Below are 72089 nucleotides of genomic sequence, written 5' to 3'. Positions count from 1 at the left end.
GCTGTGTTTTCTTCGCTTTATGAGCCGGTGCCAAGTCCTGTTGAAAAAACCCAATCCCTAGAACCAAAATAGCAACGTGCCCACGGTTCGACAACATTCTGTAGAACTAGTTCCCGATACGTATTTTGGTTGATCCAACTCCTTCAGGGGCTAAAACCAACGGAGTCCGGCCATCTCTGGTGATTTCGGCCCAAACCATCACCGATGCTGGTTTCTGTCGCCTGGTAGCTGTCAGCACGTCGGCACGGGTTCGTGATATTTGAGGCAACCATATTTACTCTATCGTTCTGCTTATTTACAAACTGCTGTACGGTGAATAGTTTCTCGTCACAAAGCTCACGAACGATGTCCTTCTGACGCTTTACAGCTCAGAACAAAGCAATCACAGCACTTTCTCTTCAAGGTCCATTTTTTTAGATATCAGTTGATAACAAAAGTGACGCGTTTATCCACCACTGATAGCCAAGACACAATGTAAACAAAGTGACGAGGGGTTGTCCAATTATGATTTGTGGGCCACGTCATAATAACAGTTGAAGTAATGCAGCATTTCAATAGCCGGACCCTTTAAAAGACCTCTGCGGCGATCCTTTTGAAAATTCTAACGGCAATCTATTTGGACATTTTTTTTTTAATTTTTTTGGTAAACGCATTGGAAATCCCTTTGCATTGCTTTTGAAAAAAGGCTTGTAAGTTAATTCGAAATTTCATTTATTACTACTTAAGCCATTTCTTCAGCATATTTTTGTTTTTGGGATTTCCATAAGAATTGTGAGTATCTTTAGTTGTTTCTTTTAATTTTGTTCAGCAATCAGATAAGTTTGATTTATGGAAATTTCTTTAAAATTTCCGAAGCATTTTCCTTTGGCAAATCATTCAGAATTAATTTCATCAGTTTCCTTGCTTTTTTTAATATCTTTGCATATTCTTCCGGAAATAACTGCTAAAATTCCATTAGAATATGCTATAGCAATTTCTCTGGAAATTGTTTTTCTATTTCCTTTGGAAATCTCGGAGGAAATTTCTTTGGAAATCAATGAAATTCTAACGCAACTAATAAAGAAATTTGTAATGTTTTTACAGAAGACATTTTCAAAAGAATTGCCGAATCAATTTGCAATAAAATTAACAAAAAAAAAGTCAAAAGAAATATAAGAATTTTCGATGAAATTTTGGCAAAAGAATTGCCATATGAATTTTGCGGAGGAGTTTCTGGAGTAATTTTCCAGCAATTTTCGAAGAAAGTACAAAAAAGAACTGCACTAAGAATTCCTGACTGAAAACTGATTAAAACATTCCCAGAATAATTTGCGAAGAAACTTCCAAAGAAATGTGAAAATTTGCCTATGAAATTTTCGAACTATTGGAGTCAATACCGAAAGGAGCTACCGAAGCTTAACAACTGCTTGCCGAACATGTTTCAAAAATTTGTCTGCCCAAAGCTTTTCGCAAAGAAATTTCGGATGAATTTTTCCAATTAAAAGCCGAACAAATTTGTTAAAGGATTCCCGAAGCACTTTCGTATGCGGCAATCTGAGAAATTGTCAAAGTTATTGCCGATGATTTTTTCAAAAAAAGGCTGAACTAAATCTCTATAGCATTACCGAAGAATTCACGAACATTGTAATATGGACACTTCTCCTTCTTCTTCTGTATGGCTCCACGTTCCCACTGGAACTTGACCTGCCCCTCTTCAACTTAGTGTTCCTTGAGCAATTCCACAGTTATTAATTGAAGGGCTTCCTTTGGCAGTCATTGCAGAAATTTGTACATTGTGAGGCAAGCACAATGATACACTATGCCAGAGAGTCAAGAAAATTTTCCCAACAGGAACGGGAATCGAACCCGCCGTCTCAGGATTGGCGATTCATAGCCTTAACCACTAGGCTACCTGGATGTTACAGAAGTAATAACCAAAGAATTGCAGGTGAAACACGTGTTTCTGTTATGTACATAAATGTTAATGCATTCTTAGTATTGTAATTTCTACTTGGCTTGAGTATCTTTAAACATATCTGTGAAAATTGCATTGGCCATTCCTTTGGTCATATTTCAGGCAATTACAAATAAGAAAAAAAACAATATATTAAAAAAAACAGCAGAAGAAGTTTTGATAGTAATTGCCAATGAAAACCTCAACAGATTACCAGCAGAATTTCCAAAGGATTCGTTAAATTAATTTTTCGAAAGGAGTTTGCGAACTAATCCCGAGAAAGTTTTAGAAAAAAATTCTAAAAAAAGTTCAACGTTGCAGGAAAATTTCCCAGAATAAATGATGAAGAAACTCAGAAAGAAATTTGAAAAATTTGAAAAATTAAAAAATCTTAAACCAACTGCTGAATCAATTAGTATAAATAATTTTTCAAAGGAATTGTCGAATGTGCTTCTAAAGTAATTACCAAACAAGTTTTCAGAAGAATTTCTAGAAAAGTTGTCTTCCCAATCCATCTCGTAAATTAATTCTCGAAAGAGTTTTCTAAATAGTAACCAATTCCTAAAGAAATTTTTCAATGTAATAAATGAAGAAGTTTTAAACGGAATTGGCAATGGTATAAAAAAAATGCGAACGGAATTCTGCATCCGAACAAATCATAACATTGTCATATTTTTCCAAAAAAAAACATTTATACTAATTACTCAAGAAATAAATAAAGAAGTGTCGATGGAATTTTTAAACAAATTTCCGTAAGATTACTGTTATAAAGTTTGAATGTTCTTACTGAAAAATTTCACAAAAATAATTTCCCAAAGAGTTCCAAAGGAAATGTCAAAAAAGTACATATTATTTCTAAATAACTTACAAGGCAATTGCCAAAAAATGGCAAAACGAAATTTCGTAAGCAATCCAAAATACCTGTCAAATGAATTGCAAAGAAATCCCAAAACAATATCAAACGAATGGTCGAAGAAGCTTCCAAAGCGATTTCCATAGAAACTTTCAAGAAAATTCTCAAAGGAATTGTTACACGAATTTTCTAAAGAAATGTTGAAGGAATTTCTAAACAAAATACCGAAAAAAATCTCCATGTAATTATCAAATGAATGACTGACGAAAGTATAGGAATTGTCGAAAGAGTTTTCCAAAGAAAAGGGAAACTTTTTTTCATTACCTTCCAGCAAAATTTCCGAGAGAAAAAAGGTTTAAAAAAAATCCATTGTTTGTAACCTGCCAGTCCGTCATGCTCTTCTGTTTCATGGCTTTTATTGTTTACGGCTTGGACTTGGAAAAATTTCGTCAATTTTCCATGGGTTGGCGATTGAGTTGAAAACGTTGAGGTTGCGTGAGTATGCTGACTTATGACTTGTTGTTGACATCTTTTCAGGAGCTTTTTCTGAGATTTCCCCAGAAATTCCTTTCACATTTGTGAGATTTCTCCAACAGCGTCTGAATGCCTCCATAAATTCCTTCCGAAATGTTTCTGGCAATTCTGTCTGAGATTCCTCCAGCAATTGCTTCTTAGATTACCTCAGTTATGTTTCCTAGGATTTCTTCAGGCATGTCTTCCATCCCATGCTGTTACCAGAAATTTATTCCAGAATTCCTCTGGGAGTTCCTCCTGTGATTCCCCAGGAAGTCCATCTTTGATTCTCTTTAGGTGTCTTCAGAAGTTTCCTATGGGATTCTTCCAGAATTCCTTCAGATTCGGATATTCTTTTTAGGTCTTCAAGGGATTCATTCCGAGATTTCTACGGAGCTCCAGGAATTGTTTTCAAGATTCTTTCCAGAATTCCTTTCAAATGGTCTTCAAGAACTTCTTTCCAGGTTCTGATAATTGTTTCTTTTGGAATGTATTCACTAGTTTTTTTTAATTCCACAAGAATTTTCTTGAAGAGGCGAGCCAGCCAAGGGCTGAAAGTTTCTACAATGAAGACAAATCAATCAAGAATTTCCTGGTGAAATTTAATCCTAGAAGATACTGTTGGATGAATCCCAAAAGGAACTCCTGGAGGAATCCCTCACAAAGCTAATGAAGGAATTTCTTCAGAAAACGCTGGAAGGAAGGAAGGAACAGGAGAATTCCAGAATGGACTTCCGAAGGAATTCCAAAAAGATTTGCAGGAAATTTAAAAAAAAAAACTGCTATGGGAATCGAAATAAGGGCTCCTTGAGGAATCTTTGAAGGAGCTTCTGAAAAAAAAAAAACCGGAAGCCACTTCTGAAAGATTATCGGAAGGAGCTCCCAGAGGAATTCCAGGAAGAGTTCCCGTAGGAATTTAATTTCGTAAGGAGTTCCTGGGGAAATTCCAGAAGAAAAAAACCAGAAGAAGTATTTGGAGGATTAAGAGTTCCCAAGGTTCCTACATAGAATAATTCAGTAAGGAGTGATGATGACTCTGGGCATGTTAGTGGAATACCTGTAAGTAAAAAAAAAAATCGAGTTAAATACTGTTCCCAACTCTGTGGTTGCACCCTATCACAGATACGTATTTCGGCCTTATTAGTAAGGTCGTCTTCAGTGTCTCGTAACACGCCTCGACTCAAGTACGAGACACTGAAGACGGCCTTACAGTTGCGGTCGAAGTACGCATCTGTCATAGGATGAAAACACAGTGTTGGAACTAAATGGAAAAGTATTTAACTCGAATTTCTTTTACTTAAGGAGTTAATGAATTAATCCAGGAAGAAATTCCTGAAAGTATTCCGGATGAAGTTCCCGAAGGAGTCTTGGGAGAAGTTCCCAGAGGATTACCGGAAAAAGTTCCGAAAGAATCCCGGAAGAAGTTCTCGGAGAAATCCCGGAAGAAATTCCGGGATAAATACCGGAACATCTTTTGGACGATTCTCGGCAGGATTCCCTCAAATCTTCTACAGAAATTCCTTAAGAAATCTCAGAAGGTACTGCTGCAGGTATCTCTTATGGAATTCCTGAAGGAACAACGGAAGGAATTCCTGAATAAATTTTGAAATAAGTTCCTGAAGCAATCCAGGAGAGAACTTCTGGTGGATTCTCGGAACAAGTTTCTGTTAAAATTGCTGGAAGGATCTCAGAAGGAACTCGTGGTGAAAACTCATTACACACATGGAGTAATCCTAGGAGGAAACTCAGGGGGAATCCCAGAATGAATTACTTGAGATATCTAAAAAAAATCTCTGAAGGAATCCCAGAAGGACGTCCTGGAGGAGTCCCAGTTAGAACCTGTTCAGGGACCTGGGAAAAAATCCTGGAAGAGTCCCAGAGGGAACTTCTGAAGATATCCTGAAGTCATTAACAGTAGACATCAACACACGCGGTGTAGCTGGTTCGGGACACATGGGAGGCCATTTCCATCTCTTTTCTGAGGAATCAGCTAGGACAATTATTGAAATCCAAACGAAAAAAAAAAACACAAGTCATAATAATAATGAAATAGAATCAGCTCTGAGCTGATATACTTTGTATTTTATATCACTTTTCCATTTATTTATATTTTATTTCGATTCCCAGCTATGTATCTGCGATGTTTGTTCCATTGCCGAATTGAAGCTCTATGTAGTATAGTAATTATTTCTACATTTGCGTTTAGAACTATTTAAATGCCATGTGCTTATAGAAAACCTTAACAGTTTTGAAAAAAGTGATTTTTCATTTTTTTTTTCTTATGAATTTCATAACACAATTTCAAAAAAAAAAAAAAACAACCGGAATTTCATTTGAGAAAACATAAGGAAATATCATAAAGAATTATAAAAATATTCCAAAAAAAACCAGTTTTCCAGCAAGATTAACTACTTCAGGTATAGTTAAAGAGATTCCTTTTTAAGAGATTTATAATATGTTCTAAGAATTTCTTCTGAGACACCGAAAAATATCTGATCCAATAAATAAATTCTGTGGTTTTCCTTGGAGTTTTTGAAAGAACCCTGAGATGGTTATGGAGAAACATTAGAGAATACAAAAATGACTGCCACAATGGCCGACTTGAAACTCTACTTACGTTTTCAAGAGCACTAATCTAGAAATATCGCCTGGATTTGGGTAATCTGCCTCTTCTTCTATAAAAAAAAGGATAAACAAATTCAATTTGGCCCGATGTGCCTCACAAGTTTGTATTGAAAATTAAAATGGGATTTCTTGATGTTTCACCTTAACCACAACATTATTTCTCAGTTCTCAGTCATTCCATAGAGAAGCGATAAAGTGCAACTTCGATTGTCGTTAAACTTGGTGGGTTTATAGTACATCGAAAATAATTAGATCCGTATTTTTTATTTCGTCATTAAAGTGTTAAAAAATCAAGATATTCAAAAACTAAAAAAATAATCAAGAAGTCATAACATAAAGTCGACCGATTTGAAACTTTTTTTTTTGGTTTGATTCAATTGCTTAATTGTGGTTTTACGGAAATATACGTTGAAGGGCCCAAATTGAGTTTAAATGCAAAAAATGTGCGATTATTTTAGTTTTTCACGTTTCAAGGTCTCGGGATCAAAGGGGTACCCTGATTTTATAATTTTATCAGAAAATTTAGGAAATTTGACGTAACATATCAAAAAATCAGAGATGTATGTTTTTTTTTAGTTTTTGAGATATGTATGATTTTTTTGAAAATCAACGGTCAAATTTTCCCATACAAAACATTTTTGAAAATTTGATTACATTTTCAACCCTTATAAAACTATGGATACCAAAAACACTAGGAACCACTCGAAAAAGCAAAGCAAGGCATGGTTTTATAAGAATTTATAATATCAACCATTTTTAGAGCAGCTAGTATCAAATTATGTATCCAAAATATCATATCTCAAAAACTTAAAACATACATTTCTGACTTTTTGTTATGTTATCCCAAATTTCCAGAATTTTCTGGTAAAAATATAAAACCAGGGTCCCATTGGTCTCAAGACCATAAAAACGTAAAAAACATAAACTGAATAAGTAAAAAGAAAATCATGTTAAGTACTGTTCCTTTGAATTCCACTAAGAATTTGCATTCTTTGACAGATACGTATTTCGACCTCAAAAATCGAAATACGTATCTGTCAAAGGATACAAATTCTTATTGGAATGCAAACGAACAGTACTTAACACGATTTTCTTTTTACTTACAGATATTCCCCTAACAAGCCCAGGTTAATCATCATTAACTCTTCAGCGCGCGCGCTGTTGTAAAAAGTACAACACTACCAAAAAACCTCGCTTTTCGTATACAGCGTGAGCGCGATGCAGTTTCGGTTGCTTGATGGCGCGCGTCCTGGAAGGTTAAAATGAATGTAACTTTTTTGTACCAAAACACAGTTTGGCTCCTTCATCGTATTTTTTTTTCCTAAAACTTCAACTCAATAACTTTCAAGCAAAAAAAAAATATGTTTAAAATCGGTCAACTGTTTCATAAGTTATGATTTTTTGAAAATTATTCGTTTTTGAAAAACTAAGTTCCTTGAACAACCTATCTTAAAATTGGTCACCCTAATGACGAAATAAAAATATATTTTCGAACAACTACGAGCCCACCAAGTTTCACGACAATCGGAGTTGCACTATATCGTTTTTGTATGGAATGGCTGTACAGTCAGGTCTCCTATTAGTAGAGCGGACCTAGTGTGGTGGTTAGAACACTTGACTATCACGCCGAGGACCTGGGATCGAATCCCACTCCCGACATACTCACAAAATGAGGGTTCTTCCTTCGGAAGGGAAGTAAAAACGTGGGTCCCGAGATGAACTAGCCTAGGGTTAAAAATCTCGTTAATACAGACAAAAAAATGTCTCCTATTAGACGCTGCCACCCACTTTGCGCCCACCGCGTTTTCCTGGCTGTCTTCTAACCGATTTTGTTTATTTTTGTATGTGATGAGTCTATAGTAACCCGAGCAGAAGGGCATACCTTACAAATACCATGCGAAGAGCAATATGTGATATAATACTTAAAATTATTCTACGAAATGTTATGAGAACATCACAATAACTGTTGGAGGTATTTGAGCAGAGTTTGGTATTGATGTGGTATTTGTTGGTTTAGCAGTGAAAATATCCGAATAACAAGATTTGCTACATATTACATCATGAAGCCATCGAACAAATGAAACATTTTATATCAAGAAATGTTATTAGTTTGTTATTCAATAACTTTGGGATAACAAATACAGCACTTGAAATCTTAGGTATGCATTCATTATTGAAATAATACGACTTGTTATTTTCTAGGTGTTATTCATATTAAACTCTGGTATTCGTTTTTGTTATTTTGCCTCTTATTACCACCTAATGAAGGTCATATCAAGGTATGGTAGTATTTAAGATAAATACCTTGATATGTTATTCACTTGTTATTTTCTTCTGCTCGGGAAGTACTAAATGTACTTAAAATAATCAGTTGGATTGGATGTAAGACAGCCGAAAAACTGCGGTGGGCTTAAAGTGGGTGTCAGCGTTTAATAGGAGACTCGACTGTATATGTATACCCAGGAAATCAACTGACATAAGTTCTTCTCATTAGTGCATTTCATACCACATCCCCCTCCAACTTTGTGTTAGTTTTGCGATTTTCCACCACAACCGGATTGCGGTTGTACACGAGTTGCGTGCCGCCGTGTCGGTTGCTTCCAATGCAATGCTACTAGCATGTAGAGGCAGTGAGTGATGGGATGGGAAAATTATTAGAAGCCCATCATCAACCACTGATCCCGTCATTGCCGCCGCCATCACGTGGATAGCATTTTTGATGGACGATGCACGCGAATGTCCGTCTCTTTTTTTTATGATCTAACCCTCTAACCTTTTACCAACCTTGACCACCACCACCACCAACAGCGCCATCACTATCATTGGCTTGCAGCATAGGAAAATAAAACGTTCATGTGGTCATGAATAGGAACGAGAGGGACGATTGCGCATACATTGTATGCAATGTTTGTTTAGCCTATGAATGGAGCGCGGATTTGCAGCTCATGAAAATTTCAATCGGGAAAATACAAGGTGAATAAAATCTGCCAAAAATGAATTGGCTTCGAATTGCAAATATAAAATCGTTGAAATTTTTGTCATTTCTTCTTCTTCTTGTCATAACGTCCCAACTGGGATCTACGTATTGATTGTTTTTAAGCACTTTCGCTGATGTTAACTGAAAACTTTCTCTTTCTCTCTAGCCTACATATAAAAGTGCATGGGTGGTCCGTCATTATGTAGTCCTAATCCATCCTAGTGCATCCTAATCATGATTTCAATGCCGTGTCAGTCTTAGCAAAACTGTCTTACCTGTTCAAGTGTACTTTTTGAACATTTCGGTGGTGAACTTACAATACTCACTTTGAAGCTATCTTTTGTAAAGATTTTGTAACAATCAAAACGTGATATCGGTTTCACTAATGTGAGTGGTACAGGTATTTTAAATAATATCAAAAATACGTTGTTGATTGATCACATAGTATTTCAGTACACTTTGGACAAAAAATGTGCCTGGAACATATAACTAATATCAAAATTTGATATTTTGAGATCAAATTAATATCTAGAGGCTCTAAGTTAGATTTTACCAGGAAGATTAGTTTGTAATAAAACATAATCAAAGAACAACGTAGTTTAGACGAAATGATAACTATATCCACCCTACTTGAACCGCAAAACGCTTCAATAAAATTCTGATAGATGGCACCCTCTATAAGCTTCGGTTCACCCAGGCTTTAGTTTCTAGTTGTTAGTGTATTCCACTTTTTCCGCCACCGGGTAATCGATAGTCGACATAAGAGCACTACCGTTTGAAAAACTGCGAAAAAAGCAATCCCAAATGTATCCACTTCAGCCACTGGTAAGGTATTCAAATGGTCCCACTACTGGTTTGTTTTTGTTTTTCCAACTGGCACGTGCTCCGAGAATCCACATCCGTCGGACGACTTCGAAACAGTTCTCATTCTCGCGCTCTCTCCATCCCGGTGGCACTCACTCTCGGTGGGTGGTAAACCACCCTCCGCCAGTAGTAGATCCTGACTTGCATTGGTCGACATAGACCGAACCGGAAAGGATGAAAAAGCTCCCACCCAAAACGGAAAGCTTTTATGTCGACTTCGTAACGGCGGTCGATTACGGTAGGCTACGGGGGTTTTCTTTATCACCCTTCTTCTGTAAACAGGATATTAATTACTCCCATCATCCAAGCGGCACTGTTGCATTTTTTAAACGCGAGGCGAACCAAGAGGGTGGGCTTTCCTTCTAATTTACGGTCATTTTCTTTTATGGGCGAAAGAATTTTAAACTCCTTTTCAAGTCGGCTTGAGAACGATGCTTCTCAATTGCGGAGAATTACCGGCGAAGAGGAGTGAAGCTTTTTTCCTTTTTACTACTTGATAAAGCATAAATTAATTGGGCACACAGTCTCGTCTCAGTGGGGTGAGTGAACAGCCGGTAGGTGATAATGAAAAATCCACAAAAAAGTGCACTTAATGACTAAGAGGTGGGGTAACATTGACGGAGAGAGGATGGACTGTGAATGATTAATAGCGAAAGAGGAACATAAATGATTTAACGATTGTTCTTATGCAGCACCATTTGCAACGATTAAACATGAATGACTTAAATGACTTGCATGATTGAAGCGAATGTTATTTTAATATGGGTCACTCATATTGACGTTCGTGGAAATGATTTTTTTAAAGTTGTAGCAGATACGCATATATAAATATTTCGACAATTCTGACGGATTGTTTAATTAAAGCATTCATGAGAAAAAAGCGGAAAGGTATCCAACATAAAAGAAAAAGTTTCTTTGAATTTTCTCATCAACCTGCATTTTTTACAACACGTTAAAAAAATCTCGATTTAAGAACTCTGCATTAGCTGTGGTAGCCAACCGCTCGACTGACGGAAGGCTAAAGTGCACTAAACGTCTTTATTCTCAAAATTCGACTTTTCCCTATGTTATTTTTTCTTCTTTCTAAGATACAGGTGGTTTGTTTGTACGGACTCTAAATGGACAACACAATTTTTTGTGCTGTGGACAGGAAAAATCAACATAGTCAGTTGAGTAAATATTGATTTTATGCTTTTGGAAAAGACAGAAAAAATAAAATACCTACCAAAGAAAAAACACGTGGTTTGGTCACAATACAACGCCCACCCCCCCTCCGTGGCTTTTCGTGGTCTTTTGGCAGACCCCCTCCCCTTAGTGACCACGTGGTTTATGGATGGCCCCTTAGCATGGTTCCAGAGTCAAAAAATGCTTAAAACAGACACCACATTGATTTGTGAGACGCTATATTGGATTTTTGCTATTTTTGGATTATGAACATTTCCCCCATACTAAATATAATCATTTTGCTTGGGTTTGGGGTCCTCATCTTGGATTTGAGGCCGTCAACTTGTTTAAAATGAGAAGCAAAATGGAAAAAAATGAAAAATTCTTTAAAATTATAATACTGATGTAAATAAACACATATAATTTTTTAAAGAAAAATTGGCTGAACTGAAGCCTACACGCAGAAAAATGAGGCTTGTTTAAAACAATAAAACGCATGGTTGATTTTCAAACTGAGCATTTACTTATTCCAAAGTAATATTTCTTTGTTCTTATTTAGAGTTTATCGATCAAAACAACCAATTCCCATCATTTCATATAAACTTAAAATCTGCATTTGTTTCAACAAAATGGGGACCATAAACATGGCCCGGAAGCACTCACACATCTTCAAATTCTTACCCCAACATCGCCACAACGAAGAAAGTGTAGCTAATCCATCACTCCATCTTCCAAGTGCAGTTTTGGCCATGATGGATAACGCGCAGGTACTCAAGGCATCCAAAAAAAAGTTGGTCGGTTTCGATTTATTGCCTTTTTTTATCCGTTCTCGCTTCCATCCGCTTGTCCAGTGTCTAAAAATAGATTTCTGAGCTGCCGTCACCAACACAATCACTTTCCGGCTTTATTAGTGGCAAAAGTGCAGTCGTTTAAAACAATCTGTTATTTTAAGTTAAAATACCAAATCTCTGTTTGTTCTAACAAACTGTTAAAAATTTCAGCAAATGAAAATATTTGTATTATCAAGCAATGGAACAGTTCAGTTTAAATAAGATATCAGTTTGTCGCTATGACAAACTGAAAAATCGGTTGATTTGAACTAGAATTTAATTGTGTAAACAAAATATTTTTCTGCGTGTAGGCATAGATAGCAAATAATCTCTGAAATCATTGAAAAGTTATTATAAGGAATTTTACGGATGGGTTATTTGTGAGACACTTTCTAGTAAATATTTCAACGATAGAAATTAAAAAAAAACAATATGCGAGTTACTAGTACAGCGTCGAGATAAAACTGATGAAATCATTTTAGTAACAAAGAAACTAAGATATTTTAAGGCATCTGTTGAGTCTTTCATGAAATAATCCTTGAAGGGACTCCCATTTAAAACTCAAAAGAAATTATCTGGGATATTCAAAAGAACATCGCAAAAGTTTTCTTAAGATCCTTTTCTGTCATATTTTTTTCCATATGTTTTTTACTCTATTTTGCCAAAAAAATCTTATTGCAATGCCGAAATTTCAACATGAACTCAATTTGAAACTGAAATAATTTTCTTTATACATTGTACTTAGTAACTAGATTGGAAATACTTATGAAGCTCCGGACCATTTCTTGCGGAACTTCTCCGAAATTATCTCTTTTAATTTTTGATGAAATGTTGTAGATTATTTTCTGATGAAACAACTGACGTAATATGGAGCGAAAATTTAAGAATTCCTTTAACATGATAAAAGTTCACAAATGTCCAAATTTTTTTAAACACTTTTGGAAAAATTTCTTTGAGTTTATTCATCATTATCATTATTTCATATCGAAACCAACAGCTTCGCATGCCTTTCTCTTTCAAAACTTAGTTTTTCAAGCCTGTGCAGGAATTTTTAAAACAATATTCAGTGAGATTTTGTATCAAGGACGTTAACGTTTAATCAGATTTTTTTTTCAAACTGCAGATTAACTTCTAAGAACTTTCTCAGATTCTTCAAAAATTCCTTAGTAAATACATCCAAAAAGCACTTCATGCCTTCAGGACAACCTTTACCAATGTGTTTATGAACAATTTAAGGAAAATATTTACTCAGTTGACTTTAGGTTACTATTCAATCGGTGTAAAGAAGTTCCACCAGGAATTAATCCACAAGTTCCTACGAGGATTCATGCAGTATAGTAGTTCTTTTACGGATTGTTCCAGACGGGGGCTCAGGGATCTCCCCAGTAGTTCCAGAAGGATTCAGGGATGTCTTCAAATGTTTCATTAGGAATTCCTTCAGCAGATATTTCAACAGGAATTCCATCAGAGATCCGTTCAAGAGGATTCAGGGATTGATTTAGAAGTTCTACCAGGAAATCTTACAGGAGGTTCTTAAGAAATTGGGCTGAGTCTTCTTCCAGTGATTTCTTCTAAAATTTCTCCCGGATGTCTTGTCGGAGTTCATTCTGGGATTCTTTCAAGAGTTTCAGGGACTGGTGATCTCCTTCAGAGATTTTTATAGCAGGATCCAAGGATACCTCCAGAAGAATTAAGGGATTCCCCCAGAAGTTTATTCAGGGATTTCCATAGAAGTGCAGGCGTTTTTTCAGAACTACATCTAGAAGATCCTTTAAGGATTCATCCAGGAGTTTTTTCGGAGATTTTTTCAGGAGGATTCAGAGATTTCGCAAGGAATTACATCAAGAATTTCTTCAGAAGTTTCTTCAGGAATTCGCAAAGGAATTCCTTCAATGATTACTAGAATTACGACTATAATCAGCCATATCCCCAGGATTTTCTTGAAGGATCTCTCATGGAGTCCCTACGATAAGGATTCCTCCAGTTTTTTTTTTCAGAGAATCCTACAGGATGTCCTTCTGGAATTCCTCCAGGAATTCTTTGGAGATTCCTCTAGGAAATCCTTCGGGATTTACGCCTGAATATCCTTCAGAGATTAATGTAAGAAATTCTTCAAGGATTTCTCCTGAAAATCCTTTTGGGATTCCACCAGAAATTCCTTCGGGTATTTCTCTTGCAAACCCTATGTAGATTCCTCTAGGAAATCCGCTCAAAGATTTTTTTTCTAGAAAGCTTTCGGGGATTCCTGCTGGATATCCTTCGATGATTCATTCGATGAATTCCCTCGGGTATTTCTCTTCGTATTTCTTCAAGGGTTTCTCCCGGAAATCCTTCGGAGATTCCTCCGCAAATCATTTTGGAGATTTTCCCTGGAATTTCCTCGAGAATTCAGTCTGGAATACTTTCTGACCTTTTCACGGGGATTCTTCCTGGTTACTTTGGGAATTTCTCCTGGAAATCCTTTGGCGATTCTTCCCTGCTGGCATACTTTTGGGGATTCATTCTGGAAATCCTTCGCGAATTCCTCCTGCAATTCTTTCGAGTATTTCTCCTGGATATCCTTTAACGATTATTCCTGCAAATCTTTCGGTGATTGCTCCTGTAATACTTTTAATGATTCCTTTTGGATACACTTCGGAGATTCTTCCTTCATTTGCCTTGGGGATTTTTGCTGGAGTTCATTTGGGAATAACTGCTGGAATTTTGCCAAGCAATCCTGCTCGGAATCTTTAATAAATCCTCCCTAGAATTGCTAAGGAGATTCCTCCTGAAAATACATCAAGGATTTCTCCTTAAGTTCTTTGGGAGACTCCTCCTGGAAATCCTTCGGGGGATTCCTTTTGGAATTCCTTTAGGGGTTTTTCCTGGAATGCTTTCGGAGGTTGCTTCTGAAGTTTTCCCGGGAATTGTACCTGTGGTTTCTCCAGAAACTTATTTAAATCTCAATCAGGGATATCTTTAGAATTTTCTGCAGGAATCTCGCTAAGAGAGAATCTTGGTCCACCAGGGATTCCAGTAGAATTTCCTTCAGAGTTACATGCAGCAGGTCCTTCAAGAAGTCTTCCACAAATTCTTTCAGGGGTTACTTCTGCAGATCCTGCAAAGTTTCGCAAGGAATTCCTTCGGGGATCCCTCCTGGAAATCCTTTGGGGACTCCTTAGCCTGAATAGTGTGACCTTATTATTAAATTTGGTGTCTTTTGATGCTTCAAAGCAAACAAAATCAAAACTGTATCAACATTGCTACTTTATTGCTTTCCAATGGCAATGATATAGTCGGCACACAGGTCCGTACACCGCACGCTTAGAGATTTTAAAGCTTTACATTGTAAAATTTCCAGTTGGTAAATTTCGCATCACTGTTGAAGAAGAAAAACTAAAAAGTTCTGAATTTATTATAATTGATTATTCACGAGTTGAAAAGTATGTAAAACTTTGCTTCTGCATTGTCAAAAACAAACATTTCCTAGATTATGTCATTATCCGTACAAGTTTGGTAAAAGGATAATCTACATACCTTCTTTGTCAAAAGTGTTCTCTTTTATCCGACAATTGTCTTCCTTGCTTGAGATAAATCTAGATGATTTTCTTCAGAATATCCATCAGAAACAGAGCAGCCAGATGATTTTTGAAAAAGCTGTATCACTCGTTTCTACGGCCAGATCTAAGGGGGTGCCATAGGTGATTTCATATCTCATATTCATATTTCATATCTCAAAACAATATTGACATTTGTAACAGGGGTAATTCTCCTACATTTATTAATGCTATAAGAGAAGAAGTATTAGATTTAACTCTCTGCAATTCAAAACTATCGAACAGTATATAAAAATGGCAAGTATCTGATGAAATATCCATGTCAGATCATAGACAAATTCTATTCGAATTCGGTGCAAGGCATTTACAAAGGGAAACGTTTAGAGATCCCCGAAAAACAGATTGGGAACTTTACAGTACTCGATTACAACGTCAAAATGAATTAACTTCTTTCAACATTGATACATCTTATGAACTTGAAAAAGCAGCAGACTGCTTAACTGCATTAATAACAGAGGCTTACAGCGAAAGCTGTCCAACAAAGGTGCGCTCTACCACTAGAGATGTTCCCTGGTGGAATGATAGACTCGAAAAACTTAGAAAAAATGTTCGGAAACAATTCAATCGATCTAAACGTATTTCTGATTGGTCCATGTACAGAAAGGCGCTAACAAACTACAATATAGAAATATGAAGATCAAAGCGGAAAAATTGGAGACATATGTATGAAGGCATAGAAAGTACTCCTGAAACGGCAAGACTTCAAAAAGCGCTCTCTAAAGATCATACGAATGGTCTTGGAACACTCAAAAAGAAAGATGGTTCTTTCACTGTAAATTCAAAGGAAACACTGGAATTAATGATGAAAACTCATTTTCCAGGATCTCTTCCTACACTCTCTGTTCAAACCAGAGATCAAAATAACACTTTTTGTAGCTTACCAAACGGAACAGGAATGTCCGATTCGGAGGCCAAAGATCTAGCAAATCATATATTTACATATACTAGAATTGAATGGGCATTAGATTCTTTTGATCCCTTCAAATCTCCTGGTTTAGACGGAATTTTTCCTGTACATCTGCAAAAGAGCAAGGTAAAGATAATTCCAATTTTAATGAAGCTGTTTAAAGGCAGCTTCCTCTTAAGGTATATTCCTACAAAATGGAGACAAGTTCGAGTTGTATTTATACCTAAGAATAACAAAAAAGACAAATTGTCGCCAAAATCATTTCGGCCAATTAGTCTTACATCTGTTTTCTTAAAACTAATGGAAAAACTTATAGATGAGTACATTAAAGTGGAGATACTCAAGGACAAACCTTTAACTAGAGCTCAATTCGCCTATCAAACTGGCAAATCGACAATATCGGCTCTTCATTCATTGGTTACTAAGGTTGAAAAAACCTTCGACACGAAGGAAATACTCTTGGCAGCATTTTTGGATGTAGAAGGAGCATTCGACAATGCATGTTTTGCATCAATGAAAACTGCAATGAGAAATCATGGGTTCTCCCAAAGTATTATTGACTGGATAGAAGAGATGCTGGCGAAAAGAGAAATATCAGCACATCTTGCAGATACAGTTGTAAAGGTAACAGCTGTTCAGGGCTGTCCCCAAGGGGGAGTAATCTCTCCCCTCCTCTGGTCTCTAGTTGTTGATGATCTTCTTGTAAAACTACAGCATCAAGGGTTCGAAGTAATTGGATTTGCGGATGATATTATCATTATTGTCCGTGGAAAATTTGATAAGATTATTTGTGATCGAATGCAAGCAGCGTTGAATTATACTTTGACGTGGTGTAAAAATGAGGGGCTAAATATCAATCCTACAAAAACAACAATTGTACCGTTTACTAGATGACGCAAAATGTCTATGACACAGCTAAAATTAGGAGATACTATGCTGTCTCTTGCTACGGAGGTTAAATACTTAGGAGTAATTTTAGATAGCAAGCTTTGTTGGAACAAACATGTTGAACAACAGTTAGATAAAGCAAGAAATGCTTTCTGGGGCTGCAAGAGAACTTTTGGTAGAAAATGGGGTTTAAAACCAAAGATGATACTTTGGATTTATACGGCCATTGTGAAACCGATTATTTCGTATGCATCTACTATTTGGTGGGAAAAAACCAAACAAACCACTACTCAAACAAAGTTGAACAAGCTTCAAAGACTTGCTACTGCTTCACTATGTGGGGCAATGCGTAGCACTCCATCTAAAGCTTTAGACGCTATGTTAAATCTTCCTCAATTACATGAGTATATACAAATGGATGCGGTTAAAAGTGCTCTGAGGCTAAGAAGGTCCTGTAGATTCACTGAAAGTGATCTAAAGGGACATATGAGCATATTAAAAACGTTCAAAATAAATCCAATATACTCAATGAATGAAGATTATATGTTGAAACGTAACTTTTTCGATCATCTATTCTATGTTCCTGATGTGTCTCGTCAGGATTGGGAAATAGGAGAACCACACTTTCGACCTGGCTCTACAATTTTCTTCACAAATGGGTCAAAACAGGATAACATGGTAGGGGCGGGAGTATTTGGCCCTGGAGTTAATCTGTCATTACCATTGGGAACCTGGCCAACAGTTTTCCAAGCTGAAATTTATGCAATTTTGGAATGTGCCGACATCTGTCTCAAAAGGCGCTACAGAAATGCAAACATTTGAATTTGTTCAGATAGTAAAGCAGCGCTAAATGCGTTGAAGTCCAAAGTATATACGTCAAGTCTAGTGTGGGAATGTACCAAGCTGCTGCAGCAATTGTCCTGTCGCAATAAGGTCAATCTTTATTGGGTTCCTGGTCATTGCGGAATAGAAGGAAATGAAAAAGCTGATCAGTTAGCAAACATTGGGTCATCCACTCAGTTTACTGGGCCCGAGCCATTCTTCGGAATAGCCCCTTGTGCCCTTAAAATGAAATTAAAGAACTTAGAAAGGGAAAAAGTGAAACTTACCTGGGCTGGTACACCGGATTGTCGTCAATCGAAACGATTCATATTTCCGGATGCTAATAGAACATTAAGGTTAATAAACCTGAATAAACATGATTTAAGTACTTTTACTGGGTTAATTACAGGTCACTGTCCTTGTAAATCTCACCTCAAAACAATTGGGAGAGTGCAAGATGATAAGTGCCGGTTTTGCCAATTAGAGAGCGAAGCTCTGAGCATTTACTGTGCGAATGTGCTGCGCTTTATCGTAAGCGCTGCCAATACCTTGATAAGGGCCTGTTGGCACCGTGGGAAATATGGGTCTGCAATCCCAAAAGGGTGCTGAATTTCATTAGAAATATAGTACCTGATTGGGACACACGCCAACTACTGGGAGGATAATCCCTTCTAAATAGGGACCAACACTTCCAGTACGGCAAAAACAAAGAGGATCACACCACAATAGATCAAATAAATGGTCGCAGTGGTATCATGTCCCCAACACAGGAAAAAAAAAAAAAAGGGGGTGCCGAAAGCCCAAGCCCCGGGCCCCCACATTTTTGGGGGCCCCCACAAAGCCCATTTTTAATGTACCGTCGTTGGGGGTGAGAATGGGTCAAAAAATGATACTTAAAGATTGTTTGTTAAATAACAAATGTAATTGAAGTCGGAATAACTTTTTATTTGATATGTATACTCTCCTATGTGGTAATGATAGTTTAGCAAGAAAGTATCACGTTATATGAATTGCTTACTAAACTAAAAATGATTGAAAATTGACCCAATCTCACCCCTTAGAGGGGGTGAGAATGGGTCAAAGTATTCGAAATCACCTATCTAAGAATATGAGTTAATTTTATTGATCATATCTAGTAAACCTACTTAAATCATAATGTTACCATGACGAATAAAAACTTAGGTAATTTTAAAAGATGATTAATCCACCTAAAAGGGCTAATACAACCGAAAAAAATGTTGAAATTTGATAAGATAACGTTTGTATACTGTATCACCATTTTTGCCATCATGATCATCCTCATTAAGAGTTTCAACCTCCATGAGAGGAGGGGAGATTACAATGAGAGAGGGGCACATTGAGAGATTGATTGTAAAAAAAAACATGATAGTTTTAGTATACTGCATAGGAAATGTTTAACCAAACCCTCCGTTATAAACTCTTATGTACATGATCATTGGCCTCTATATTGCTAAAGCCAGTGCTTCCCAAACTGTGCGCCGCGGCGCCCTGGTGCGCCGTGAACAATGCGTAGGTGCGCCGCAGGCTCTTGAGCCAAAACAGAAACAAACAATTTTAAGTCAGTATGAGTAAGTTTTTTTTTTCGTTTTATGGAACTTGGAAGTGTTGCTTCACGGCATTTTTCAAAAATTTATCCCAACTTGGAATATTTTATGGAATGTCCGGTATCCTCTTGAAACATTTTGACATTTACCTAGTTTTTCAATTTTAGGAGTTTTGAAAATTTTTGTTCAGATTCTAATATTGATTAAGAGAATTTTCAATACTTCAATTGAGTTTTCGATTCTACCAACAGCTTGCAATTATAAGTAAATATTTCAAAAATATTATTTATGTTTTCATAATAATTTCTGTCAGTCTCCGCCATATTTTATTAACGTCACTACTTCTGCACGTTACTAACAAACTATTTCTGCAGATATTGTCAAATTAGAAGGTCATACCTCAAAATTGATTATTCTTGAGATCTTGATGGAAATGATGGAAACTATATTACTTTTATCTCGATAGGATTTGTTCCGAAGTTCTTTGAAAATCGCGAGATCAAGATTTTTTTTAATAAATGTTGAGCACCAAAGGCACTTCTTAAAGTAAGTCAACAATGCTCGTCAACATTGAAATGTCATCCAAACCTCATGTGAAAGATGAAGGGCTATCTCAAGACATGATGATCAAACACATGGTAACGAATAATCTATCATCAATCCTGAGCATTATATTTTTGTATCTAAGCTCCCGCAGAAATCTAAGATTTTCTTAAATTTCTGTGAAATTATTTCACTTCACCCGACATTATCGAAGTAGGTATTGCAACAGTTTTACTGCTTTTGGTTGAATGATTATAATCAGCAGCTTGCTTCAGATGTAGAAATTTTTGGCATATTTATTTAGTTTGTGCTATGAATAAAAAATAGAACATTTTAAATCTAACAATTATTTATGTAATCTTTAAACGTTTTTTCTAAAAAAAAAACCTGTTGAGAAACTAAATTTTATTTGGATTTTGAGAAAACATGGTACTCATACCTTAATACCTCACAATTTTGCATACAATTTTTCGAACTGAATGTTGTTTTAAATAAAGAAAATTCTCTGTTAAAATGTTGGTGCGCCGCGGCATTTTCGAAAATTTCAAAAGGCGCCGCGATAGTAAAAAGTTTGGGAACCTCTGGCTAAAGCAAATCACTCCATCTCAAGAAAGAGGGTCGTTTAAATATTATGTAAAGTCTATTTTGTGAGCTTACGATATTGCAGTACACTAAAGATTAGCTGATGATTAGAGGAGCTGTCCAAACGCATGGATGTATTGTTATAAATGATTTTAGGCACTACACGTATTAACACACTCGTTTGACACTTCTCGACATATTTTTGAAAGAAAGCGTGCTTTTATGAAAATACGGTGAACATGGCACCACTCTAACGTCAAATGGGGACTGTATAACAAGTTGAATTTTTAGTTAAGGTTATGTGCACTCGATAACTTGCTTGACCCAATCTCACCCCCATTCTTAATATTTAGACATAGGTGCGAAAATATTGAGTTTTTAAATAAAAAGAGCAATGACAGCCCGCTTTTTTCATTACATCAACCAGGTAATACCTACAGCTAATCACTTATAGGAAAATTTATGGTTAGGTACTTGTGTTAAAGATTACGAAGGAGAAATTTTTTCAGATTGATTTACTAGTAGTTTCATCATATAAGTTTAGCAACAAATTTAACAAAACACGATTATTGCAAAACAACTTATTCTGCATCATGACGTGTAATAACATCTATTCTTTGAAATAACATAAAGTTTTCAATGTAAATTAGCGATAGTTGAAGAGCTATTTCAAATTTTATGTTTCTCCGTTTTGACCCAATCTCACCCCCCAGACCCATTGTCACCCCCATCGACGGTAGCAACATTTACTCTATTTTTCATATTGTTCAAATACTGTTCGAAAGCAAAGAACAACTTTTTGCTCATCGCGTTTGCACCACTGAGGGGCCTCTTCATCCGCCCCGGCCCCAGTCCCCCACAATTCTTATTCTGGGCCTGCTCGTTTCAAAAATGGAGATCGCATACAAAAAAAATACTAAAGTATAACTTCTCCAGCTCTAAAGTCTGTCGTTCATATCAAACGAAATCTGTCCCAACAATGTATATCATATAAATACACAGGGCTGGATTTAGAGGGGGGAAAGCCGGGCCTAAAAACTTTTTTTGATTGCTACACATCCGCTTTATTATTGGCACTGCCAAAATACTGTTCGAAAACACAGGCATATCGCTTTCGCACCTCCGAGGAGCCCCCATAATACTTAATCCGGGCCTGCAAATAAATCTGTATACATGGCATCTGTGATCAGGAGTATCTTAAAAAGTCATACTGATAATCCATTCTGAAGGAGGATAAGAACGGTGAGAACAATTGGTTCGAGGAGAAGTACAGAGAGAATATCAAGGAGAAGATCACAACACGGGCGGCAATGCTGCAGTATGGAACCCAATAAAACGATTTAAACAGAAGTGCAAACAAACAGTAGCCTCACTCCGGAGAAAAACGCCCTTTCGCGAGCTCAAAGTTACAGAATAAGAACGGATGCCTCTTGACGACTCTTGACGAACGGGCATGAGATGGTTGAAAGTTGGAAGTAGCACTTCGATGAGTACCGTAATGACATGGAGAACGTAGGCACGGGAGCAGTGCTGGGAAAATTCGCGAAGATCATCCTGCGGAGTCAAAACTACGCAAATCACAGCTAGCCGTGGTTACTACTGCAAAAGGGCCCGCTACTGTAGTTAAGTTTGTTGAAATTCACTAGTAACCATATGTTGCTACGGTACCCGAGCAGAAGAAAATAACAAGTGAATAACATATCAAGGTATTTATCTTAAATACTACCACACCTTGGTATGCCCTTCACTAGGTGGTAATAGGAGGCAAAATAACAAAAACGAATACCAAAATTTTGTATAAATAACACCTAGGAAATAACAAGTCTTGTTATTTCAATAATGAATGCATACCTAAAATTTCAATTGCTGTATTTGTTATTCCACAGTTATTGAATAACAAACTAATAACATTTCTTGTTATTAAATGTTTCATATGTTTGATGATTTCATGATGTAATAGCAAATCTTGTTCTCGGTTATTTTCACTGCTAAACTAACAAATACTACATCCACAGACAAACAGACGTAACACTCTGATGATTCCCATCGTACACCGATTTAACGGTCTTTTTCAAAATTTGATAGTTGGCCAACTGCCCAACCGTGGCGCTCGCATACTTTTTGTTCGAGTTTGACGTTTGCTCACTACCGCCACCTAGTTGGTGGTCGGCCAAACATTGTCCCTTTAGCATTGGGCGAAAATGTTCGAAGAGTTACGTCTGTTTCTCTGTGCTACATCAAAACCAAACTCTGCTCAAATACCTCCAACTGTTATTGTGATGTTCTCATAACATTTCGTACAATAACGCAACAATAAAAATTTTAGGTATTAGAGCACATGTTGCTCTTCGCATGGTATTTGTAAGGTATGCCCTTCTGCTCGGGTAGCTCGCTCCTGTAGGTCCCTACTTCTGTTCAAATGGGAGGCGTATAGTTGACAGAATTGAACGAGAAATCGGGGACGTGACCTCTTAAAGAACAGTAGAAACGAAACGGCGTAGTCAACTTCTGTCGAAACACTGATAATGCATCATGACATGAAGGTGCCGCAATACCTAATCAGATGAACCGGGGGAACGGATTTTTGGGGAGTACGGTTGTTGGGTTGGGGACATCTCTTTGCCATGGAAAAAACACCTACTGATAGCAGCTTCGTTGAGCAGCTTCAATGCTGTAAACACACATTTATTTATAATCGAAATTTCAAATATTTACATTTAATAATTTACATTTTAGTGCTCAAATTCACAGGCTTGAGAGGTTTACACTTCCAACCAACTTTTCCTTCTATTTCAATTTCTTACCTCATCTTGCTCTGTTCAGTGTTGCCAGTTTCACCGAACATTTCATCCACAACAACGGTGCTTCGAATGCGATGGTCCAAATAAAACATTCCTGTACTGTCGAAATTCGCTGGTTAGATCATGAATGACGATTAGCGATCGTATTCGCTTATTGGCATTCGACGTCAAATATGCCACAATATCCGTTTGTTAAGATGGGACTACCTACTTGCAACTTATTCAAATGACCTTAGACTCACGTACATGACCTAATATTTCTCACGAAACACACTCATAATTGCACAAACCTGCTGTACATAGGAGTAGGAACATCGACGTTACAGCGGTCAGACGTTAGTTTGACATCGATTTTTGAGATTCGAATAATTTTAGTTGGGTCATGTCCAAAGCTATCGAAACGCCCCAAATATTGAGCCCGGAATAAATGAATCTGTTTTACATGGCAAACGAATTTCAATGACATTCATTTGGAGCTCCCGCACTGTAGCTGCTACTGTAGCAATTTTTTAGAACGCCTACTAAGGACTGTATCGGAAATTAACTATAAACGTTCACCACTGCCTAAAAAACAATCTATTAGAAATAAACATAATTTTATTTTTGGAGATACTATATAAATCTTTAAAATAAAGAATGGCAGTTTTGATTTTCAAAAAATAATCATTTAACTTGGACTTTTACCTCAAAGATTGCACATATGTTAAATTTTTTCTCTTATTTTTGCGCAAATATATTCTTTTCCAGAATGCTCATGATATTGGAAAATTATTTTTATCAAGAAAAAAATCCTCCGTGGTTTAGCGCAATTCTTAAAAATGAAAAAATGGTCATTTTTCGAGGAACTCTTTTTTATGCGGCTTTAAAGAACAATTACGCAAATAAAAAATACATTAAGTTGACAATTCGCAATTTTTCAATTGGGCTTGTATTCAAATTTATTGAAGAGGTAGTTTTACCTGATAACGGAATTTTATGACCTCTGAAGATATTTAAAACAGAGCATCAAAGTTCGACCAAAAAGTAGGTGTTTTTAGGATTAGACCATTTTCTACATATTGGAGGGTTTTCTATCCAAAATAAGAATTTTAAAAGTCGATAGTGAGTGATAAGTTTTGTGTACATAACTGCTAGTAATAATCATCACATTCCAGATTTTTACCAGTACAATTTTTTTTCGCTACAAATTATTGAAACGTTGAAAAGATTTTAAAAAATTGCCTGTTGTACAGATTGTTATTTTGTGTGGTGTACTCAAAGAACCATATTTTCAATAATACTAAACATTTTCCAAATTTCTGCAAGCTGTTCTAAACTTAATTATATTGTGAAGATTTCATAGAAGAACCGAAATAAAAAGACCAATCATGCTTCGGGATAGAGCATTTTGAACGTGTATAGTTAATTTCCGATACAGTCCTTATATTGATCCAAACAAATTGCTCCCGTATATGAAAAGACGTCGCTCCTATCATCGCATTCAAGTAAACTACTGTTACCATTCCCAGCACTGCACGGGAGACCAAGACAATGCTGATTTTGAACAATGCTGGTAAGGCTGGTATCGTAGCTTTTTGCTCCATTTCATTGCAGAAAACGAGAATTCACCTTCTCTCATACAAAAATTCAGCTCATTACATCAATTATAGTACTTCACCGATTGTGTCCTATTCTGCTCTGGAGAATTGCAACCCCGACAGTATTATTCTCGTGACTCACGAAAAAGCCTTTTTCAGGCTACATAGATACATATGAAAATGATAAAGAGGGTGTCAAGAGTGCTCGAAGCGAATTCTAAATGGCCTTTGTTGGTAACAATTAGCAATGTCCAACCTCCGGACAGGAATCGCTGCCCACCACTGCGCTTCTGCTACCTACTGGACTGATTCATGGCCCCGAGCGAGAGGAGAGAGTTGGATGACGCGCCAGGGACTACCGCCACCGCCAATTGCGTGCCATTTACGAGCTTTGCCTCCCTTCTCTGCTTCCGTGTCCGTCCGTGTTCGTCCGGATTGTTGTGTTCCGAAGCAATTGTCGCATTGTGTAGGTATGTACCCTGGTCGGGTGGGCCCCGTTGAAGGTTCTCGTCGCGTTTTACGATGCTCATTTAGGGAATGATTTACGCATGTTGTTGATATTGAGCGGAGGTGGAAATGCCCCGGCCTTGTTATTGTTGCCTGTTTTGGGGTGGGTTTTAAGCTTGGGTATTCCCTTTATGACGGCAAACGGGGTGGCTGACGCCGGGTGTGCTTGTCGCCGAATAACCTCACGTAAGGGGGTTGGCAACATTGTTTTGGAAGGAAAAGCTGCAAATGTTAGGTTAAACTTCTTAATTTCGCTTAACGATGCAGTAAAGGATGTTTAATTTATGAGCTTGGAAGCAGCTGTTCCTGTGTTCGTTTGTAGGAATGAAATTCTCATTCAAACAATACAGAATAGAGAAAAATGTATTTACTCTCTTTTCAATAAACTAAACCACAAATTGCACGAGTGGCCTAATAAATACATTCACTGTCTTACATTTGAACTCATCTTTGGGTCATTCCATATGAAGTGACCGAGAAAAAGTGGAAACGTGTTATCGACCATCACGGATTTTAACCAAATTTTGTTGGAATGTTTGTTTAAATGGAGGAAGAAAAAATCCAAATTTTGGTGCCGATCGGATCACCCCTCGGTCCGTGGCAGCACCCCTCGTCTTTGCCAATACTAGAAAAATCAAAGTTTTCCCTTCCTTTTCTTAATTTATAGCTTTGAAACTATAACATATTCACATTTGTGACCTTCGGCTTTTTTGAAGAAATTTGTTGGAGGAATCCAGGAAAAATATTATTTTTTCGATACAGTGTTGCCAAACATGTTATTTTTCAATTAGGAAATTTAAAATCGATTTTTCGTCGAATGAGTATATTTTGATTTCAAAAATTTTGATTCCATCGTGATGATGATTAACCTGGGCTTGTTAGGGGAATATCTGTAAATAAAAGAAAATCGGGTTAAGTACGGTTCCTTTGAATTCCACTAAGAATTTACATCCTTTGACAGATACGTATTTCGACCTCAACTGTAAGGTCGTCTTCAGTGTCTTGTACTTGACTCGACTCAAGTACAAGACACTGAAGACGACCTTACAGTTGAGGTCGAAATACGTATCTGTCAAAGGATGCAAATTCTTAGTGGAATTCAAAGGAACCGTACTTAACCCGATTTTCTTTTGATTCCATCGTGTTTATCAGACACCCAGTCAACCATATATCGTAAATCATTGTGTGGAAAAAATCGTATATTTTCATATATTGATTCAGAATTGTATAATAATATGTATATTTGTTGACAATGATTGCGAAAAATCGCATTTCATGCCAAACTAAATTTCAATTACGATTTTGTTTCATTTACTCGTCTCCGATCATAAAAGGTGCGAGATACTATCGGTAGGATCGCACAGAATCGGATAGAATCGTGAGAAAAACATGCATTCTTAGTGTCACACTGCAAGTTCGCTAGCATCGTGAAGGGCGAACACGATGAAATTGCCACACAGAAAATATTGTATAACTTTTGATTGCGTTCGCCAAAATAGCTATTTTTTACCATGAATAGTATATTATGTGTAGCTAATACCATAAAATTTTCATTAAAATTGGTTGAGTAATGGTGGAGATATCGTTGAAATAAGGGAATTGCCACTTGAGAATCTTGTACAAACAAACATTTTGGAAAATATCACTTTTTTGCCGTTTCAACGCTGGCGCCAAAAATACTGAACCGATTTCAATGAAATTTTTTTTGTACGTAAAGTATGTATGTAGAAGTAGTTTGTCAAAATTTCATTCAATTTGATCATACCGTTAAAAAGTTATAGCCATATATGTCGCACTATGTCACAATAAGCAGATGTGGTTTTTGGTATAGTGAAATTCAAACTGCTCTTACTTTGAAAGTACTCAACAAAAATGGCTGAAATTTTCACTGTAAACAGTTTAACACAACAATTTTACACTGTCAAAGTTTTATAAAAATCGGGACAGTGTTACCAGTTCTACTGTCAAAATAGTGCACGCGGAACTAAAAATGGTCAAAAAGTACCTAAAATTTACCTTGAAGCGATTTGAGTTTTGGATATTTACTAGAAAAAGTACTGAACCGATTTCGATCAAATTTTTACCACTTAATTGATACTATGTTAAGAATATCGAGTGAAATTTTCAAACGTTTTGATGAGGTAACAAAAAAGTTATAGCCTAAGTAATTTTTTGAAATGGATGTACAAGTTTTCTAAAATATAATTTTATGATATCGACAATATATGCGCCAATACTCAACCGATTTTAATGAAAATTTTATGGTATTAGCTACACATAATATACTATTCATGGTCAAAAATTTAGCTATTTTGACGGACGCAATCAAAAGTTATACAATATTTTCTGTGTGGCAATTTCATCGTGTTCGCCCTTTATATATGATTTCTTTGAATCGTGGAAATCGTCGCTTCACAACGTATATGAATCTGCTAAATCAAGCTTGCTACCTAAAGGTATGATGAAAATCGGTGGAATCGTATACAAGTATAACAATGTTGTATATTGATCGTTTGCGTCACATTTGCGTCGTATACGAAGTGAATGAAATCGTAGAAATCGTATATTCATTTTTACAGTCGCTTATGATTGTTACTGCAATTTTAATAGTCGAATCTAAATCTCGGAAATCGTAAATGGTTTTGTTTACATATTTGTATGATGGAGAAAAAGAAAAAAATATTTTTCATCACAAATTTGTATTTGTGTTGTTGTTGACACATTCCAACCATGGTAGCAATAATTTCAACCAAATATATAGGTTTTCGGTCCAGGATCTTTTCGTAATGGAAATTTCCTTGACTTCCTTGGGCATAGAGTATCTTCGTGCCTGCCACACGATATACACATGCAAAATGGTCATTGGCAGAGGAAGCTCTCAGTTAATAACTGTGGAAGTGCTCATAGAACACTAAGCTGAGAAGCAGGCTTTGTCCCAGTGAGGACGTTACGCCAAGAAGAGGATAGGATATAGGGTTTCATGCTAGCAGATGATTTACAATAAGTGATGTATAGATTCCAACAACGATGTGAATTCCGGGCCTCTTGCACGGCACCACTTTTGGTGCCACTCAATGCACAACAACAACGCTCCCACCACAAGTCTCGCACCATATCATGCTAATTTTTATTCGTTTCATGCCATTCACTTTGAACTCTCTATTTTCAACTTGGCAATATAGCCAATAGAGATAACGCGCAGTTCTCAATCAAAGGACCTAAGTTCGATTCCCACTGAACACCATTTGTTTTTTTTATTTGAAAATCTTGAGTCGTATATTGGTACTCTCAATCGTAATAAGATCATGCATAATCGTATATTTAGACGGATAAAATCGGTGAAATCGTTGAAATTTTTCGAGAAATCGTAAATTATGTTGGATGGAATCTCAGTAATCGTATATATGTTTCGATATGGCATCCACTTTAGTATGTGTATGCCTGTTTCGTGCATTGAATACGATTTCTTTGTTGCTATATATGTGTGACTATTTCAGTTGCAATTTCGATATAGCAACCAAATTGCTGGCTGGGCATTTTCCAATCGAAAAAGCTCAATTCCCCGAGGTCTTTTTGTCCATTCCAGAGATACAGAGTTTTCAAGCTTGAAAACCGTTTTTCTTCAATATATAAAATAAGTCCAATTTATAAGTTTCGCTTAGAAAACATTGTTCGATGCAATTTAAAGGTGATTTGAGCTGATTTAGACCAAGGAGAATAGAAAACTATGTAAAAATAATAATATGACAGTGTTGCCAGTTTATCAATTATGGATTTATTAGAATGGATAACAATATATTGCTAAAATTTAAAATTTATGTATTACAATCCTTATTTCAATTGAAATTCTACCTATGTTAACATTAAGGTTGACGAAAGTGTTGCCATACATTTTAATTTTATTGTAAAAATCTACAAGAGAACTTTTGTATCAAATCAAATTATTAAGAAAGAATCAAAAATTCTTTTTTACAATTTTATTACTATTGGCAACACTGAACCTTGATAGTTTTCGTTTGGTGTGCAACTTTTAATTCTTCGAACAAACCTTTAATAAGGGCAGTGGTAAATTCAAATTTTCACTGAAATTTATTCATGGTTTAGAATTACCGAAGACTACTTTATCAAGAAGACATGGAACTCTGCTATTTTCCCATACTACCGGCAAGCGTCATCGACGGCACCGCCGCCTGTTGAGCTAAGGTGGTACCTTTGTATAAAAGCGTAAGGGTGTATTGGTGCGAGTATGAAGATTTACGCACACTATCATGAATAATGCAACCTTCATTCGTGGTGGCGCTGCTAACAGTGGCTCCAGATTTTCAGCATGTTGCAAGTCTTCTTGATTAAATGGTCTTCGGAATTACGCTAATTGTTTCCGACTGTCCTTGGTGTATTTTCACTTTTGGGAACTTTTCTTTCCCCGTACAAGTTCAAAACAATGGATGAACAGCAAAAAAATGAATCGCAACTTGTACGCTAAGGCATAACATGTCATCCTGAAAGGTTTTTCGTAATTCTGAACTTGTTTTTAGGATTTGTTAGCTTTTCAGTCCGATTGTGAGATCAAAAACAACCTTATGTGCTCATACTCCGACGCTTCGTATCGGATCTTGAGAAAGATCGAATACGGATCGAAACGTCGGAGTAAGAGAACATAAGGTTGTTTTTGATCTCACAATCGGACTGAAAAGCCAAAAAATCCTAAAAACAAGTTCAGAATTACGAAAAACCTTTCAGGATGACATGTTATGCCTTAGCGTACAAGTTGCGATTCATTTTTTTGCTGTTCATCCATTGTTTTGAACTTGTACGGGGAAAGAAAAGTTCCCAAAAGTGAAAGTACACCAAGGACAGTCGGAATCAATTAGCGTAATTCTGAACAATGTATAAATTTCAGTGAACATTTGAATTTACCACTGCCCTTATTAAAGGTTTGTTCGAAGAATAAAAAGTTGCACACCAAACGAAAACTATCAAGGTTCAGTGTTGCCAATAGTAATAAAATTGTTAAAAAGGAATTTTTGATTCTTGCTTGATAATTTGATTTGATACAAAAGTTCTCATGTAGATTTTCACAATAAAATTTAAATGTATGGCAACACTTTCGTCAATTTTAATGTTTACATAGGTAGAATTTGAATTGAAATAAGGATTATAATATATAAATTTTAAATTTTAGAAATTTTTTGTTATCCATTTTAATAAATCCATAATTGATAAACTGGCAACACTGTCATATTATTATTTTTGCATAGTTTTCTATTTTCCTTGGTCTAAATCAGCTCAAATCACCTTTAAATTGCATCCAATAATGTTTTCTAAGCGAAACTTATAAATTGGACTTATTTTATATATTAGAGAAAAACGGTTTTCAAGCTTAAAAACTCTGTATCTCTGGAACGGCCAAAAAGACCTCGGGGAGTTAAGCTTTTTCGATTGGAAACTGTCTGATAAACACGATGGAATCAAAATTTTTGAAATCAAAATATACTCATTCGACGGAAAATCGATTTTAAATTTCCAAATTGAAAAATAACATGTTTGGCAACGCTGTATCGAAAAAATAATATTTTTCCTGGATTCCTCCAACAAATTTCTTCAAAAAAGCCGAAGGTCACAAATGTGTATATGTTATAGTTTCAAAGCTATAAATTAAGAAAAGGAAGGGAAAACTTTGATTTTTCTAGTACTGGCAAAGACGAGGGGTGCTGCTACGGGCCGAGGGGTGGTCCGATCGGCACCAAAATTTGTATTTTTTCTTCCTCCATTTAAACAAACATTCCAACAAAATTTGGTCAAAATCCGTGATGGTCGATAACATGCGGTGTGTACACTTGGTGTGGAATGACCCCTTTATATTCTCACGCTATGGCGTTGGAAACTGTTCCATTGTTCAATACAATTAAGGTGAATATATGACGAAGCCACACCTCGAACTTTCAAGAGCACAAATCTGAAGAACCCAATGTCGGTTTGAGCTGAAAAATTGATCGATTGGTTACCCGCTGGTGGTGACCAATCGATCAACGTTTCAGCGCAAACCAACATTCGATTCTTCAGATTTGTGCTCTTGAAAATTCGAGGTGTGGCTTCATCATATCTTCACCTTAACTGCTTCCGTAAGTAGCAATTATGTGTCCTATAGAAATACATGTATTGCACAATTGAGTTATCAAATGCTCATTTATTCGTACAATTGCTGAAAATACTACTACTCACAAAACAAATGCAATTCATATGTAATCCACATTCGCCCCAATTCGAAACACATTTCCCAGTCAGATCGGTGATCGGCAACTATGGCTCGAATTCGGTATAACCCTCCCATTTGAACTAAACCGGATTAAAAGTGCAACATTTATTCCGGTCTCTGTGTTCTCTTATCAGAGGTTCAGGTTCACAATATAGCCTGTCATTGTTCCTGCCAGACACCGCGCGCCTGATCCGGTTTATTGCCTTCCCCAAAATCACCCAACAAAAGCGAAGCTTTTACGAATCAGAACAGTGTGCTACGTTCCGGATTACCCCCGGATGTCCTCCCAATCCATACCCACCACAACGAAACGGTAGTTGTTCGCACTCACTGACTGCCATAAGCGCTCTAAGCTCGGTTCTACAGCAGCTCCAACACAAAGTGAGCTGACGTGATGTGTGCAATGGAAGGGTAACCCAACACACAAAAAAAAGGAAAACAAACAAGAAAACCCCCAAAATGGGTTTCACCCCCGCACTCGGCTCAAGGCCCAACCAACCGAAACCCCACCAACCATCGCACCACCGTCAGCCAGCCATATTTACGATAACGAGAGTTTAAATGCAATCATATTAGCGTACGATATATTTACTGCGCTGTCGTCGCTGTGTGTGTCGCTCTCGTCGACGGGTCCCGCCGGAATCAAACCACGCTTAGGAGGTGGCAGCCAGCAGCGGTAGCGGATGTGTGCTTTTTGCCATCGGTCGCATTGTCTTCCGGCGCGGCGTTTGGTGGTTGATGGTTTAGTAGTTTAGATTTGGGGAACGGGGTTCCCAACTTTGTTGTCGCGAAGAGCATTACTGTGTTTCATATTCATCGTTTATTTTACCATCAATTTAAGAATAACACGAGGTCAATATCAATATCAAGCAATAAAACTCGGAGCGCTTCGAAGTGAGAGTACAATGATCCATTGCACGAATTTATGCTGGCCTGCTTACCCTGACCGAAAATTTGACGTTTGAGCGGTACCGCCACCATATTAATCACCGCTTGCCGCTTTGGTTGTAGACAACCATCATCTCAATTTTGTGGTGAGCCAATTCCACGTTGGTGAAGCCATTGACGATCAAACGCAAAGCTAAATTGCTCAGGTGGCGCTTCTCTAAAACAGTTAGTTAATCACGATCCCTTGAATGAATTACTCATGGAAGAAAAGTCAAACTATTGCAGATTCTTACAACTTTCATACAAAGTAATGATCAGAAGTATGTAATTTTTGCTTCCAAAGTTGAAAATTTTTCGTTGCCTACCCTCACTTTTGATCACCAATTGCACTCCTCCATAACCACGATCATGTGGGGCACAGTCAACTCCTCTTCATCGATCGATTCACCATAGCCCTGCATAATATCGTCAACCACGCCAACAGCGACTTTGACAACAACTCCTCATCATACATGACTTTCCATAGCACATGACCCAGGATGGAACCCAGCGGGACTCCTGAGGTTATGCGAAAGCACTTCCGACCCACCTCTGTGCCGCATGCTAGTACTCGATTCTGGAAGTAACTTCTGAGCATCTTGTACAAGTACCCGGGTATCCCCAGAAACAGGCGCGTATCAGCAATAGCCACCCAATTGGCGCTATTGAACGCGTTCCTTACATCCTGAGAAATTACTGCATTGTTGCGAATCCCCCTTCTCTTACGCTGGAGTGCTATCGGCTGTCTTTATAACCGACATGTTCGCGTCTACGATCGACCACTCCTTCCGGAAGCTGAACTGCTTGCTCGAGAGACTATATTTGCACCTGTTGTGGATGATCTTTTCGAGCACCTTCCCCGCCGTGTCGATCAAGCATATTGGTCTATATACCGACGAGTTTTCGGGGAGTTTCCCCGCATTTTGCAATAGAACCAGGCTCTGACACTTCCAAATTTCTGGGAAAACTCCCTCGTCCAAGCAGTTCTGCATACCAGACCTGGACATCCCAAGAGCCTGTGCAATAACTACTTTTAAGGCCATGTTATGAATTCCGTCCGGACCTGGGGCCTTACCTACGCTAAGGGACTTAGCTATCCCCGCAAGTTTCACATCGGTGACCCTCTCCTCATCGCCAGCCCTAGTCCCCGCCTGTCTTGCGAAAGGAGGCCAAGGACTAGGACCATGACGCGGGAAAAGCCCCTCGACGATCCCCTCCAACATCTCCGGAGACTGCTCTGTAGGAGCCATTACACCTCTTGTCTTGGCCATCACGATCCTGTAGACCTTGGATTTGCATTGACACTCTGACAAAGATCCTCAATGCAGGCCCTTTTCTCAGTACCAATAGTAAGAAATCAAAGCTTGTTTTTCTCAGAGATGGCGCCACCACATTAAAAGTAAAATCATTTTTCTTGTATGGACAAATCGTTGGCTTGCACTCGTTCCGCATCGCAGCAATTTGTGCCTTGGGGCAAAAAGTTGCAAATTAGAAACAAAATCAATATCCCTACGCGTTTCTTCTGGATTCATTGCAGTAACAGTGAATTCATTACATCACCATACAAATTTCAAGTTGTTTACTTCTTTTTTTCTGACTAGCATTTTCCACCCGTGTTGCGCATGATGTTTCGAGTGGATAGGTGCCAGGCGGCGCCGCTGTATATGTGAAAAACACATGGAACACGAGCGCCATCTATGATTCCGTAGCGCAAACTTTTCTGCTTGTTTACACTGTTATCACGTTTGCCACATTTATCAGAAAAGCGCCACTACCGGCACTTTAGCATAAGCGCAGCTGCTTACTTCCTATTAAGCAGCGGCACCCCACCCATTGTTCCTTTCGTTCTTCCTCAGTTCGCGTTCGCTGCTTCCGCAGCCTAGCCCGTATGCAGGCGCGACGCAAGCCCACAATCGCTTGGATTCACCGTCTAGGGATGGTCTTAACGCACGCACGCGAGAGCACCGCTACCAGCTCGTCACCGCTTAAACTAAGTGGCAGAATTGCGAAACAAGTGTTTATTTTTATGTAAGTTTATGTTATACTGATCAACTTTGCCGAAGACACCAACTTTCTAAGTTATCAGGATTCTGAGCTATGAGATTTCTAAAATTTGCATGTTCACTAGCGCCGCCTAGTGGCAGAATTGCGAAACAAGTGTTTATTTTTATGTAAGTTCATGTCACACTGATCAACTTTGCCGAAGACACCATCTTCCTAAGTTATCGGGATTCTGAGATATAAGGTTTTGAAATTTTACTTGCTCACTAGCGCCGCCCAGTGGAGGAATTTCGAACTTCGCAACTCATCGTCAGTAAGTTACTGGCGTACCCAACAACTTTCCCGAAGACACTATCCTTCCAAATTATCAGGGTCTTGAGCTGTCGCATATCGTAACGTTTGCTTGACAACCTGGTATGTCTCCCGTAGTGCAAATTAGCATCAAATTGTTGATGGTCCCTCTAGCGGCCAAATTGCCAACTAATCATATGAACCAAAGTTCTAAATGGTAGATCTTATCAAGCCCTAAAACTTTGCCGAAGAAAGTATTGCGTTAACTCTTAACACACCCGAGATAATAGACCACACCCCCAAAATGCCGAAATCCCATAAGCTCTTAGTCTCCCATAACGCTCACCCCTGTCTAGTAGGAGTTCGTTTAATAGGAGTCCGTTTAATAGGAATTCGTTTAGTAAGAGACTCGACTGTAGGTTTCGCTCACGGTGGATCGCCTCCCTAAATACCCCTTCGTCGAAGTATGATGTCTTCTACCTCGAGGGCTTGGTCTTGGCCTAGTCGCCTCTTCATCTACCTGCTGTCTGCTGTTGTTGAAGTCGATACTACAACCGCCAGGTAATCGCTGTAAGTGTAGCTATCGTCTACTCTCCAGTTCGAATTACTTAATAGGCCAGGACTACAAAAAGTAACGTCAATGATCGTCTCCGCTTCGTTTCGGTTTAAAGTACTTTCAGTGCCAGATTAATCAGATCGACATCTATCAGGATTCGATCCTACCAACTGGTGTAGCGGCTTCCTTATTCCATGGATCAAAAATTAAAATTACCCGCTTTATCCACCAGCGTGTCTTCTGCCAGCTCAGCCATAATGCCGTTCACTTGTGTGAACTGCTCAATCGACTACCGCGGAGGCGTATAGCAGCTACAGAAGAATATCTCGTCAACCTTGGCAACGGCAAAGCCCTCATAGTATGTAGATCCCAACTTCTGGTCAGGATATTCAGTTACCCGTGGTCCATAACGCCGCCATTTTGAACCCATTCACGATCTAATGGTCATGATCGGTGGCTACTCGGTATGGGTCCGCTATGATAGCGATATTTATCCTCCTATCAGTGATTTACTGGCACAGCATTGGCTGGACTGAATTACAGTGGTTCAGCTATAGCTGCGTTACCTGCTGATTTCCCGGAAAAAAATAAGCACTTGGAAGGTTTTGTTCAACCTTACGCCTTATGTCCTGCACCTTCACATCGCCTACAGACCTTGCTCCTGTGAGAGTCTTCAGTGTTCCGGCTCAAGACACTTGAAACAAGGCTCCGATTGCTCATATAAGTCAAGCCAACCAGCACACCTTGAGCTTCCAAACTTAACGGACGTCTTTGTAGGATTCGGAACACAATTAGGAAGGAAATCAATTGAAAACAATCACTTTTTTCAAAACCATTCATTTTTTTTTTTTTTATTTTCACCCGTTTTTTCTTTTCTTTTCCACTTCAATCTTTCTTACTCACAACTACACGTCCCACTCATCGATCTTTCCTTCTCAAAATCCATTTCATAACTGCCCTCCAACACTACAGCGCTCATTCACCTGGCACATCGAGCATTTTCCTCTCTCGCTCTCTATCCACGTTTCTGTCAAAGTTTCTCCGCCTCCCACGTTTATCCATACACTGAAGCAAATCTGCTGCTGTATGTTTAAATAAACTAATTTATTTATACTTGTATATTCTACAGTCTTGTACCGACTTTTCGAACCCTCCAAGCAGAATACCCTCTTTGAATGAGTGTAATCAGTTATGTATCTTTTAACTCCGCCGTGTTATGCTTATTCTTTGGCAGATACGCGCCGCCGTGTGCAGCATAGTTGTCCCATGTTATTAGGGATTCCCATAGAAAATGGAACAAGTATGCCGCAAACGGCAGCGCGTAATTAGACTACCACTTGAAATCTTCATCTGTGTCCAGTTATCCAGCTATCGGACTTATTGGCTGAACCAAGGCCACCTGTGCCCTCGCTGGACTTTTCCTCACCCGAGCGGCTGTGGTGGCTTCTTTTTCTTCGTGCTGTTGCTGAAAAGTCGTAACAAGCTCTTCCGCGTCCGTGATTTCGTCCAGGTTTGTGACTTTTAGAGTCTCTTGCGCGAGAAAAGCCCTCATCTCAACACACTCACCAAGGTCCGCTTTCGTCAGACGCTTATAGGCGGGGCATGCATCCTTGCTCGTTTTAATCCATTAATTCGCTTGACACCGCCTTCAAAACCTCTTAGACTCGTCTTGATGATGAGGACGTCGCCCTTCTCTCGCTTGGCACCTGCCTTTCTACCTCTCCTTGACTTTGCGTCAAAAAGCTCCTGCTCTTCTTTCTTCTTCATTTTTTTCTTCGGCCTGTCAACTAGTGTCTGGGAGGCGTCTTCGTCCTGACACGCTCTTATCAGTAGTAGCTGAGGAGATACGCAAGGTCGCGACCCCCTGCTCCCTTCGGCTTCGATCCAGGACGGGTAGGCCGTTTTAGGCCCACAATACCCGTAATTTCGAAACACCTGGCTGCGATCAGATTTACCGGCATTTTGCCTTTCACTGTTGGGGTTAACACCTCCTGGCCTTACGAACGCCGCCTGGTAGCTCCTCCCCAGACTTCTGCGTTTCTTGTTGTAAGCGATCGCGTCTTTCATGCCCTTCGGGCTTCCCTTCAAGGTGAAGGTCTAAGTGTGGGTAGACGTCGGCATTTTGAGCTACATGGGTTCTGCTGCTGCCGCAGTTTCTATGAGTTTATAATGGTTCTGCTTGACCGTCATCATCGACTTATGAAGCCTCAGCAACTTCGAGGACACATCCAGCTATTTTGCACCTGCTGTGTAGCAATCACGCTCACTTTCAATAACGGCAGTTCACGAGAAAAATGACGAATTCGTTCAGATTCACTTGAAGCCCTTTTATTCCAAGTACCGTCGTGCGGGGCTTCTTTATACACTGTTTCATGATTTTTCAACTTTATGGCATTATAACTCCCAAAGTAGCGAATGAATTTCCACAATTTTTATACTTGAAAATCGTGAGTAACAAAAAAGTTGTTCATATACCAATCGGACACATCTCATATAGAACCGGATGGGGGCTACTTTGGATATTTTTAACAATAACAAAATTGTATATAAAATAACAGGGTTTTTAAGAAAACTACTTTGTACCGTTACTGTAGTTTACTATATCGAACATAATTTCAATAAATATATGCGTATTTAGATGATTCTGTGCTACCACTGGTATGTAGACAGCCTTAAAAAAGGGTCCATCAATCCTTTATTTAGGTAAAACGGTCATTTATAATGTATAACGATACAAATATTTGATTGTATATGCTACGTTGATACATCTTGAACGAATTGATCAACCTTTTGAAATTTATGAACTGTAGAAACAATGCTTACAGAGCAAATGTTCTGTTACGTTATGTATATTGTTTTGGTTTATTCGATGTTTTTTCGCCTCCTGACAAGCAATAAAGGGTTTGTTTGAAAAACAATTTCAACCAAATGAACGGGAAAATATTGCTTCATAACAGTCCCAAAGACATCAAACAGATTTGAACCATATTATCAATTCGAAAAAATCCATATTCAAAGGTATCCAAAGTAGCCCCGCATTTCAAAAGTAGCCCCGCACGACGGTATACCGAGTTTCCAATCACAGTATACTTATTGCGTTGCCGGTTTGATTTACGAAAGTATCGTCATTTTTTATTTCTTTTTGCCTTTCTCGTACACTAAGTGTACTGGAAAGGCTAAATGTTCACTCCAAAAACGACTTTTTGATAGAAGGCCCGGAGGGTCAAGTCACATATACCAATCAACTCAGCTCGACGTATTGAGGTGATGTCTGTGTATGTGTATGTGTTTGTGTGTATGTGTGTACAAAAAAACTCACATCACTTTTTGGCAGTAAACCTCAACCGATTTTAATGACCGACGGTTCATTCGACGCGGAATCTGGTACCATTGTTTCCTATTGAAAATGGTTCGGATCGGTCCAGCCGTTCCGGAGTTGGCCATTCACGTGTTCCGGACCAGTACCCTTGGAAGGGGCCATACATGAAAATGTTACAAACCCATACATGCGACACATCAAACTACGGCATTTTAGATAACCTGATGAACAGTTAGCAAGAATACAGTCTCAGACCATATCTGAACCGGTAGTGTTCCGGAATCGGTTTCGGGTGTCCCGCCGGAAGTGGCCAAATATAAAACTGAACCAAATCCATGCATGCGACACATCAAACTGCGGCATTTTCGATAACCTGATGAGCAGTTAGCAAGAAATTAGTCTTAGACCATATCTGAACCGGTTCCGGGTGTTCCGCCGGAAGTGGCCGTTTATAAAAGTTGACAAAATTTTTGCATGCGGCACATCAAATCACGGATTTTCGACAACTTCATGATCGGTTATTGAGGAAGTAGGCTAAGACCACATTATGGACTGTCAGTAGTACCGAAACAAGTTCCGGGTTTCCCTCCGAAAGCGGCTAAATATGAAATTGAACAAAACCCATGGCTTTTTTGATAACCTAATAAACTTTAGCAAGCAAATAGGCTCAGACTATTTAAGCGACTATCAGTAGTGTTCCCCAGCCGGTTTCGGGCCAGCAGTGACATCAAACCCATGCATGCGATAGCTCAAATCACGGCTTTTTATGTAACATGATGAACAGTTGCAAGAAAATAGATGCAAGCCATATCAGTGTGTTATGGAACCGATTACGGGTGTCCCGCCAGAAATGGTCAAATGTAAAGAGAACCAATACATGCGACATATCAATGACTTATTCAGTAACAAGATAAACGGTTAATCAACAAATAATCTCAGACCATATTTGGGAGAACCGGTAGTGTTCCAGAACTGGTAACAAGACGAGTAACGCGTCAAAAGTGGTAAAATATAGAAGGGAACTAAACCATAGCGGCGTTTTTGATAATCTGATGAACGGTCAACAAGAAAATAGTCTCAGGCCACATCTAGAATTTGTAATAATATTTCGGAATCGGTTGCGGGTGTTCCATCGGAAGTGTTTTAATAGAAGTGAACCAAAATCATGCATGCAAGAAAATAGCCTCAGATCACATTAATTTTCGGCTTTTCAGGTCATCCGATGAACAGTTGACAACAACATAGTCTGAGACCATATTTGAGACAACCGGAATCGGTTTTAGGCGTCCCGCCGGAAGTGGTCAAACGTAAAATTTAACAAAACTCATGCAAGCTGCACATCAAATAGCGGAATTATAAAGGTGAACAAAATAAATGACAAAGCGATAAATCAAATTGTGGCTTTTTTGATAGGATGTAAACGTTGGGTATGATTATAAGTGAAGAAATGGTCAAAGTCTTTATAAATGCAAGAGAACAAAATCGTGACCAAAGCGATCTCTTCAAATCACACCATTTCAGATTCCTGCAGTGTAAATGTATAGCAGGATGGATCAACATTTTATGGAAAAAATATAATTTTCTCGCATCAACACATTCAGTTTTACAATCTTCAATCTTCTTTCCTTATGCTTCTAAAATTACTGCTCCCAATTTGGGTGCGGCTGGTTGAGCCCTCACTCTTCTCATTGCGATTGAAATTTGAATGGAAAATTTACATTTTCTACATTTTTCTCGTAGGAAGGTCAAAATTTACATGAATCATGTTACCAATGATAATAAAATATAGCCTAAAGTGTGCTGAAATAAACATTGGCGAAGATTACAAAGTGATCTGTGATTGTGAATAAAGTTAACCTTCTTCATGCATTATCTGACGCTCACCCCGCTGCCGTAGTGGATGTAATGGGTTAAGGTGGTCTAGCAGTCAACTGAGAGGTCTGATATTTTTCAGCTCTGTTTTGCTGTTGAACATAACATCGGAATACGTATCATCAATTAGTTTCAAAAATCGATGATGGCTTTGTTAAAATTGTAGCTTTATTATATGAAGTGTTTTCAGGATTCAGGAACATTTTGGCTAACGTCGACGAAAAGTTCATAAGTACATATTCGACGAGAAAGGCACTATCACCACTAGGTGGATTAATCTGGGTTTTTTTTTTGTAGAATTGTAGAAGTTTAACATCCTTATCCCATTTCATATTGAACGACTGTATGCCAGAGCAGACACTGAGCCGTATCTCCACGGTGAGCAGACGCTCGGGACCAGTGGTGTCAGTGGATTACTGCAAGTTTCAAGCTAAAATCCTTCGAAAAAATTGTCCATGGTTTTTCCGGGAATCTTTATTTTTTTTACAAATTCTTCTAGAGATTCCTTTGAAAATATTTTCAAGGATTCCTACAAAACTTTTAAAAATAATTGTTCTAAAAATTTGCATGGATTACTTCGGAAATTTTTTTCTAAGTTTCTTCGGAGATTTCTTTGGAAATTCGTCTAATAACTGCTCCAGATGCTCCTCAACGTATTTCTTTAGAAAAATTTCCGTGTTTCTTTTAGAGAAGCAACCGTGCATTTCTTTTAAAATATATTTATTATAAATTTATAATAAAAATGTATAATAATCCCACAGATTTTTTTCTGCAAGTTTTCCAGAAAGGTGTTTTATGGATTCCTTTAGAAATTTCTTTTCACATTTTTTCAAAGAAACCCTTAAAAAATCTTCAAGGGGCTTATTAAGAAACTCATGCTTTAGCGAACATTACTGATATTAAAGAACTTTTCCAGAGACTTCTGCTGGCATTGCTCCGAGGATTATATCTGAGATTTCATTGGAAGTTTCTGAAGGAATGTCTCCAGGATTTTATTCAGGGATACCTCCGGAAAATCTTGCACAATATCATTCAGTGGTTCAAAAAGGAATTCCTCAAACGTTTCTCTAGAAATTCATATGCAGGTACACTCATAAATTCCTCTGCTAACGAATACCTGTATGAATTTGATAAAAATTCCTTCAGAATTTACTCTGTGCATACAATTTGAAATTTTCCTTGGATCTTTCAGGAATTCATTCATACATTTTTTATGTCATATTTCCTGAAAGTTTTTACAGGAATCCATTTAAAATTTCTCAGGAATATTTCCTGAGAAATTCAGGTAGCAGATTTTTTTTCCAGAAAATTGTCCACGAATTAAAAAAAGAGTTTTCCAAGAATTCTTCTTAATCAAGACATTTTGTTAGAATATTATCAGGGTTCAAAATGACTCGAGTAATTCTCAAAGAGTTTCTTGAGAAAATTCTCCATTGATTTTTCTGGAATTTCTCTCGAATTTCTTAATTTATTTCCTCAACCATTCCTTCAACAATTTCTTTAAATATTTCTACTGTAATCCGACTATAGGTCTCTACGTTGATTATTTCAGAAAATTTCTTTAGCGATTCTTTCAAAAATGTTTAGAAATTTAGATATTCCTCCAAGGAATCCTGCAGGACTATCTCTTGAGACTCCTTTACTATGTTAAGCATCTCTTCCGGACTTTCAGCAGCGATTTTTTGAGAAATTTTGCTTTGGATTTTTTTTACGAATTCCTATAGGGTGTCCCAGAAAGTATGGGCACAACTTTGAAGCTCTGTCATTTGGAAACGGATGCATGATTAAGCTTCTTTTTCACACATATCCTGCCTTAATATATTAACATCAAATGCCAATTATTACAATTTGCTTTTTACACATCGTTTGAATGCGGTAGAGCATTCCTCAAAAAACCTTTTAAAGCTTCTGCACAAATTGCTTTATTTTTCAATAGCATCGCTTTACGAATTATTTTCCACGCATGAAATTAAGTTTGATAAAAATTTCAAAAAATATATCCGTGATTTTCTACATGCGTATCTATTATACTACCATTGGTTTGAATTGAAAACATATACTTTCGAAACTAAAAATTTAATTCAAATATGTACCAAAATCGACATTTTTGAAAACCCAAATTTCTAATAGTTGAAAACAAGCTCCAAAATATAAATCACAGCCTGCGGAAAAAGACAATCAAACTTCACTATAAGTTAAATAAATACTCCAGCTTTACTAAGTGTAGATTGAATTATTTTATTCTCATTAAAACATGCTTTAAAACTCGAATGTCTGAGGCCATGTCTCATACAGAAATAGAAAAAGCGATTTTTTCGATTTTCTCAAAATTCTGAAGGGCCAGTACGCACAGGCAAACCATATTCTTATGAAAAAAATTCAATCAAGCATCTTCGGCAACATGTTTCCGAATATATCATGCCAAAAAAGTTTAAAAAAATTGTTTCAATTTATTTTTTCAAAACAGTAAAAAAGTAGATTGTGCAGGAGTTTTAAAAGTTATTTTTTCATTTTAAAGATTATGCAAACAAAAACACTTTTAAATGTATTTACTCTTTACAGGTATCAATAACAATACTTTGAATTAAAATACAAAAATATTAAAATTGTTGTTTGTTAAAGAATCACTGTTTTCTCACTATTCAAAGTTGTGCCCATACTTTCTGGGACACCCTATATAGTAATTCCTTTAAAAGACCTCCGGACATTCCTTCAATAATTCACTATGATGTTTTTTTCTAGGTAGGCAGATATTCCTTTGTTTTGAGGAACAATACAGTTCTCACATTGATTTATTATTTACTCTGGAAATTTATGTTATAATTTCGATTTTGGTCAATTGTTAGTCCTTCCGAAGAAAGGATTCCATGTTGAGAATCACTGATTTGGCCTGCTCTAATAACGGGTGACATGTGTGTCGGCAGAAAATATTCTAGAATGGAATGCTAGTTTTTACTGAAACTCCGTAGACAATGGAGCACCAAAAGTACCAAGAAGGCAAGGAGGCAATTCAGCAAAGGAAAAGTGGTGGTGGGTTAATATGTGTCGGGCGGAAAATCACCTCACGGGCAAACAAAATATGGCGTACAAGCCGAAATGGTTTAGTTCCGTTGGAAGGGACTAATGCTGGCCTGGCATACGAAATCCTTTATTGTAGAGTTACTTGTAGTTGGAGTAAAGTTTGATCTCGTGGGAAAATGCATAATTGACGGTTTGATATATTGGTTGGGGAGTAGTAGGCTCATTGCTATGAAATTCAGAAGAAAAAAAATTAAACTAATTTAGAAAATCGATTTTCCGAAGTTGTCTCGTACAAAATGGGCGTGACATGTTCGACTCACCGAACACGTTCAGCATTCAAGCTGTTTCGTTTGTGATTTTTTTTTTCACACTGCTCACTTTAACTTTATTTTCTTTTTCGAATGGTGCCAAAGTAAACGAACTTCAGTGTCAAGGAAATAAAATCCACCTATTTCACGATTATGACCGCACGAGTGGTGCTGAACTTTCGACAGCAATCGTTTGTCCTATTTCCTACCAGCAGTGCCAATATGGTACCACTTCCCGAACTAACTTATACAAAAAAAAACATTCTCAGACTCATATTTTTAAAATACCCTTTTAGTCAATAAGGGAAGGAATATCAGTTAGGTACTCATTGCTATAAAACCAAAGTATCCTCTCGCATCTTTATAAATGCCATTTAAAATAGAAACGGATACGGATTTTTGAAAGGATGCGTAATTTGCCGTCAAAAAATTTTGCGTACCTTTTTCAAAAAATGTTAAATATGTTTCTAATTTGCTTACATTTTGTCTCGGTCAATCCTCCAAACAAAACATTCGGTCATCGTCTCACAAAAAAATCTTCCATCCTTCTTCAACCTTCTACCAGCAGCGCTCAACGAGCTGGAAATAGCTGACCCAAAGCGAAAACATGATGGAGGAAACTCCAAAATGGAAACATAGTAACGGGAAAACCGAAAAAAAAACTGACATCGAACAAACAGCTCACGTTAGCGAGAAAAAAAAAACAGCTAGAAACATAAACTAAATGAAGTGTTGACCGGTTGATGGTACCACCGAAGTAACAACCAACGGTTACATGTGCATATGTGTCACATAAGGCTTGGCAGCAGTCGCATCAGCAAGAGCAGCGAAATCAGCGTTTTTTGACCGGTCAAGCAAGCAAGCGAGTTGTCTAGCTGTTTTCGTGTAACCATGTTGCACGCTGCTGAAGCAAAGCTAGAGGGATTGGTGGTGGAACAGCGGATGTCATTCTAGGGGTGGACTGATGAATGGTTAGACAGCGCGCGTGTTGTTGTCGTCGGCTGTCGGCTTGTCCGGAATGGACTGTGGTGGTGAGTGTGTCGTTTGTTTTTGCTCGATGAAACGCTTGCCATGCTTCTTTGTGGCACCATTACGGAACAGTGTTTGTTTCTGTGATTATTTTTTTATTATAATTTTTTTGTTTATTGTTGTGTTCCAATTACAAACAAAGTGTATTTCATGCCATTAATGAATAATAATGGCACGAAATACACATTGTTTGTAATTGGAACACAACAGAACATTTTTTATAAAGAGAAGTAACTTTTATTAAGTAGAAACTGGTCACAAGAAATGTGTAAATAAAACTAAAAGAAATATTCTGAAACTACCCTGGAAAATGCTCTGTCTATATCTCTTGAAAAAATGCGGTAGATGTCTCGTGAAATTCTTGTATTTCTTATTTTTTTGGATTTTTTTAAAATTTTATTATATTTAACTTTCTATTATGAAAAAAGTTTGAAATCAATTGTTTGCAACAAAAGATACTCGAATATCAGTAAGTTACATATTTTTAAAAACTGCAGATCTCGACTTTCAAGGTAAAACTTCAAAACCGTTTAAATGTTTAGGGCATGGTCTTTAAATTAGCACGTAATTTCGAATGACAAATTTTGGTCGTTGATAGAAGTTTACGACTCTCGCTTAATTTTGTAAACTCGTAATTGAGGAAGAAGTTCCAGGGAATATTCATTGGCGAAAGTTTGAAAATATTTGGTTAAGAACCCCTGGCAAAATTTATTAAATTTCTTATAAGATACCTGAACTTTTTTCCAACAAATCTCCTTAATGAGCTTTGTAAATCGATGCAAGATTGAATTAACAAGGATTTCATTCAAGGACCCCTCAAGCGATTCCTAGATTTTTTAAGAATGACATACTTCAGTGTTTTTTTTTAACCCATTTCTAAAGTAAATGTTGATAGTTAGAAAAAAGCACAAGAAATTTGGGTTGGTTATATCTGTTTTTGTATAAAACAATATCGTGATGCAATTTAGATAGAATTTACTGAATAAGCCACTAAGAAACTTTTCATTCGTTATTCGAGAAGCATGCCGGTCGGACTCGACGATTTAAGAAAAAAGTCTTTGCTGCACCAGTTATTTAGAATTTCTTAAGGGATTTTATAAATTATTGTGCAAGAGAATCTTCGGAGAATTCAAGGAAGAATTTTTGGGAAAAATCTTCAACACCTATCTAAAAAAGTTGCTAAAAGAAATTTGGAAAGACTTTAGAGAGAATTTGATGAAAAATATCTCAAGGAATATCATAAAGAAGTCCGTGGTGGTATTTCCCAGAGCTGTTTTTCAGGAACATTTTTTGAAATTTTACAGTAATAAGACATTTTTATTGAAAATAATCGCAATCAATTCAATGAAAGCTTCGCCGAATGTTTATAAGATATGGAAGAAAGATTTTTGATAGATCTTTAAACAACATTTTGAAAACGTTCAAAAGACTATAAGAATTAATGAAACTTAAATTTAATAATATTTGGAAACATTTTTGGGGCATTTAGAAATATCTGAATGAGCTTCCTGTGATATTTTAATAAGAATGAACAAGTGATGGTTATTTTCAAAGTGACCATAAAAAATTACTGATGAAACACTTTCAGCATAGATTCTGGTTTTATTCCATTAATAACGACTCAAAGGAATTCTAGAAACATCCTGAACAATGTTTAAGAACACTCAAAAATAATAGCGAAAGTGTCCTCAAGAATATTCACGTTAGATGTTGTGAAGCGGTCAGTAGGTTTTTTAAAGAAGAAAAACAAGTGGTGGGATTTTTTTGAAAATATAAAATGAACAGGAGTCATTCTGATTTATTAAAAACAAGACTAGGAGTGGATTGTTTTTAAGGTATAACTTTGTAATTTTCAGAGCAAATGAGAATAATTTGTTGAGGGTAACTTTGGATAAATCTTAAAAGCTATGAGCTATTTTAAGATTTCTTGAGAAATAATCCATCTAGCAGTGATGGGGCCTTTCTGGTGCTTTCAAGAAACAATCTCAACTAAGCTCAAGTAACTTGTTGATTAGTTTCGTACTTTTATCCGTTTGATAAGAATCCTATTCATGACACAAGCAATCATGTCGATTATCTGGCTGCTGATTTGTTTGATATTCTATAAGATTATCACAGTCACCAACAATATACACAAGAACTTGGTCAAAGTTGATGATAACTATTTAAGAATCTCTTACTAAGATTATATGTGAAGCAGCAATATTAAAATAAATTCTGCAATATACCCAAAAAAATCCTAAAAGAGGTTTTCAAACATTTTGGAAGAAATAAGTAATTTATTTATTAGGAATATAGCAAAAGCGAAAGAAAAGCTTCACCGAATCTGCATAAGACAAGATGGAAGGATTTTTTGAAGATTTTGTTTAGCGCTCTTTGAAAATATTGAAATGAACTCCAGAAAAAGCTTGTTTTAAATTTTTAAATTTTAGGGGAATTTCAATACTTTTTATCTGAAGAGGATTTCTGGGAAAGTTTTCCGAGGCATTTCTCAATACATACATGTGCTTTCTGTATAATTTTAAGATGCACAAACTAGTGTGAAAATCGTGATGGATATTTTCATAGTATCCTTGAAGAAATTTTTGATAAAATGTTCTAAGTAAATGCCTGAAGTCCTTTCAAATTCTGGTTTTATTTAATAAATAAAAGATATTCTGGAAAAAATGCTGAAAAACTTTTTATAGCACTCTGAAACAATAGCGGAAGAAAACTCAAGAATATAAAAAAAACAAATTAATCCACCTAGAGGTGATAGTGCCTTTCTCGTCGTATATGTTCTCACGATCTTTCCGTCGACGTAAGTCAAAGTGTTTCTGAATACGAATATTTTTTAAGAAAAGCAAGCATTTTATCAAAGCCATCATTGAATTGACTTAAAACTTATTGATGGCACATACTCCGACGTTGTGTTCAGCGTAAAAGCAGAGCTGAATAATATCAGACTTCTCAGTTGACTGCTTGAGTACCTTCACTAACATTGGGAGCTGATCAATATCAAGACGATACTAACAAGCTAAGATATAACTTTTTACACATTCACAGATCACTTTGCGGTCTTCGATAAAGTTTTTTCTGCACATTCTAGGTTATATTTTATTGACCGTTAAAAACAAGAACGTAGTGAGTATAGTGAGACGTCTGTTTGTATGTGGGTTTAATATGTCAAGATTTTGTTCTCTTACGCATATTTATCGCTTGCATTGATTTTATTTACTTTTGTAGTTCCGGCGAAGCATCAAACGCTGGTTGTGCAACCCTACCAGTAGTCTCTAATGTGGTATGAGCCTATTTTCTAGTTAACCGTTCCTCAGGTTATTAAAAAAGTCGTGATGTGATGTGTCGCATGATACATTTGGTTACTTTCCGGAACAGGTTCCGGAGCACCACCGGGTCTCCCATATATAGTCTGAGGCAATATCATTGCTAACGTACATCAGGTTTCCTAAAAAAAACCACGATTTGATTTATCTTATGCATGGGTACAAATCACTTTTATATTTTATTACTTCCAGTGGGAAACCCAGAACTAGTTTCGGGACACTACCGGTTGTCTAAAATATGGTCTGAGGCTATGTTCTTACGAATCGATCACCCTGTTATCAAAAAAGGGTCTCCAGTTGGCCTAGTGGTTAAGGCTATGAATCGCTAATCCGGAAACAGCGGGTTTGATTCCCGTTCCGGTCGGGAACATTTTCTCGACTTCCTGAGCTTAGTGTATCATTGAACTTGCCACACAATATACAAATTCATGCAATGGCGGGCAAAGAAAACCCTTCAATTATTAACTGTGGAAGTGCTCTAAAGAACACTAAGTAGAAAAGAGGCAGGCCAAGTTCCAATGCGAACGTCGAGCTATAAAGAAGAAGAAGAAGTTATCAAAAAAGCTGCAATTTGATGTACTGTCAAACCCCGCGTATTCAAAACTCTTTAATAAGACAGTTTTTAACTTGTACCCCGCTCATTCGAAATTTGTTGAATTAAAAAAAATGTTCAAATGTCACAGTGTAATACACTGTAAATACGAATGATACGATATTGTGATGTTACTTACACCCGCAGCGGCTCCTCGTGCAGCTGCTACTTCCGAAAGTTCTAATTTGGTGCATTCCGCCACCTGATCCGTTTGGTGATCAACCGCAGTGAACCTCGGAAGCCAACAATCGTAAAATGTACAAGCTATTAATTCGTACCACCACAATATCTGTAAGATTTGTGTTCAAAAACAAATCATACAATCTAAACAAAACTAAAATAGAGTTAGTTTATCGAATTGAAAGTTTACACAGGTAATTTGACAGCAATCATTGTCGAATTAGCGTGGTTTTATGGTACGACACGCATGGATTTGATTCAATTTCACATTTACAACTTTCGGTTCACATTTTACCACTTACCGATTGTCCCTGATGTGGTCTTAGACTAGTTTCATGCAAATTATTAATCAGTTCTCCTTAAAAGTCGCAAATTGATGTAATGCATTTCGCCAGTTCCGGCGAGGCACTCGAATCTGGTTCCGGAACACTACTGACCTGAGACTATTTTCTTGCTGGCCGTTCCTCGCGTTATCGAAGAAGCCGTTATTTAGTGTGCTGCGTGTATGCGTTTGGTTTTTTTTTCTACATTTGACAGCTTCCGTCGGGGCACATGGAACCGGTTTCGGCACACTATTGGTTTTCCAAAGTATGGTCTATGATTTTTGCCTTTCTCGTACACTAAGTGTACTGGAAAGGCTATATGTTCACTCCAAAAATGACTTTTTGATGGAAGGCCCGGAGGGTCGAGTCACATATACCAATCGACTCAGCTCGACGAATTGAGGTGATGTCTGTGTGTGTGTATGTATGTGTGTGTGTATGTGTGTGTACAAAAAAACTCACATCACTTTTTGGCAGTGAACCTCAACCGATTTTAATCACCGACGGTTAATTCGACGCGGAATCTGGTCCCATTGTTTCCTATTGAAAATGGTTCGGATCGGTCCAGCCGTTCCGGAGTTTTGGCCATTTAGGTGTTCCGGACCGATACCCCTGGAAGGGGCCAGATATGAAAATGCAACAAACCCATGCATGCGACCCATTAAACCACGGCATTTTCGATTATCTGATGAACGGTAAGCAGGAAAATAGTCTCAGACCATATCTGAACCGGAAGTGTTCCGGAACCGGTTCTGAGTGTCCCACCGGAAGTGGCCAAATATAAAATTGAACATAAACCATTCAGACCATATATGACCCGGAAGTGTTCCGGAACCGGTTCCGGATGTCCAGCCGGAAGTGGCCAAATATAAAAGAGAACCAAACCCATGCATGCGACACATCAAACAGCGGCATTTTCGATAACCTGATGAACGTTTAGCAGGAAAACACTTTCAGACCATATTTGAACAGGTAGTGTTCCGGAACCGCTTCCGGGAGTCCGACGGAAGTGGCCAAATATAAAATTGAACCAAACCCATGCATGCGACACATCAAATCACGGCTTTTCCTATAACCTGATGGCCGGTTATTAAGGAAGTAGGCTCAGACCCTAGCTCAGACCACATTGTGAACTGCCGGTTGTATTCCGGAACCAGTTCCGGGTGTCTCCCCGGAAATGGCCTTATATTAAAGTGAAACAAACCCATGCATGTGACACATCAAACAGCGGCTTTTTCGATAACCTGATGAACGGTTAGCATAAAAATAGTCTCAGACCATACCTGACTCGGTCTAGTTCCGAAACCGTTTCCGGGTGTCCCACCGGAAATGGCCTAATATAAAAGAGAGATGCATGGGGTCATGCGATACAACAAATAACGGTTTTTCCGATAACCTGATGACTGGTTATCAAGGAAGTAAGCTAAGACCACATTAGGGACTGCTGGTAGTGCCGGAATTAATTCCGGGTGTCCCTCCGAAAGCGGCCAAATATAAAATTGAACCAAACCCTATGCATGCGACACAGCAAAGCGCGGCTTTTTTGATAATCTTAATACGAACATTAGCAAGCAAATATGTTCAGACTATACAGGGTGTTAGGTTCGTGAATGCAAACTTTTTAAGGTGTAATAGAGAATTATAAATGGTGAACACAAAATTTCTACGCGTATGGTCAAATCTCAACCGTTACCTAGTAATTGAACTTTGTATATTTTTTGTATATTTGTATATTTTTTTTTCAAACTGGCTATAACTTGAAAATGGGCAAGTTTAAAGCAGCTTTTTAACCCTCATTCGAAAGATTATTAAATTTTCTACCAAAAAAGATCTTCAAATCTATTAGTTTAGGTAAATAACTTAGTTTTCTAAAGCAAATAAGCTTAAAAGTAGTGTTTGTTTTTGTAAATTATCTTTGAAAAATGCGTTATGCATTTGAATTTTCTCTTAGGCAAATTTGTGGCCCCTGTTCCGTTCTACAATTCGTTCTTTGACATCAAACGTCTAGCTCCTCTCGTGTTCTTGAAATTCCAAATTCAACATTGTAAATATATCAGATCATGAATTTGCAACTGTAAAGGTAAGCACGTTTTTGCATACTGTGCCGCTGGGGCTAGTGCACGCTGGTATCAGCGACGTCATGGTCGCATTTTTTTCTGCAGTCAAGTTTGCAGATTGTGAACAATCCTCGGTACCCCGTTACGTAATTTAGTTTTAGTCCTTTTCCTGTCAGGTGACACGCTAAATATAATTTCCACAAAAGGCAATTTACACGTAAAAATACACGGTAATGAATATTATTGGGTCCGGACTGGACACACAAAATTTAATAGTTTTATTTGGTACATCGAGGTCTTGAAATTAGTCTATGCTGGTATCTTGTTTTGCACCGCGCACACAGTCTTGATCATATGCCGAACCACTGCTGCTGTGGTTATGACATAAAAAGACAACGCCGCCGATGTGTGTTGTAAGAATATAAAGGTTTGCACTCATGAACCTAACACCCTGCATTAGAGACTATCGGTTGTATTCCGGAACCGACAGAAATGACCAAATCTGAATGTGAACCAAAGCCATGTTATCGACACCTCAAATAACGGCAAATTTTACATGAATCGTATTAAGCGTATAAGTGTTCTTAGGATCAGCTAATGTCAACGTAAAGATTATGAGTACATATTCGACGAGAAAGGCACTACCACCACTAGGTGGATTAATCTGGGTTTTTTTTGTTAACCGTTCATCAGCTTACCTAAAAAGTCATTAAATGTGTCGAATTTATGGGTTTGGTTCTCCTTTACATTTGACCACTTCCGATGGGGCAACCGTAATCGATTGCGGAACACTACCGGTTGTCCTCAGTATGGCCGGAAACTTTTTTTTGTCAAATCAAGATGCCTTAAAATCCGCGATTTAATGTGTCGCTTGCATGGGTTTGGTTCCCTTTTATATTAGGCCATTTCCGGCGGGACACCCGGAACCGGTTCTGGATCACAACCTATTCAGATATGTTCTGAAAATATTTTCCTGCTTACTGTTCATCAGGATATAAAAAAAGCCACGATTTGATATGTCCCTTGCATGGGTTTAATTAACTTTTATACTTTGCCACCTCCGGCGGAACATCTGGAACCGGTTCCGATATGGTCTGAGAATGCTTTCCTGCTTACTGTTCATCAGGTTATCGAAAAAGCTGTGGTTTGATGTGTCACATGTATGGTTTTATTTCAATTTTATATTTGGCCACTTCTGACGGGACACCCGGAACCGGTTCCGGGACACAACCGGTTCAGATATGGTCTGAGAATATTATCCTGCTTACTGTTCATCAGGATATCAAAAAAGCCACTATTTGATATGTCGCATGCATGGGTTTGGTTAACTTTAATACTTGGCCACTTCCGGCGGGACATTTGCAACCGGTTCCGGAACACTACCGGTTCCGATATGGTCTGAGAATGTTTTCCTGCTTACTGTTCACCACGTTATCGAAAAATCCGCGGTTTTATATGTCGCATGCATGGGTTTAGTTCACTTTTATGTTTGGTCACTTCCGGCGGGACACCCGGAACCGGTTCCGGGACACTACCGGTTCAGATATGGTCTGAGACTATTTTTCTGCTTACCATTCATCAAGTTATCGAAAATGCCGTAGTTTGATGTGCCGCATGGATGGGTTTGTAGCGTTTTCATATCTGGCCCCAGAGCTGCCACATACAGGGTTGTATACGAAAAAAAAAATTGGCACCCCCTCGTTTATTTTTAAACCGCAAGGCAATGAAACAAGTTTGTTAACTCAAAAAATAGTATATTTTTGGAACTATTTTTTAAGCTTTCAGTCCTAGTAAAATACTTTGAGGTAGCAAAATAAACGAGGGGGTGCCAACTTTTTTCGTGTACGGAATACAGGTAATGTGGCAGCTCTGTCTGGCCCCTTCCTGGGGTACCGGTCCGGAACACCTAAATGGCCATAACTCCGGAACGGCTGGACCGATCTGAACCATTTTCAATAGGAAACAATGGGACCAGATTCCGCGTCGAATGAACCGTCGGTGATTAAAATCGGTTGAGGTTTACTGCCAAAAAGTGATGTGAGTTTTTTTTGTACACACACATACACACACACACACACATACACACACACACATACACACACACACAGACATCACCTCAATTCGTCGAGCTGAGTCGATTGGTATATAAGACTTGACCCCTCCGGAGGCTCTATCAAATTTTTGTTATTGGAGTGAACATATAGCCTTTCGGTACACCTTGGTGTACGAGAAAGCAAAAACAAAAAGTGGTGCTATTTCAGGAAAAAAATAAAAACAGGTATAATTCCGTTCTAATAAAAACAACATAGTTTGAAGTATGTTTAAAATTTTCAAAGCAATTCAAAATCATTTGTTAAGGGTGTCTTTGGTAAAATGCTGAAAAAACTTGTCAATATTTCTTGAGAAGTTTATCTATAAAATTCTCATGAAATCACAAACGGGGAAAACATCAACAACAAAGGTTAGAACACACAATTTCCACCGACGATACTACCCAGACAACCAGTTTGCAGTAATGTTATACATACTTATATGCGTTTAAGTTACATCGCATAAGATGCAGCAAAAATGCCTTATGCGTACAAAAGTGGAGGTGCTATACGTGCATTGACGGAACAATATACCACATTTAGTTCACTACTGGACTGCGAACTGCGACATTATAAGTGCGAAAACGTAAATAAAAGTGCGCGATTGCATCAAATCAGGTTGATGTCAATCTATAGAAAACAAGTGCTCTAAATACACCGAGTTGATTTGATGCAATCGCGCACTTTTATTAGCGTTTTCGCACTCGTGAAAACTAGTGCGATAGTCCAGTGGTGAACTAAATGCGCTATAATAACGCTACATGACTTGAAGCGATATCTTATGCGATGCACCGCGTAAACTATTGCGACGCAATTTAGCATCTAATGCGATTTTATAATATTAAAAAAAAAAAAAAAACAATTCTGTCAGCTCGATATCGAACTAATGACCTCTGGATTGTCGAGCCACAATTCACACACAACACCAAACGCTACTTATGAAACATACTGATTAATTATCATGATATGTATTCTAACTCACCTCAGTGTTTGTTGGAATGCAATTGGTTCACTTGCGCTGTACATGTTTGGCAGGCTAAAAATGATTTCCCGTACAGTTTTCACTGCCCCTCTCTGGCTAGCACCTACCATTGTTGATAATCAAGCCAACAAAACAAATAATGATGACTTTGCAACCATAATTATGGCTGTTCACTTTCTTATAGCTTTATGGCACTGCATCCACAGTGCAACAGAAACTCTTTCATTGTTATCACATATCAAATCGCGTAATGCCAACGTAAACGCTACTAGCTTATGCGAGTTTGTATGCACACTTCAGCGAGTTTATTTGTACTTTTATGCGATTTCATCCATACACCAATGCGAGGTAAACTGACACAACAAGAAAAGTATCAAGCGAAGTCGTATAATCATCGCAGTACGCAATTATGTGGATTCATTTGACACTCTGCGAGTTCGATCGCACGCTTTTGCGAGTAAGTAAAGTTTATCGCAACAAAACATCAGAATACCATCTACTACGATGTGCTCATACCTTATAAAAGTTGATTTGTATTCTTATACAACTTTACATGATACATCGTAATAAGTTCAAAAAATAACATCATATGCGATGAAATTTGTCAGTCAACCGTACACATATGCGATAGTGTCTTAAATAGTACTTTATACGATGTGCAACGTGGTTTTATATGCGACTCCTGGTTGTCTGGGTATGCAGCAATCTATTTAAGCATGATCCTGTTGTTTATTGAACTAGCGACTATAAGATAATGATCTGAGTCAATGTTCAGACCTTCCGTTCGAAAAATATCGCTCGTCGACCAGCACGGGGTCATTCTGGGAGGTGCCAGGTAGCTAATGTCCCAAACATCAGATTATTTAATCTAGAATTTGTGAGATGATCTTCTGTAGAATTTTTAGAAGGAATATCAGAAAGCATGTCAACAGACTTTGGAAGTTTTTTGAATTATTTCTTGCTTTTGAAAAATTCTTGAAACTTTTTTGTAAGATGAAAATACTCTTTGGAAAAAATCAGAAGAACAGCTTTGAAATTCTATGATAAAAATCCATGAGAAGATTCTAGAATTATTAAAATTGCCGCTAAAAATCCGACATATTGAAGGAAAATAATTCACAGGAATTACTGCATTCGTATTCGAATGTTTCCTTTTTTATTTTATTTTTTTTTACATTCTTGTTTCCTAGTTAAATTATGCTCCGAAATAGTTGTAGAAGTTTTTCCGGAAGAAAACTGTGCAGACATGTTGATAGAAATTTCAGAGTTGTACTGGTTCGACTGAGACTGGATATCAGAGATAGTTTCGGCTATGCAGTCTTGTTTTAGTGGAATAAATCACCTAATTTTTCCATCGTTTCGACACCGGGTTCGAAGAATAACCAGTATTTTGTTTCCTGAAGAAGGCGCCAAACCCGGTGTCGAAACGTTGGTCAAAATTGAATAGTTTGTTCCACTAGAACAAGACTGCAAAGCTGAAACTATCTCTTGAATTTCAGATTATAACATTCAAAAATTCGTGATGAATTCTTGAAGGGAAAGAAATATTTCAAGGAATGTTTGGTTTTTTTTTTCAGAATATAATCTTTGGAAACGTTTAGCAGAAATCATCAAGCAATCTCTGATGATTACCTGGAGGTTCAATTAAGAAATTCTTCGAAGAATTCCTCAACAACACTGATAAAATGAGTAATTTCGTAACCTTTTTTCTTATAAGATTCTTATATATGAGAAATCTTAGGAGAATTTCAGAAACAATCTTCGCACCAAGGTTGTTAATCGATAAATTATCGTTATCGGCGATAAAGTTAACGTCTGTTATCGTTTATCGTCGATAACGATAACGTCTTCAAGCGCAAACGTCATCGGCGATACAGTTAACTGTGGAAATTATCGACTCGATAACGTCTCCGAAAAATTTTCTTCGCGATCTGAACCGTTGTTGATGCCGTCACTAGGGTAACTAGATTTATCGCAAAATTATCGAAGCTACGTTGATCTTCGCGTTGATTTATCGTTTGGTTATCGTTATCGAGAGATTATCGAGCAACCTTTATCGTTATCGAGTTTGCGTTGAGTTAACTGTCGATAATTTATCGGTTAACAACCTTGCTTCGCACACATTTATGTACTAAATTTTATATATCTACTTAAAAAATAGAATACGTAGTTTCCGCTAAAATCTTTGAAATAGCATCTGTAAGAATGTATCTAAAATTTGCCTTTTTTGGAGAAATTCCTTGCTTACAAAAAGAGTTCGATAGAAATACTTTGAAAAATCTGCAAAATAATACTGAAGAAGTTTTGTAAAGAAATAAAAAAAACATAAATGAATATTTTTTATGGAAAGTTCAAGAAGGAATTTACGATAAAGTGAAAACTCGTTAAAATGCTTTTTGAGAAATTGCTCTCAGGTTTTGCCCTAACAGAGTTTTTTTTTCAGTATAATTTAAGGACAAGGTATTTGGAGTACATAGCTCAATTTTTTTAGAGCACCGTTTTTTGGAACCGTTGAAAGGATATGGCTTAAAATTCTTCTTCTTCTTGGCGTAACGTCCTCATTGGGACAAAGCCTGCTTCTCAGCTTAGTGTTCTCTGAGCACTTCCACAGTTATTAACTGAGAGCTTCCTCTGCCAATGACCATTTTGCATGCGTATATCGTGTGGCAGGCACGAAGATACTCTATGCCCAAGGAAGTCAAGGAAATTTCCTTTACGAAAAGATCCTGGACCGACCGGGAATCGAACCCGTCACCCTCAGCATGGTCATGCTGAATACCCGTGCGTTTACCGCCTCGGCTATATGGGCCCTTAAAATGCATCATTCAAATTGGGTTTTTAAATTAAGAAAAATTCAATGATTTTTTATTTTTAAACCAAAGAGCACCTTTTTCTGAGCCGCTATGATTTTTTTTTCAGATTTTTAGAACTTTATTTTGGTATCTCAAATCAATTTCAAAGAGATTTTTTGAAATCACCTTTTGACAGCTGGGCAACTGCTTGACAGCTCCGTTCAGTACAAAATGCGACGAGGGGTGATTCGACTAATCGCTCCCATACAAAATTCAAATTGATTTTTAAATAGGTTCCCGGGCTCCAAAATTGATGAAAATTTGGATTTCGGCTCAGTTTGGCATGCAGATTCTGAATATGGAATTATCTCAACACCGCTAAAGAAGCCAATTGTTCAGTGGTTGTCAACAGCGTGGTACATTTTCATCCAAATCCGTTTAACGATTCCAAAAAACGGTGCTCTAGAAAATTTGAGCTATGTACTCCAAATACCTTGTCCTTAAAGAAAATGGCAAGAAAAATGGCAAAAGCTGCTTCTCAGCTTAGTGTTCGATGAGCACTTCCACAGTTATTAACTGAGAGCTTCCTCTGACAATGACTATTTGGCATGTGTTGGATGCCCAATTAAATCAGGGAAATTTCCATTACAAAAAGTTTCTGGACCGACCGGAAATCGATCCCGTAACCCATAGTGTGGTCATGTTGAAAACCTACTAGGGTGGGTCAAAAAAGTATAGGAAAAATGGAAAATGATGTTTTTTAGATGTGCAAAATTTGGGCATTTGGGCATGGTTTTCAATATAGGCTTATATGGTCATTTTTCACAAAATTGGTCATAACTCAGGAAAGAAAAAAAGTGCATTTTTAGCATTTCAGCGATCAAAATTTTCCACGAATTCGGGCATCGTTTTTCGGGCTTTTCTCTATGAATTTTCCAAAAGGTGAAACATTTTGTGGAAAACTTTATGTACTTCATGTTTTTCTTGGATTCCTGAAAAAATTGCTTTCATTTTCATTAAAATGCTTTGTTTCTACGATGCTTCGTTCCCCGAGCAGAGGGGAATAACGGGTGGCCACTAAATAACGGGAATGCTTTGAATGTGCTCCTAAAAATATATGATCTTTAAAAATGGCAATCTGAATTTAACTATCATAAAGGTTTAACAATGTACGTCCATGGAAAATATAAAATTAAGAAAGTTGAACGTAGTAATTTGTACAGTATTTTTTTGCAGTGATGTTGGAGCAACTGCTTTGTACGACTTTTCAGAGTTTACTTTCACGCACTTTCTGCGCCTGTGAAATCGTTGGTCAAAATAAATGGTTTCTCAGCTACCTTTAGCATCTACACACTCAAACAGTAATAAGAAAAAATGGGGATACTGACTTGTTTTTTTTTTTGCTTTGGTTGTAGCCTTTTCCCGTAAATGACATTTATAGAAATTTCCAAAAAATGTTATTTTTCTGTATCACCAAAACGTGTCGATGTAATTTGTGCACTGCGGTTCATTGTTGAACTTTTTTGTGCTATTTTTTATAACGAACCATTTACATGTTGTTCAATGTGTAAATGTGATTTGATGTAAATATTTGTTATTTAACAAGGCATTCTATTGATTTATCCAGCCCATGTCACAAAAGAAGATTTTATTATGTGAAATGATATCATGCTTATTGGTTTTGCTAGTTTTCCTCTATTTCCTTCAGGATCTGTTTCTTGGGATGCCGAAATGTGGAATTCATTCAAAACCGGGCGGGTTCTAGTTTTATAATGGTTTACTATTAACTTTTTTACGGTTGTATTGAGCAATCAGTAGAGCCGTCCAAGGCGTTTTGGTAGTGCTTCCTGTTTCAATGTCGTTTTCTGCAGAACAGAATAAGTTGACACAAAATAAAAAATACGCTGACTTTGTGGATAGATAGACGATGGTTTTGTCTAAAAAATGTTTACTCTATGGACGCTTCTATTGTTTTTAATCAGCTGCTAAAAGCATTCCCGTTATTTAGTGGCCACCCGTTATTAAACTAATAACTATCAAATCACATAATTTGTTTTTATGTATATCTTGTTTTGTTGTTATTAACTTATCAAGGCATTAGTTTTCCATAACATGTTTTGTTTGACAATCTTATTTTGTTATGATTAAGCCTTTGATATACACCCATAGAATAATATGTTAATCATATTCTTTGTTATGGAACAAATTCAGTTATTATTATACTATTGAGAGAGTACAAATATTCAGTAAACAATAGCACAACAATAACAAGTTTTGAAATTGAAACTACATCATTCGAGATTTTGTTAACAGCATACCGTGTGTATGATCTAATTAGTTCCTCTTTAGTTTATTATTTCATAAACACTTCGATAATTTTGACCTGTTTTATGCAGTGGTGGAAATTGATCGCGAACGCGTGCTTACGCGCTACAAAAAAATGCCATCGCATCGCAAACCTTTGCTGTGCGATGGTGTTCGTACGTCTGTGGCTCGCGATCGTACGACACGAACGCCAACGAGTGCATCGCATCTTTTGCAAGCGCGATGCTTTTTTATTTTAGAGGTTCGCGGCCGATATTTCTGTAATGAAATCAAATTTTGATAAACTTTTTTGTCGATAACATTTATTGGAATGGTACCTGACCAGTATAATCAAAAAACACCCAACTAATTACCTTTAAATGTACAAAAAATGGCAACAAACCAATTGTTATACATTGTGATCCTTCTGGCGAACCAACTGCGATTCTGCTCGTTCGACATTTGTTTTGTGTTGGTTCGTCGATCCGGGAAATCGTGAACCGTTCTCTCTTTTTGGGTTCGCGAGCGCGTGAGCAAAGATTGTGTTTGATGCGAACCAAAAAACACATCAAGCGCATGATGCTTTCCACCACTGGTTTTATGTTCCTTTTTTAGTATTTATTTACTTAAATTCGTAGAAATTCGATATAGTGGACATCAGAATGTTGTTTTACATGATGAGTTTGTGAGCAAGCCATTTGTCAAATGGGGTAACTTGCAACACTTTTCGACTTTGAAGCAATATCATTGAAAATCTAAACATTTGAAACATCCTGTGAAGCATCGTGTACGCTAATTACCCCGAGTAGAATACTATGCAGCACTTGGTTTACCAAAATACGTTGCCACCTAATCAGGAGGTGCGAAATACATGCTTGTTGCAAGTTTCCCCATCTGTGGGGTAACTTGCAACATAGGACATGACGCTAAGTTAGCTATCATTAAACAGCACTAACATTCTAGTATTTAGCCGTATTGTAAATTTTTGATGTTATGCATGAAACATACCATGAAAAGATGTACACTAACCAATTGACATATAATTTTTCATGGAAGGATTGATAGTTATTGCAAGCGAGAGTATATCGTTTAGCAACAGGTCTCACGTCCCTCAAATACAATATATATAGGGTGGGGCGGGGCAAGATGGGTCACCTAAGGATGGATCACCATAACTTTGTAAATACAAACCGTTTTGGTTTCTATTCGTCCGCTACGCTTTAATACACTAGTTAGCTATGCTAAAAGTCGATAAAAAGTTTATTAAATACAAAGTATGTTGTTAAACATGCAGTTTTAAAAAGTGACCGATTTTGCGCCTTGAAAAAAGTGCGGGGCAAGATGGGTCACCTTTTAATTAATTCACATTTTCTCAACGAAAAACGTCAAAATATAAGATTTGTTCCGCATTCATATATGCTCCATATCCATACTGAGTAAACAAGAGCTACTAGTAAACATTTTATAAATTTATTTGGGATATAAAAAACTCTACGATTTGAGTGGTCCTAAGGCGACTTGAAAATCGATGTTTCCACTAAAAAATTATCATAATTTTATGTTATAATTTTGAGCGTTCATTCCGCTTGATTGAAGTCATTTATGAGATAGTCTTGTAATAAAAAATAAATAACTTTTGAATGCTCCAAAAATTCGTTCAAAATTGAAGGTGACCCATCTTGCCCCGCGGCCGTTTCTATGGAGATTATATGGAATCAGTGGCGTAGCCACGGGGGGGGTTTTAGGGTTAAAACCCCCCCCCCCCCCCCCCCCAGAGCAAACATGTCTGGAACAAATTTCCAATATAAAACGCTTTGTGATGAAAAAATTTTTCGGCTGCGCCGCTATTTTGAACCAATGGCTCAAATTGAGTGTATATATTTACGAAATGTGAGTGTAAATTAAAATAAGGAATTGTTGAACATCGAAAACCCCTCCCAGAGCAAATTTCTGGCTACGCCACTGTATGGAATGTATCGCATAAGAAAAATGGCTAAAAACCATTTTATTTTTTATTTCCAATGAGAGTGAATAATTTTTCAATCAATGCCCCAAACTTTTGTATATTGATGCTGGTCATCTAACAAAATTATTAACATAATCAAAACATGAGTAATGCGCTCAAAAATGGCACTGACCCATCTTGCCCCGCGACCCATCTTGCCCCGCCCCACCCTATATATATATGATTCTCGTGACTTGGCACTCATTACAAAATGTCAACAATGATTATTGTCATTTCTTGAAAAGGTAGAGTGAGTCATCTTCAAGTAGTTTTCAGTTTGAAGTGGTGTTTGGCCATTTCAGCTAAATTAACATGATTGAAACACACCTATTCTACTCTGTAAATGTCAAACTCGCTAATTTGGGTATTAAACTGAAATAATTCACTCCATCCATTCAGAATTGATGTTGGTGATTGCTTTACAGCGTTCATAAACAAAAATTGAACTTTTGACATGAAGAAACATGAATGAAACTGGTAATGTGGAAATGTGGTATTTCCTAACAATGTGACCTTCAACACGTGCAAAAAAAATGTAAAAAATTAATTGTCATTTGAAAATAACCGCGTTACGTAATCAATAAATGATCCATTTCGGTTATTTCTGTCAAATATATCGTGAAATGAAGATATATAATAGATGGTTTCGTCAAATTCAACCGTTGCAAGTTACCCCACAGTGGTTGTCGAATATAATAATGATTTTTTGCATTACTTAGTCGATAAGTTTATCAAACTTTTATCGGTTAGCTAAGCTTACTATTAGGTACCCTAACTGCAAGCAAGGCCATCAGACTTATTGCACTTACCATAAGGGAGAGGTCAAGCACGATTTTCATACTTGTTTTTGTGGCATAAAATGAGCAATCCGTTTTAACAGTGTAGCTAAACCATAAACAAAGAAACAAAGCTAATTTTTATACTAAATCGATCTTTGATACACATAATCTCTATAACCGAAATAGTAGGGCATACTAGTTTTCATTATTATTAGAAAATGCTTCACATTTAGTGTATGTCATCGTGTTGCAAGTTACACCGCTGTTGCAAGTAACCCCGTTTGACGGTACATCTTACATTATTAGAAATTTTTTATCTTGTATTTTTCGTTGTGTAATTTTCAATTGATTTTATATAATAACTAGCAATGATTTTTATGTGCTCTAAACGCTTGTTTTGTTATTCATATAGGGCCTTGTACCATTTGTGCAGGTGTACCTATTTTGAGAACTTGATGCTATAACTAAGTCAATTTCAAACTAATTGATTTGAATTTTTGTATAGGGTTAGATACTGTACGTAGCTCAACGTGTGCCAATTATGTATAAAATTGATGTAGTTAAAGCGGCAAGTGCCAAAAATGGGTACATCTGTCCAAATGGTACAAGACCCTAGCATTATTACTTACTTTGTTATTAGTTCGAGCAATTTTAGAATGCTCTAATATATGTTTGCAAAGAAACTATAGGCATTCAAATATATGCATATTGTCTGACAGTCAAGCAGCACTAAATGCTTTGAAGTCAGCGGTATGTACATCAAAACATGTTTGGGAGTGCATTAAATCACTTCAAGATCTGTCCTGTCGTAATCAGGTCAACTTATATTGGGTTCCTGGCCATTGTGGAATTGATGGAAATGAAAGAGCCGATGAATTAGCAAGGCTTGGATCATCTCTTCAGTTCATAGGGCCCGAACCTTTTTGTGGGCTATCTGCCTGTGCTTTGCGAATGGAGCTCAAAATAAGAGAACATTCGAAAGTGACGAACAATTGGAAAAACACTTGTATAGCAAGACAAGCAAGGCGATTTATTATTCCAAATGTTTCTAAGACTTGTAAAATACTGGATCTTTCCAAAAAAGATCTAAGCGTATATACTGGGCTTATAACAGGTCATTGTCCGAGCCGATATCACTTGAAGCTTATGGGAAAACTTCAAGATGATATGTGTCGCTTTTGCGGCACAGATAAAGAAGACTCGGAACATCTACTGTGCCATTGTCCGGCACTCTTTACAACAAGACGTAAGTTCTTCGTCAAAGGGCTGTTAGAACCCTCTGACATTTGGAGAACAACACCCAGTACGGTAGTGCAGTTCATGTCGAACCGTGCTGGGTTAATGCTATTAATCAAACGATGGCGATCACTCACAATAGTGGTACGTCATCTTGATATACATACAGGGGATAGACAAAATGATCGGGACAGGCAAAATTTTTACTTTCCAAAAAATGTTCAACTAGCTGTAACTTTTCGAAAAGTGCATCAAATATTCTCAAATTTTTACTGTAAGTTCCTCAACTAGTTGTGTATCAGTGGACAAAATTTGGAACAGATCGGACAATTCTTCACGAAGTTACAAAGATTTTTAAAAAAGGTAAAATTATCCGATAGCCAACTTTGAGCTGTTATATCTCCGGATTCAATGAACCGAATGCAATGAAATTTTGTCCATTTATGACTTATATAATGAGCTATGAAAAACCATTGACTTAACTTAATATTCTTAACACGGAAGAAAGTTATAACGATTAGAATATTTTTCTAAAAAAACACCAAATTATCCAAACCATCAACATCGTTTCAAAATTCAAGATACAAATTAGAGTTCATTTAGTTTCCCTCTAATTGACTTATATATAAATGCGTTTTGAAGGAAAGTAACAACATAGCCGCCAATAAATTGAAAAAGTAATGGGATGCATATTAAAAATAGACCAATTTACTAAAAAATCGTGAAAAAAATAAAATCGCTATAACTTTTTCGCTTGCTAAAAATTTCAAGTTAAGTTAAATGTTTTCCAGAGTTCATTATATAAGTCATGAATGGTCAAAATTTCATTTCAATCGGTTCATTGAATCCGGAGATATAACAGCTCAAAGTTGGTTATCGGATAATTTTATCTTTTTCAAAATTTTTTATAACTTCGTGAAGAATTGTCCGATCATTTCCAAATTTTGTCCACTGATACACAACTTGTTGAAGAACTTACAGTGAAAATTTGAGAATATTTGATGTACTTTTCGAAAAGTTACAGCTAGTTGAACATTTTTTGGAAAGTAAAAATTTTGCCTGTCCCGATCATTTTGTCTATCCCCTGTAGCTATAATAAAACTTATCAGGGGCATATGTCACAATAGATCAAAAAACTGGTCGCAGTGATGGAAATACCCGACACGGATTAAAAAAAAATTAGTTCGATATCATAACTAATTTTGCTTCTTGGATGTTGTCGGCTCTGATATGGATCGATTCCGGATGAGCCTTTAGTATTAAGTTTTGTTTTTGTAATTATTGTTTTTTTTTTAAAGATAAAGAGGTTTTATGCCTCTTTGAGAACGATTTCGAAATGCAAGGAAATCACTCAAAGGGGCTTTTCCCTCTTTCAAAATTATAAGTTAAATAAACAACAACAACAACAACTAATTTTGCTTTCGGAATGTTATCAATAACTTTAAAATAACAACATATGTTACTGAAATATTTCCCCAATTCATTGTTGTTATGTTGTCATCGAACTAACTAAACATGTTATTAAATTGGTCTTCCAGGAACATTTTTTTGTTATGATTTTTGTTATTTTGCCGCTTATGACATCCAAGTTTATAACATAATTTGTTATGTTAATAACATGAAAATAACTAATTTCATTACTCAGTTATTTTGCCAAAATAACACATTTTCTTATGCTGTTGTTATTCCCTTCTGCTCGGGTCTTGAGTTATGATTTTCAAAAAAAAGGTCTTTATGGCACATTTTGACATTTTTCAACAAAATTGGCCATATTATGCGGAAATTTAAAAATTTGGATCCCGGTGCGGAAAGAACGCGCATGGGGCTATCCCCGCATAGAGTAAAAGCTGCATAGTATGCGTTGATCATTGATTTTTTGATTAGAGAACAATTGCCATAAAGGAAGAGATGATGGTCGCCACCGGTATGTTTTTATTTTCAATTATGTCGGAAGGTAAGAATAGAAAATATGTCTTGGGAACATTGTTGTGTAAATGTGTGACAGAACAAGTACAAGCTACAATTAATTTCGGAATCCAGACTATGTAGAATGTTCCCGTATCTATTGGTCTGTTAAGTATCACTAGATTATGCAAATGATCTGTGGTACACGTTTAAATATGGTTGGGCAGCATTGAAATCTATGCAATTCATCATGCAGAATGTAACACTAAATGCTGAAATCGCACAATGATGTGTTCAATAGCATTTTCCTAAGCATTTTCTACAGCTGGTGGATCAAATTGGGAGACGTTTAGTTGTCAATGTTAATTTTTGCTCAGCCGTCTACGATCTGGAAGAAGGAAAATTTCCCAGCACCCGGCTTTGAATTTTCCAACAATCCAAACTATTCCTTCAACGCGTAATACTTGAAAACGAAGAAAAAGCGCATTCCAAAAATTTTAGCAATTAAAGCAATTAAAAAAATAGTTTTGAAATAGTTCTTTATGTAATGAGTTGCAAAAAGTTGATTTTTTCAGCACGAGTCGTACATTTATCCAACGAGGCTTACCGAGTTGGATAAATCCGAAGAGTGCTGAAAAAATCGAGTTTTGCAACGAGTTCCATACAAAATTTTATGCAATGATTTTTTTCATAATGCAACCCATTTGAGTTGCATTATGTTCTTAATGCAACTCAAATGAGTTGTATTATGAACATTATATGTACAACTATTTTTCATTATGCAACTCATTTCAATTGCATAATGAGCGCGTTCAGAAAGATTAACCATTATGATATCAAAATGAGTTATACAAAATGTAAATTATGATACTGAATTGCATAAAGTTAATTTCAAAACTATTTTTTTTTAATTTTTCACGAGTTCAGGAATAGTTTTTCCGGCTTTCTTTACGAACTCAACTGTGGAAAATTTTGAGGGAAACTTTTTCCAGTTCATATTTTTTCTGAATTTCTGAGAAAATTTGCTTGCATTTCCTCAAAAAAAATTTGTTTCTACGATGCTTCGTTCTTGAGTTATGATTTTGAAAAGTAAGTAGTGTCAGGGGAAAACAAAAAAATCCACCTGAGTTTTCCGGGAAAATAGACGACCCTGAATTTTTCTCAATTTAATTCATGAGCCCTGCCTGTGGAAAAAGTTTCATAAAAATCTGAGACCTTTCTTCGGCCCAATTTGTACGATAATAAAAAAATGCACACGTTTGTTTTCAACTACTGTAACCAACATTCTCACTTTAATTAAACGGCCAGTACCAATTTTTCTAGCATAACCAATAGATGTTGTTTGTATTACGATTTTTTTTTCGACTTAGACTTTGATGCGATAAATTTCGTCGGACTCATATTTCGCTTTCGATTTCGCTGTCAATCTCAGTCGCAGGGTTTTTGCAACTCGCCCGATAATGTGACAGTTTTCGCAGGCTGTCTCAATGTTTACCATTAAGGTATTTTTTTCTCGGTCTACCAGCTGGTTATGTTTACACAACAAAACCAGCTGGTTCACCGATGTTTACGTTCATCCTTATTGTTCTCGGCTACCAGCTGTTTATGTTTTCATAACAAAATCAGCTGGTTTCGCCTGAATCGGAGAAAGAAGGTGACAATCTATTATATATATAAAAATGAGTTTGAAGTCCCTTTGAGGCAACAAAACTCACGAACGGCTGAACCGATCAAGATCACTCTTGCATGGTTTGATTCGTATTCATGGTGGCTGTGTTTATATGTAAAAAAAAGTTACGAAAATTAATTTAAAAAGTAAGAAAATTGGTAAAACACTGATTTTTCATGACTTGGGAAGAAAATCAACACGATCGAAATGAAATCAATCTAGAGTGCTGTGCCCAACAGTTGTCAAATCACCACAAGACGGCAAGACAAAGTTTGCCGGGACAGCTAGTGTGTCATAAATATTAGGTTATAGTACCATATTAGGGCGAATTTAATTTCGTCGCCAAAGTCTGATTATTCGTAAAAAATACAATAGACAAAAAAAAACAATTGTTTATATCTTGCTTATACATTTTTCTAGCACACTTCGAAAAACAGACCATTTTTTAATGCAAACGATAAGGTTAAATACAAAAAAGTAAGTTTTCCCATATAAAATTCCATACAAAACTCATTTTCGCAAAGTGTAGGCATAACTGCGCGCTTAAATTTTGCACAGTCACTCAGGACCTGAAATAGAATCAAAAAATCTAGATTTGAAAAAAAGGCCTCTATGACCCACGCTAAAACCCGCACCTTAACAGCTGTGGCTGTATGGACCCTGTATGGCAAGAGCATATCAAACATGATTTCCAGAACAAATCTTTAGAAAAACCTGAAACAATTCCTGATAAGATTATTGGAAAATTAATTTCAGAAATTTAGTTTGGAATCTCTTGATTAAATATTTCAAGAATCTTATCATGAAATACTTCCGGATTTTCTTGAAATTTTAGTATGGTGATGTTATTTCTCATGGAACTGATAAGTACAGTAACTCTTAAAAGATTCGTAGGGAAAATTTATTTGAAATTTCAGGAAAAGTGCTTTAATGAAAAATGAAGCGAAATTTCTGAGAAAATTCTTTAGGATGTCTATGTGTAAAACTATGACGTTGGGTTAACTTTTTCAGCTTGCTCGATGGATGAGTAGTATTGAGGATCCCCTACTTTATAGATACATTTTTTTAAATATGCATTCCCGAGATGAACTAGCCTAGGGCTAAAAATCTCGTTAATACAGATAAAAAGAAAAAAAAATATGCATTTTTACCAATATTAATTTCCAGAAAAGTTACCTATCATGGTAATGCGAATGCCTATCCAAAAAAATATAAATCCATACTAGCAAGCTGACGTTTTCCAACCTCAATCCTCAATCCCAGCCCCATCATCCCGCTTATCCCGCACACGTAATAAATATAAGCTCATCAATTTTCATAAAAGAATTTTATACCCTCAATCTATTAGTTCTCTCGCTTCTTCTCGTGTTTCTATGGCGGTTACATCGTCGTCGTCGCCATCGTTGGGTAAGCCCGCCTCCAACTTCGTGTTCATCCGAGGCTTTTCGAGAGGGATTTCCACGCCACTTTCCCGCATGTGTGCACCCGTGGAGCCTTTCGTAATCCCTGTTTCACATGGTCTGGCTCTGGCCTAGCTGGCTTGGATCCTACCAGCTGTTCGCCAGCAGCTAGCACAGCGCTGCTGCTGTTTGAGAAGGGTTCATTCCGTTGTTTTTCCGACGACTTCAGCCAAGTGGAAAAGGTGTGTGCGCTTAACGCACAAGGATGTTGACTTTTTTATCTGGGTACCAACCTAGGAAAACAACGTATTGATGGCGGCGGGCGCTCCGAGGTTCGTGGGGAGGAAGGCAGTCTGCGTCTAAATCCTTGGTGAGGATGGAAAGTGATTTGAGCTTAACTGTGTTACTTCAATGAATGGCGAGGCCCTTCTAGGAATATGTTTCATTAGGTTATGATACCGATGTTAAGCAATCAGTAAGATGGTTTTAACGGTTTTTTATCTGTGTTATATGTTCCAGAACCAATTTGGGCAGCTGTTATTTAGAGAGTTAATCTTCCAATAAATCCCTGCGAGAGTACGTATCCCCCCTGGGAGGGATTCGTCTGAATCCCTTGGAGGGATTCGACTGAATCCCTTGGAGGGATTCGACTGAATCCCTTGGAGGGATTCGACTGAATCCCCAGGAGGGATTCGTCTGAATCCCCAGGAGGGATTCGTCTGAATCCCCAGGAGGGATTCGTCTGAATCCCCAGGAGGGGTTCGTCTGAATCCCTGGGAGAGATTCGTCTGAATCCCTGGGAGAGATTCGTCTGAATCCCTGGGAGGGATTCGTCTGAATCCCTGGGAGGGATTCGTCTGAATCCCTGGGAGGGATTCGTCTGAATCCCTGGGAGGGATTCGTCTGAATCCCTGGGAGGGATTCGTCTGAATCCCTGGGAGGGATTCGTCTGAATCCCTGGGAGGGATTCGTCTGAATCCCTGGGAGGGATTCGTCTGAATCCCTGGGAGGGATTCGTCTGAATCCCTGGGAGGGATTCGTCTGAATCCCTGGGAGGGATTCGTCTGAATCCCTGGGAGGGATTCGTCTGAATCCCTGGGAGGGATTCGTCTGAATCCCTGGGAGGGATTCGTCTGAATCCCTGGGAGGGATTCGTCTGAATCCCTGGGAGGGATTCGTCTGAATCCCTGGGAGGGATTCGTCTGAATCCCTGGGAGGGATTCGTCTGAATCCCTGGGAGGGATTCGTCTGAATCCCTGGGAGGGATTCGTCTGAATCCCTGGGAGGGATTCGTCTGAATCCCTGGGAGGGATTCGTCTGAATCCCTGGGAGGGATTCGTCTGAATCCCTGGGAGGGATTCGTCTGAATCCCTGGGAGGGATTCGTCTGAATCCCTGGGAGGGATTCGTCTGAATCCCTGGGAGGGATTCGTCTGAATCCCTGGGAGGGATTCGTCTGAATCCCTGGGAGGGATTCGTCTGAATCCCTGGGAGGGATTCGTCTGAATCCCTGGGAGGGATTCGTCTGAATCCCTGGGAGGGATTCGTCTGAATCCCTGGGAGGGATTCGTCTGAATCCCTGGGAGGGATTCGTCTGAATCCCTGGGAGGGATTCGTCTGAATCCCTGGGAGGGATTCGTCTGAATCCCTGGGAGGGATTCGTCTGAATCCCTGGGAGGGATTCGTCTGAATCCCTGGGAGGGATTCGTCTGAATCCCTGGGAGGGATTCGTCTGAATCCCTGGGAGGGATTCGTCTGAATCCCTGGGAGGGATTCGTCTGAATCCCTGGGAGGGATTCGTCTGAATCCCTGGGAGGGATTCGTCTGAATCCCTGGGAGGGATTCGTCTGAATCCCTGGGAGGGATTCGTCTGAATCCCTGGGAGGGATTCGTCTGAATCCCTGGGAGGGATTCGTCTGAATCCCTGGGAGGGATTCGTCTGAATCCCTGGGAGGGATTCGTCTGAATCCCTGGGAGGGATTCGTCTGAATCCCTGGGAGGGATTCGTCTGAATCCCTGGGAGGGATTCGTCTGAATCCCTGGGAGGGATTCGTCTGAATCCCTGGGAGGGATTCGTCTGAATCCCTGGGAGGGATTCGTCTGAATCCCTGGGAGGGATTCGTCTGAATCCCTGGGAGGGATTCGTCTGAATCCCTGGGAGGGATTCGTCTGAATCCCTGGGAGGGATTCGTCTGAATCCCTGGGAGGGATTCGTCTGAATCCCTGGGAGGGATTCGTTTGAATCCCTGGAGGGATTCGTTTGAATCCCTGGGAGGGATTCGTCTGAATCCCTGGGAGGGATTCGTCTGAATCCCTGGGAGGGATTCGTCTGAATCCCTGGGAGGGATTCGTCTGAATCCCTGGGAGGGATTCGTCTGAATCCCTGGGAGGGATTCGTCTGAATCCCTGGGAGGGATTCGTCTGAATCCCTGGGAGGGATTCGTCTGAATCCCTGGGAGGGATTCGTCTGAATCCCTGGGAGGGATTCGTCTGAATCCCTGGGAGGGATTCGTCTGAATCCCTGGGAGGGATTCGTCTGAATCCCTGGGAGGGATTCGTTTGAATCCCTGGGAGGGATTCGTTTGAATCCCTGGGAGGGATTCGTCTGAATCCCTGGGAGGGATTCGTCTGAATCCCTGGGAGGGATTCGTCTGAATCCCTGGGAGGGATTCGTCTGAATCCCTGGGAGGGATTCGTCTGAATCCCTGGGAGGGATTCGTCTGAATCCCTGGGAGGGATTCGTCTGAATCCCTGGGAGGGATTCGTCTGAATCCCTGGGAGGGATTCGTCTGAATCCCTGGGAGGGATTCGTCTGAATCCCTGGGAGGGATTCGTCTGAATCCCTGGGAGGGATTCGTCTGAATCCCTGGGAGGGATTCGTCTGAATCCCTGGGAGGGATTCGTCTGAATCCCTGGGAGGGATTCGTCTGAATCCCTGGGAGGGATTCGTCTGAATCCCTGGGAGGGATTCGTCTGAATCCCTGGGAGGGATTCGTCTGAATCCCTGGGAGGGATTCGTCTGAATCCCTGGGAGGGATTCGTCTGAATCCCTGGGAGGGATTCGTCTGAATCCCTGGGAGGGATTCGTCTGAATCCCTGGGAGGGATTCGTCTGAATCCCTGGGAGGGATTCGTCTGAATCCCTGGGAGGGATTCGTCTGAATCCCTGGGAGGGATTCGTCTGAATCCCTGGGAGGGATTCGTCTGAATCCCTGGGAGGGATTCGTCTGAATCCCTGGGAGGGATTCGTCTGAATCCCTGGGAGGGATTCGTCTGAATCCCTGGGAGGGATTCGTCTGAATCCCTGGGAGGGATTCGTCTGAATCC

Source organism: Aedes albopictus, chromosome 2, assembly GCF_035046485.1.
Source record: "Aedes albopictus strain Foshan chromosome 2, AalbF5, whole genome shotgun sequence".
Lineage (NCBI taxonomy): Eukaryota > Metazoa > Arthropoda > Insecta > Diptera > Culicidae > Aedes > Aedes albopictus.
The sequence above is the reverse complement of the archived record's forward strand: the minus strand, read 5'-3'. Positions refer to the sequence as shown.